Source organism: Lactuca saligna, chromosome 7 (assembly GCF_052625555.1).
Source record: "Lactuca saligna cultivar CGN05327 chromosome 7, ASM5262555v1, whole genome shotgun sequence".
Taxonomy (NCBI): Eukaryota; Viridiplantae; Streptophyta; class Magnoliopsida; order Asterales; family Asteraceae; genus Lactuca; species Lactuca saligna.
This window is the reverse complement of record NC_136423.1, coordinates 169,072,814-169,144,902: the sequence shown is the minus strand read 5'-3', so window position 1 is coordinate 169,144,902 and position 72,089 is coordinate 169,072,814. Positions and strand designations below refer to the sequence as shown.

General features: G+C 39.4%; 2 protein-coding genes and 1 non-coding gene across 3 annotated transcripts; 1 reads left to right on the top strand and 2 right to left on the bottom strand.

Moving 5' to 3' along the window:
* The first annotated feature begins 21,570 nt into the window (after positions 1-21,570).
* Positions 21,571-23,493, top strand: LOC145006297 (D-amino-acid transaminase, chloroplastic-like). Its single transcript, XM_078965390.1, has 5 exons — positions 21,571-21,869; positions 21,962-22,017; positions 22,224-22,399; positions 22,474-23,147; positions 23,276-23,493. The coding sequence occupies exons 1-5, from the start codon at positions 21,854-21,856 to the stop codon at positions 23,371-23,373; spliced, it is 1,020 nt and encodes a 339-aa protein (XP_078821516.1). The 5' UTR covers positions 21,571-21,853; the 3' UTR covers positions 23,374-23,493.
* Positions 23,494-30,558: 7,065 nt separating this feature from the next.
* On the bottom strand, positions 30,559-30,630 carry TRNAT-UGU (transfer RNA threonine (anticodon UGU)). The gene has a single exon. It is a non-coding gene; the product is annotated as a tRNA-Thr (tRNA).
* A 4,291-nt stretch (positions 30,631-34,921) lies between these two features.
* LOC145005917 (uncharacterized) lies at positions 34,922-37,208 on the bottom strand. Its single transcript, XM_078965026.1, has one exon. It carries the CDS (start codon positions 36,976-36,978, stop codon positions 35,137-35,139), a length of 1,842 nt encoding a protein of 613 aa, XP_078821152.1. The 5' UTR covers positions 36,979-37,208; the 3' UTR covers positions 34,922-35,136.
* Between the last annotated feature and the right edge of the window lie 34,881 nt (positions 37,209-72,089).

The window sequence follows — 72,089 nt, the reverse complement described above, 5'->3', positions numbered from 1 at the left end:
CGAGTCTCCCCTTTAAAACACCCCAAAATGCAATTTAACAATACTTGAGATTTCGGGCTGTTACAATTCTCCCCCACTAGAAACAGACTTCGCCCTCGAAGTCTCACTCTGAAAATAGTTCCGGATGTTGCTCCCGCATCTCACGTTCCGGCTCCCCAGTCACTTCCGATCTCTTCCGAGGTTGCCACTGAATCAATACCAGAGGTACCTCCTTGTTCCTCAGAACCTTAATCTTCCGATCCCTGATGGCCACTGGCCTCTCGGCGTAACACAGGCTCGCATTCACCTAATTGTTCTCTAGTGGAACCACTGCTGACTCATCTGCTATACACTTCTTCAATTGCGACACATAAAAAGTGTCATGGATCCATCTCAATTCCGTTGGCAGTTCCAAACGATAGGCCACCCGTCCTACCTTCGCACCTTCACGAAAAGGCCCAACATATCGGGGCCCCAACTTGCCCCTCTTCCTGAATCGAATCACCCCTTTCCAAGGAGAGACCGTCAGAAGTACGAAGTCGCCGACCTGAAACACATGCTTGCAATGGCGTCTGTCCTCATAACTTTCCTGACAACTCTAGACGATCATTAACCTCTGATTAACCTGCTGCATCTGCTCTGACGACTCAAGCACGATCTCTGCACTGTCCACCACTCCCTGTAACCGAGAATTACCCAAGATGCAACTCTGCTCTAAATCTCAACGATCACTCGACCCATAAGGATTAGGAAACCATGAATCACCGGATCCCCGATCCTAAGCCCACTTTATCCATTTCGGAACAACTGAGGGACCCATTCTCAATTCTCAGAGCAACTCTCCCGAGTTCTCCTCTTGCAATCGCATGCACATGCTGCACTAGCCCCAACATACCTTCTTCTTCCTTTATCTAGGGAAATCCTCTTGACGACCTTGCCACTACTCTATGTATCGCACATGCTCTGGATCTGCTCGCAAAGACTCTCGGGTCCATGCGTTACCTTTCCTCAGCAAATGAGGATCCGACACCACCTCCTATGCAACAGCTCAAAGGGCGGCATACTAATGCACTAATGATGGCTGTTGATATGGGACAACTCAACCAAGGATCAACACGTACCGCGGCTTCCTCCGAAATCTAATGCACATGCCCGAATCATGACTTTGAGCGTCTGGATCGTTTACTCTCTCTAAAGTGTCCTCAGATGTCATCATGGTAAGCTCATTTCCATATTCCTCTTCAAGACTGGGTACCAGATCAACTTTTGGCTCCACGTCTGAGCCCCCAACGGTCACCCATATCACGATCCAAATATCCCACTAACTTTCTCCCCGTGACCACTATCCCGACCCAGTGACACGTAAGTCACAAAATCCTCTTTTCCTCATGCGAGAAAATACAATCCAACCAAGGATCGTCTCAACTCTAATCTCTGGTTTCTGCTGCGCGTATTCCTTGCGTATCTCACCGCATCTCCCGACAGAGACGGAGACCCCCGTCTCGCCCCCGACCCAATATCCAGGCTCCAAGACTCAATACCAGGCTACTCAAACCCAAAACTCTTCCACGTCATACACTGCTCGAAAAACATTCTAACATCGAAATTCTCTTGTCATCTAGTGAGTACTGCGACCCGAATATCCACCCCAGACTCTGGAGACAACCAACATAACAACTGCCCATCTCTGCGAATATCCACTCTCTCAAATAATCTCCCTGAATACCCATACTCGAAGGCCTCCCACTAGATCCACAGATACTTGATATGCCACACGTCGATTCAATTCCGGATTCACGAGTAACTCCGAAATAGAGATATCATACCTGAATAGCCCAGAATACTGCCACAACCACTGATCTCCTGCCCCAAACATCACGTAGACACAATAATACATTTCCTCTGAACCCCATAATTAGATCTACCTTTCCCACCTTACAACTTCGGTGTATCTAATTTCTCGATTTGGGAAAACAAGAAAATGCTGACGCTACGAAATTTGCTGGTAATTCTCCGAAACCCTTCTTCCGATGCTCAAAATCCAAACAAGGATGCGCATACCGACCCAAACATTCTTTATCTACTTGTAACGACACTAGACACCTGCCATGGATACATTTGTTCTCCTCCTCGAGTACTTCCCACATTAACTCGCTCTGACCCTCTTCCTCAATCACCGACACCTCTGGTCTCATGATTTCTTATAGCATATCTCTATACTTCACTTATAACCACTCTTGGAAAATCCTTGCTTTCCTACATACTGCACCCGGTTCTCCCCCACTAGGGTTCGAACCATCACCAATTAGCACACACCCAACCCACAACTATTTTTCACCAGTGAAATCGCACCTGCTCCAGGAAAGTGCTACACAACGCTCGGTAATTCCCCCTTAAGGAAATCAATCAACCCTCTATACTCTGAACCTCTGATTAACTCTCCAAGAACTTCTCATCACAAACGCCTCTAATCGATCCAAATCCCATGCCACTCTAGCACTAAGCATCTAAACTATTCAATAACATCCCTGGCTCATATACTGCACCGCTAAATCGTCGTTCCTCTCACCTCGACTCATCAACCAATGTCCCAACACCGGAATTGTCCCAAGAACAAGGACCCACTCCCAACATAGACGAAAACTCTCTGCACTGCAAAGCTCGACTGAACTCCCCGTTGCTACCATAATAACACAACCTACTATTCCCAATTAGGTGTGGTGTGGTTCTCGACTACCTCAGTCCCCAACTGACTGTCTGCTCTCGATAAGTCACTGCCTCGTGGCACACCTGCTACCTGATACCCTGAGGGAAATCATTATCGATAACTACCTGCAGGATGTACTCCCAAATCCAAAACTGAAACATCAGACTCCTCGTGTCGTGCTCACGAACATAAATGGCACCACCCACCTAGAAGGTGACCTCTCCCCTATCGCCTGGTTGTTTGACTCAACCGAAATTTTCCTCTGACTTTAACTTCTTACCAAAATACTCTGATGGGCACTCGCCTTTCCCTTCGAGGAACGCCTCTCCATACTCAATCATGGTCTACAGGCCTAAAACCCATAGCGTCCGATCCCTACCTCATCGACCATGACCGGATAACAAGATAGTCACAAGCATCATCCGCTACGAACCATGCTACTCATCCCCTGACATCCCTTCTCAATCTACTCCGGTGTATGGTACCCGGACCATATCATCTATCCTTAATTTGTTCAGATGTATGGTACCCTGACCATAACATCACTCCGTACTCCGCTCCGATGTATGGTACTCGAACCACAGCATCTATCCTCAATCTGTTCCGATGTATGATACTCGAACCATAACATCTATCCTCGAGCTGTTCCGATGTATGGTACCCTGACCATAACATCACTCCGCACTCCGCTCCGATGTATGGTACTCGAACCACAGCATCTATCCTCAATCTGTTCCGATATATGGTACCCTGACCATAACATCACTCCGCACTCCGCTACGATGTATGGTACTCGAACCATAACATCACTCCTCATCCCGTCCCTTAGGACCTTCAGAATGCTCCCTGTATCAAGTATGGGTCCTCTGCTTTCAGTAGTACGGGCCCATACTACCTGCCACATCTACCCATACTTTCCACACGGACCATCCCAGAGTTCCTAAGTAGCTGATCGACCTGCTCTTTCACCCATCTCATCGTGCATGCTCGCTCCCCAGCGAAATCCTCTACTCTACCAGCGCACTCATCTGGCTAGGTTTACTCCCTAGCCCCTTCTGCCGTCCTCCCACTTCTTTGCTATCAGCTGCTGAAGAGCTCCTAATGATGCCAGCCTTCTACCTCCTGAATATCGTCATACTCACTTAGTAGCTCCCATCATCGAGAATTCCACAAAGCACAAAGCAAGCAGCATTCAAGCATCGAAGATTACATAGGACTCCCTATCTGTGATAGCTCCACCTTCTCGGCTCATCCTCGGAAGTACCACTGAACTCTGTAGCTCTACCCCTCGTGCGTCCTAACTGGATATTCTCGCTCATCACGTACACAAAAGCATAACGCACATATAACAACAAACCCTAGGCTAAGGCATCACAAATCAGGCCACTCTAGTCCTAAGATATGAAATACCTAGCCTGTCTCTAGCATGCAATAATATCTCATAAAGTGCATAATAGATATTTCATAACACAAAAGTAAGGGTATTTTGGGAAATCACCGTTTGGCTCTGGCTGATTGTACACACTGTTCTTTCTTGCTTTCTCTTTGAACTCTTATCCACTTTTAGAAAACTATTTATTTGAAAACTTTTTCTTATTTCCTCAGTTTGAGTCCAGATTTACCCGAAGGCGCATCCGAATCCCTCAAACCAAGGCTCTGATACCAATTTGTAACACCGTGATTTTCAAGGCAAAATTTTCATTTAATTAATCAAATTAATATTAAATCACTTGTTTAAAATCTCATACACATTTGAATTACAAAAACATAGTTCCATTTTCACTTAGTAGAAAACCAGGATCCTCCAGAATACAACTCTTTCTTTGGTGTGTACAATCGAGCCGGTGCCATCCCGCGTTACTGAAAGAACCTGAAACAACATAAATAAAACACTGTAAGCACGAAGCTTAGTGAGTTCCCCAATATACACCTTACGCACATACGCCTTTCCAGGCCCTGACCTTCCGGTCCACTGCACAATGCCTTCCGGCCCATGAGATAATCGCCTTCCGGCCCATAACGTGTTGCCTTCCGGCCTTAGTACATTGCCTTCCGGCCCAAAAACATATACGGCACATAACACATTTACTCTAACACATAAAGCACATATATCATATATCATACCTGACCTTTCTGTCACATAACACTTTGCCTTCCGGCCCATATAAACATGAATATCACGCGTAGCAACTAACTTTCCATTTAGAGCATATATACATAACACATAACATATTCGACCTTCCGGTCACACAATCAAACCCTTCCGGGTACAATATAGTGAGAAGACTCACCTCGTGGATGCTGGAAGTTAGCAACTCCTGAAATCACTTGCACCTGATCCGCCGAGCTACAAGCTCCCTATAACAATATATCTCTTATTAATACTTTTATCTTCCACGTTAACTGACCCTAAGAAATCACACACAGGTCAACTCTGGTCAACGGTCATCTCGACTGGACTCGGCGAGTGCCCTGGCGACTCGGCGAGTCTAGTCGTCCTCACAAATTCCTGGATGTTCCCTTTCTACTCGTCGAGTATCTCTCTTGACTCGACGAGTTCCTCGTGGAAGAATCGCGGGGCCACCCCGACTCCACTCGCTGAGTCTGAAGAACAACTCGGCGAGTCCCAGCTATTCTTCAAGCTACTCGCCGAGTCTGCTCATCCGACTCGGCGAGTCCATGCCATGCAGTCGATCAAACTGCTTCCTGAGATACGTATTTTTCCGAATACACAAACATGGGACCTTCTGGACCTCTAAGGGTCCTAATACAGGGTTATATTCGTTTGGGTAACAAGGTAATAATCCATCTACTCATCAAATGGGTTTCATAAACCCTAAATCCATATACACATCAATCACAGAAGAATGTAATCCGAGCTATTACCTGAATGATGTACCTTCTGTGTCCCCAAACTTCAGAACTCGAATCCCTTGCAGTTACTTTAGCCAAAACCCTTCTCCTCCTTGCACAACAATTCCTTCACGGTCACCAATGGCCTACAAGCTTGCTCTAGATGCCACAGCCGCTTAGGGTTCTTCTCAATCGACCAAAAGACGAGCAATGACGGCATAAGATCCCTTATATACGACCCAAAACTGAACGGCTAAGGTTTTCCGCTGAACAGCGTCGACTCGCCAAGTCCATATCTGGACTCGTCGAGTCCAGTCGCGAACCCGCGACCAAGTCTGCGACCCTACTCGGCGAGTCTGGCTCCAACTCGCTGAGTCTCCCGTTTAAAACACCCCAAAATGCAATTTAACAATACTTGAGATTGCGGGCTGTTACACCAAGATATCATCGATGAAAACTATCGAGTACCGATCCAACATCGGTCTGCACACACGGTTCATGAGATCCATGAATGCAGCAGGAGCATTGGTGAGCCCGAAAGGCATCACCACGAACTCATAGTGACCATAACACGTCTGAAAAGCAGTCTTATGCATATCCTCCTCTCTGACCCTCATCTGATGATATCCTAAATGCAAGTCAATCGTGGAGAACCAAGATGCTCCTTGTAGCTAGTCAAAGAGGTCATCAATCCTTGAGAGTGGGTAACGGTTCTTCACCATTACCTTACTCAGCTCCCGGTAATCTATACACATCCGGTGCGACCCGTCATTTTTCTTCACAAATAAAATGGGGCTCCCCAGGGTGAACTGCTTGGTCTAATGAATCCTTTTTCTAACAGCTCTTGTAGCTATATAGACAACTCTTGCATCTCAGGACAAGCCAATTGATACGGTGTCTTGGCTATCGAAGCCGCACCATGGACTAGGTCGATCCTGAACTCTACCTGCCTCTTCGGAGGTATCCCAGGAAACTCCTTGTGGAATACATCTGCGAACTCTCGCACTATTGGCACATCTCCCACCATCGCCTTTCCTGCCTCCCGGTATCCATGACATAGACGACATATCCTACGCAACCTTGCTGAAGGTAGAGCCTAGCTCTTGCTCCTAAACGTAAAGTTGACCCTCATTGTGGCCTCTCGCCCTGAACCACCAGTTCTACCCCACTTGGGGTCCTTATCTGCACCAACTGCTGTGTGCAGTCAATCACCACCCCATTAGGGCTTAGCCAATCCATACCAATAATAACCTTGTTCCCCCGCAAGGGTATGGGAACCAATTCTACCAGGTAATGCTCCTCGAACAACCCCAAAATACAATCTCTGTAGACCTTTGATGCTTGCACTGACCGGTCATCCACAATCTCGACCTCTAGAGGGCAATCCAACATGCCCGAGGACTCAAGAAACTTCTTGCTAAGCGCAAGAGAAACAAACGATCGGGTAGCACCGGAATCAAACAACACCTGAATTGGGATGCCGTTCACATGGAGCGATCCTAAACATATCATACATATATCATATCAAAATCACAGTGACATAAAATAAAAAAGCAAAGAGAAGAAATCATCCCCGTCACCACATCGGGTGCGGCGCGTGCCTCCTCGACTGTCAACTGAAACGCTCGGCTCCGCACCACTGGAGCCTCTAGCTTGACCTTTCGGCCATCCACAACCCACATTGTTGCTAGAGTCAGCACCACCACTGGCATTGTTGCTATCGTTGTGGACAATCTAGGACAGTTGGCTTTCTTATGGCCCCTCTGATTGCAGTGGAAGAAAATCAGGTCTGACGTCTGAACTGTGGGTCGGGGGCAGTACAATCCCTGCCAAAGTGACCCGTCTTGCCGCACTTGTAGCAACCCGATGATCCTGCCCTCCAAGCTCCCTCATGCGGCCTGCCATATTTCCTGCAGCGGCTCTGGCCTGGCTGGCCCTTCGACCTAACGTCGGATCCCTTGGGTTTCTTCCATGAAACCCCCGTAACATGCTCAATCTTTTCCTTCCTCTTCCTGAGTTGCTCCAAATCAATCTCCCTATCCTACGCCCTGGCAATCATGGACTCCAAGGTGGAGCAAGCCAAATAGCTGACATGCTCCCGGATATCAGCCCTCAACATATCATGGTAGTGGGTCTTCCGCATCTCCTCATCCCCCACATACTGAGGTACCAGCACGGCCCTCTCCCTAAACTTGGCGGTGATTTCCGCCACTGTCTCTGTCATTTGTCTCATATCCAGAAACTCCCTGGCCAGCTGCTGAAGCTCCACAGCTGGCGCGAACCAGCCCTGAATCTAGTCACAAAATCTGACCAAGTCATAGCCTCGATGGTCGGGGCTCCCAGCGAGTCACCAACTGATTCCCACCAATCTCTAGCTCTATCCATCAAACATCCCGCAACAAAGCAGATGTTCAACCCCTCCGGGCAGAAGCTCATCAACTGCACAGACTCAATGTTTGTGATCCATCTCCTAGCAGCAATGGGGTCCTTCACCCCGTGAAAGTCCGGTGCACACTCCCTCTGAATTCCTTAAAGGATAGTGTGCGGATACCCGACTGGCTGGACACCGAGTCCCTCCGGAATGCATGTGGGCAATCCTCCATCAACTCGATAATCCCCTCCTTGATCAACCCAAAGATGATATGGGTTAACTCAAGGATACATCTAGTGATCTCAGACGCGATGAACTCGCGTAAGCTGTCATCGACCTGCTCAAACCCTGCACCCGAGCCTGATCCTAACCTGATCCAAATCCTGAACCTCCTGCTCCATGTCGTGTGACCATCGTACTGAAAATAAAACATGTAAAGGTCAGGACCATACATACTTTCGAGAGATCTCACACATTCCCCAAGTTTCTTGGTTCCATCTTGGCCCTCCTTGACTCGAGTATGGATCCTCTGTTTTCGGTAGTACGGGCCCATACTACCTTCCACATCTATCCGTACTTTCCTCAGGGATTGCCTCAACTTTATCAAGTCCCTTAACCATTATCCCTTTCTACTGATCTCATCCTAGGCTTTCCTAGAGCATGCTCCGAAATACAGTCCGCTATCAGCTGCACTTGGGGTCCCTACCACCTTTCCCTAACTAGCTTGCAATTACTATTACATATTCACTTACTAGTTAGTTAAAGTTAGCCAGAACCCCTATAGCACAAAGCAATCAGCATTCGTGCATTGAGCAACCAAATCGAGCATAACCTAATCAGGCTATCTCACTGCTGACTAACAACTCTAACACACGGCACAAAGAGCTCCTATAGCAGGCATGCAAGGCATCCTTCCTAGATCCTTAGCCCTAATCTAGCATGCAGTTCTCATAATCATATCATATAACATAACAAGTATGGTATCTTGGGGAAAACTTACTTGAGCTCGGCCGGTCGCACACATCACACACCTCGTTCTTTCTCAGAACTCTTTAATTTAGATTTTAGAAAAACTATTTCCTTGTAAAATCTTTCAAGCCCTCGGTTTGAGTTCAAACACCCCCGAGGGTGTGTCCGAATCCCTCAAACCAAGGCTCCGATACCAACTTGTAACATCCCAAATTTCGAGGCAAAAAACTTTATTTTTAATTAAGAGATTCATAGCACAGTTTACCAAACATTGCCAATGTCATATCAATTTATAGAAAACCATAACAATGTGTTTGAAAACCATATCATCAAAAGTAATGAAAATAAAAAGTACAATCCCATGAAACTTCATGCGGAAACCATATGTGGGTGTGAGTGTGTGATGCACTGCTACACCGCCGACTCCTTGCCCTTGGACGAAGAGGTACCTCAAAACCAAAACTGAAAATGTAAGCACGAAGCTTAGTGAGTTCCCCCACTATACCACATACCATACAATCACATAGCACACATATTGTCGGGCAATTCTTAAGTGTCCGACCTACCCATGTCAAGCCATTTTGGGGTGCTGACTACCCGTGTCAAGCCATTCTGGGATGCTGCTTACCCATGTCAAGCCATTCTGGGGTGCCTGCCTACCCGCCGGTCTATCCCACCCGGTCTCGGGGACAATTTCACCCCCTAATATTATCACAAAATAACATATCATAACATGTTGTCAGACTTATCTGGGGTGTCTGACCTACCCTTCGGTCCTAACGACCGATCGGGGGACTATTCCCTCCTACTACCACTATCACATAGAACATGATATACTGGCACATAGAATACATCAAGTGATAGCAAACCAGACAATTATCACAAAGACAATCATCTCAACTGTATTCAACTACTAATGGGCTGGCCTTGGTGCCTTAGACCCACTTCTACTGGAAGGTAACTCACCTCGATGTCGTGTGGTGTCTGAACCGTCCTCAATGTGCAAATTGATTCTTCTCGACTCCTCAATCCCCACACGACAACCCTTCTAATTTATCAATCTGAATATGAAACCCTAACCAGGGTCAACTTAATTTAGTCCAAGTCAACATTGGTCAAAGTCAACATCTAGTTGACCTAACTGACCGAGTTGGTCTACCAATTCGTCGAGTCCATACTCCTCTAACCCAAACCAATCCCCGACTCTACTCATCGAGTCTAGCATGACTCGATGGGTTCTCCTTTAATTGTACCATCCGGACCATCTTCATCCGACTCGTCGAGTCCCACCTTGAACTCGTCGAGTTCATCTCCTTCATAAGAATGCGTCAAGTCTATGACTCGCAGAGTTGTATGAACAACACATCGAGTTCATCTTCAAAGATTGGGAGATTGCCTTGGACTTGCCGAGTTTGCTCGAACACTTGTCGAGTCCTATGATTCATAGGTCCCTTATGAGCCTAAACAACTGAGGGACCTTCCACACTATCATCTTGTCCATCAAAAGAAAGGATTTGGTGGTCATTACACCCCGACACGCCGAGTCCCAAGAACGACTCACCGAGTCCATCCTTGATCATTACTGTACAGTCAATTTAAATGGGTCTTAACACATCAAAACCATAGATCTGGCCTCCTAATGTCCATTTTACACATAATTGATGGGTTTTGTACATAAGAACATTCCTATGTGCGCATACAAATGCTAATGCTTGGATCTAGGTTTCTCTAATTAAACATGCATTGAATCCAAGACTCCTAATGGCTAATTAGGTATAAGAACAATACAAAATCAGAGTTAGAAGCATACCTTGAAACACTTGTTTGATCTTCTTGTTCTTGGAGCTTTAGAGTCACAATTGTCACTCCTCTAATAGCTTACAAACACCAACTAGCAAAGAGAATGATTTGAGAGAGAGAGGAGAGAGGAGAAAATCGGCCAGGGTATCCTTGCTGTAGAGGAGGTCCCGATTTCCTATCCCAAGGGGTCTATTTATACTTGTAAGGCTCCTAGGGTTTCACCCTTAAACCCTAATTGTAGGGGTGAGCATGTTGCGGTTCGGTGCGGTTTTTGGCCAAAACCGAACCGAAAACCGCAACTTCGGTTTTTTGAAATTTAGAAACCGTACCGTTCGGTTTTATGCGGTTCGGTTTTTGCGGTTTTCTCTTGTGGTTTTTTGCGGTTCGGTTTTTTGCGGTTTTTTGTTAGTTTTTTTTTTCGTTTTGCCTTTTTACTCAAACTAAAGTAACTCAGCGAGTTGCCTTGACTCAGACGAGGAGTGCTAATCATTAATTTGAGATAAACCGATACCACCGCCTCTTGGTTTGAAATCAAATTACATAACCACTCATCCAACATGTTTATAATGCTTCAATATAATACGAATTTAATATAATATTTGTTTCACAAGTACGTACGATAATATCAATTAATATATTCATAAAAATGATACTATATCACTAATACTCTTTATATTTGAATGTTTAAAAAAATGTCATAAACATTATTTGTTATTGTAAATACCACTGAATGTATGCTTAAAAATATACAATCATCCTCCGATAGATAAGATAGATATTTATGTTTATAGAAATTTTAATTGTCATAAGTTATTGTTTCTTACAAATATCAACACCATATATATATATATATATATATATATATATATATATATATATATATATATATATATATATATATATATATATATATATATATAAATATATATATATATATATATATATGCGGTGCGGTTTTTTGCGAGACTAGAAACCGCACCGCACCGAGTATTTTCGGTTTTTGCAAAACTAAAAACCGCACCATCGGTTTTCATTTCGGTTTCGGTTTTTCGGTTTCGGTTTATGCGGTTTTTTCGGTTTTTTTGGTTTGCGGTTCGGTTTTTGCTCACCCCTACCTAATTGGATAGCTTAGACTCTAAGCAATCCCAATCCTTTCCATAGATAAGCCATGGACGAATTTGAGGCTATCCCAAGCCCTAGAATTCGTCCAACCCATATCCTATAAGGATTTACAGCCCAAAGTGTAACTATCAAACAATTGACAGTTTATACCCTCTTATTTAATTAATCTCTTTAAGTCACCAAATTAATACTAATTAATCTATGACTTATATTAATCAAATAACAATATTATTATTCATTATATTATTCTCATAATATATTAATAATATCTATTCTCTCATAATAAATCATCCTACCAAGTTGCTATGTTGAAGGCAACCCAAAAGGACATGCACAATCGGGTCAAATACTTGCCTAATATAGTTGTAGCCTTAGACACTATTCCAACAGTCTCCCACTTGGATAAGTCTAGTAACTATATGCACAAGTATAATCTGATTTGCAATCGTAGCTCTCAAAGACGCTGTCAAACTCTGATCTAATCAATCTTGTCCTTTAGATAAGGGATCGTACAGTCCTCTGTTAGATATCATGCTGACAATTCAATGGAATGATTAGTCTAGCATTTGGTTTCTCGATCTACGATTTATTTGACATAGAACTTAATCGAACACATCAATTCAGTTCTGACCGGGCTCGACACATAAGTCAAATCAAATCATCGAGCGGTCGAGATATCACTTTTTCCTTCTTAGGATAAAAGTTACAGATAAACTTCGACTTATATGCATTTACTTATTCATTAATCAACTATACACAACAATGTGTTTTATAACATCGAGTTACCAATGCGCTTTCGCATTATCAATGTACAATCAATTATCAAATAACAAACCATATATCTAGGTTTTAAGACTATATGATATTATCGTCTTGTGATCACCCTTTTTATCACATTCCATAAGGTGATTCCAGCAAGCGCGGGTTTGTTCCATTGCTCAAAACTAGTTCATAAGCACTCATGAACGTTGCAGCAATCTTTTGCTATGTCTAAAACCATTTAGACGCTCTACACACCTATTCATGACAATCTTCATTCATATCTACTTCCGACATATGAACGATTGTGGACAATTTGAACAATTCGATTATTCTTAATAAACTCCATTATTCTGGAAGTCAAAACATGCAAAATGAAACAATAGTTAAACAATTAACATAAGACAGTAACATTACTTATAAATAAAACTCCTTTATTTAATCATCAAATGTTAATTACATTTATCTATTATATGTTTCTAATACTATCTAATCTATGCTAATATCATCCTTCAGCCCAATACTCCTAGCATGCTGCAAATGCTTAACCCTACTCATTCCCTTCGTAAGCGGATCTGCTGGGTTATCTTCTGATGATATCCTTTTCACTACGAGTTGTCCTTCTACACAATGTCTAATAAAGTGATATTTTCTGTCGATATGTCGTGATCTACCATGATCTCCTGGTTCCTTGGTCAAGGCAACCGCTGCTTCACTAACACAGAAAATCTCCATGGGCTCCTTTATGGCAGGTACAACTCCAAGATCACCAATGAAGTTCTTCAGCCATATTGCCTCCTTCGATGCTTCGCTCGCTGCAATGTACTCTGATTTGCACGTTGAATCAGATACGGTTTCATGCTTAGAACTTTTCCAAGTTATTGCTCCTCCATTCAGGATAAAGACCCAGCCCGACTGCGAATAGTCGTTGTCCCTGTCGGTCTGAAAACTAGCATCACTATACCCTCGCACCTTCAAGTCATCACTCCCTCCAAGGACTAAGAACCATTTCTTCGTCCTCTGAAGGTACTTAAGGATATTCTTCACCGCAATCCAATGTGCTCTGCCAGGGTTCCCTTGATATCTACTAACCATGCTCAAAGCAAAGGCTACATCAGGGTGAGTACAAGTCATAGCGTACATGATTGAGCCAACTACGGAAGCGTATAGAACTCGGCTCATTTCAGCTATCTCAGCTTCGGTACTCAGACTTTGAGTCTTACTCAACTTGGCATTACTTTGTATCGGTAATTCTCCCTTCTTTGAGTTTTCCATACTAAAACGTTTTAGTACCTTCTCTAAGTAAGTTTTCTGACTAAGTCCTATTAGTCTCTTACTTCTTTCTCTTACTATCCTTATTCCCAAAATATAGGAAGCCTCTCCGAGGTCCTTCATAGCGAAGCACTTCCCGAGCCAGGACTTAACCTCCTGCAGGGTCGGGACATCGTTTCTTATGAGTAATATGTCATAAACATATAGAACGAGGAAGCTTACTACACTCCTACTGGCTTTGACATATACACACGATTCATCTTCTCTTCGTACAAATCCAAACTCCTTGACTTTCTCATCGAAGCAAAGATTCTATCTGCGAGACGCTTGCTTTAGTCCATAAATGGACTTCTCAAGCTTACACACTCTATTAGGATGCTTCGGATCCACAAACCCCTCTGGCTGAGCCATGTAAACATCCTCAGCCAACTTCCCGTTAAGGAAAGCGGTCTTGACATCCATTTGCCAAATCTCATAATCATGAAATGTGGCAATAGCTAGCATTACTCTAATAGATTTTATCTTCGCAACTGGTGAGAAGGTCTCTTCATAGTCAACTCCGGGAGTTTGAGTAAAGCCCTTTGCAACCAATCGCGCTTTATATGTGTGTACCTTTCCATCCACGTCGGTCTTTTTCTTGAAGATCCATTTGCACCCAACAGTCTTACGTCTAGGCACATTATCAACCAAATTCCAAACTTGGTTATTATACATGGATTGGATCTCGCTATCCATTGCCTCTTTCCACTTTGCAGACTCCGGGCCTGCCATGGCTTCCTTATAGCTATTAGGTTCATCAAGGTTTATTAGTGTACTATCACTAACATACGTGTCCCTTTCGGTAGTAATATGAAAACCATACAACTGAGGTTGAACTCTAACTCTTTCGGAACGTCTAAGAGGTAATGATACGTCAATTGGTTCAATCGGAGTTTCCTCCTCGGGTTGAGCGCCAGCGGTAGAGGTTCCTTCATCTATCGACTCTTGAATCTCTTCAAGATCGATTTGCCTCCCACTGTCTCCTTGGCTTATGAGTTCTCGCTCTCGGAAAACTCCTCTCCTCGCAACAAAGACAACATTGTCCTTCGGTCTATAGAAGAGATATCCAAAGGATTTCTGCGGGTAGCCGATGAAAATACATTGCTCACTACAAGGTTCGAGCTTGTCGTGAGTATCTCGTCTTACGAAAGCCTCGCAACCCCAAACCTTGATATGTGCTAACGAAGGAGCTTTCCCTGTCCACATCTCGTGAGGTGTTTTGGCAACCTTCTTAGTAAGGACTCGGTTAAGGATATGGGCGGCAGTCTCTAAGGCATACCCCCAAAAGGAGATAGATAGCGAAGCACGACTCATCATAGAGAGAACCATGTCCAACAAGGTTCGATTACGCCTTTCTGCCACACCATTCAATTGTGGTGTCCTAGGTGGCGTCAATTGTGAAACTATTCCACACTTCTTGAGATAATCGTGGAATTCAAGACTTAGGTACTCTCCTCCTCGATCGGATCGAAGCATCTTGATCTTCCTGCCCAATTGATTCTCCACTTCATTTTTGAACTCTTTGAACTTTTCAAAATTTTCTAACTTTTGCTTGATTAAGTAGATATACCCATATCTACTATAGTCATCGGTAGAAGTCACGTAGAAGCGGTTTCCATCCTTCGTGGTAGATCTAAACGGTCCACACACATCGGTATGTATGAGGTCCAATAGACCCTCACCCCTTTCGCACATAACAACGAAGGGTGACTTAGTCATCTTTCCAAGTAAACAAGACTCGCATGTGTCATCTTCTCTAAGGTCAAATGACTCCAACACTCCATCCTTTTCGAGTTGGGCTATGCGTTTCTTGTTGACGTGTCCAAGACGATAATGCCATAAGGATGCCTTATCCATACTATTGGAAGAATCCATGAATAAAAAATCATTTCCTAAGTTATCAACAATCATAACAGTTTCATAAATTCCATTACATGGTATAGCTTCAAAGTAAAAGAAACCATTCAAATAAGCTAAAATAGAACCATTCTCATTATTAAAAGAAAATCTAAAACCTTGTCTAAACAAACCATGAAATGAAATGATGTTTCTAGCCATTTCTGGCGAATAGCAACAATTGTTCAGATATAAAGATAAACCATTCCTAAGCACTAAAGAATAGACTCCAATCTTGGTCACAGGCGACGATCTTCTGTTCCCCATTAATAGATTTATTCTTCCATGCTCCACGTCTCTACTTCTTCTTAGTCCCTGCACATTAGAACAAATGTGGTAACCACAACCGATATCAAGAACCCAAGAAGTATCATGAGATGAATCGTTAGATTTAATTGTGTATATACCTGCGAAAGATGGCTTGATCTTTCCTTCCTTGATGGCTTGCAGGTACTCCGGGCAGCTTCTCTTCCAATGTCCTATCTTGTGGCAGTGGTGGCACTCTGCCTCCTTCGGGTTAGGGCATGGCTTAGCGGGATCAACATTGGTCCCACTATAAGAGGCACCATCTCGGGCTTTCACCTTGCGATAGTTCTTTGAGAAGCCTTCCTCTTATTCCCCTTTCCTTGTCCAATTGCCAAGACAGGAGCGGCGGGCGGATTGGGAGTTGGTGCAACAAACTTCTCCTTGAAGTTGCTCTCAGCGACCCTGAAGAGATCTTGGAGTTTGATTAGGGTGACCTCTTCTTTGTTCATGTGATAGGTCATCCTAAATTGATTGTAGCTTGGAGGCAAAGAGTGAAGCACCATGTCGATCGTCAAGTCTTCCCCAAAGTCATCGTTTAACATGCGAAGGCGGTCGACATACCTTTGCATCTTTTGCAGGTGCACGGTAAGAGACTCTCCATGACCCATCTTAGCGGAAATCATGTTAGTGAAAATCTCATAACGCTCTTGTCTCGCATTTTGATTGTATCTCTCTAATAAGTCTTGGTGCATTTCGTACGGATACATGTCCTCGTAGGACTTTTGGAATTCGGGGTTCATAGTTGCGATCATGATGCAATGTACTTTCGTTGCATCACGCTCGTGAGTTTCGAAAGCGGTCATTTCGGCAGGAGTAGCGATTTCGGGGTTGATTTTCTCGAGCTTCTCATCGAGGACATACTCCTTATCCTCATAGCGAGCAATCGTGCGAATGTATTTTATCCATTCGCTAAAGTTCGTTCCATCAAAGGTGACCTTTTGATAAAGGCTCATCAAAGTGAATGAACTAGCAGCAGCGTTGTTAGCGTTCGACATCTACAATAGAATGGACAAAGATTGATTAGAATGTGAATCCATAATTATCACCCAATAAGAAAAATTAGGGCTAGGATCCAACAACAATATTTACACATTAGAAAAGGGATGTCGTAATCTAACATGCAAACAATTTGAAGGTAAGTGAATGAGGATTCACTAATTCTCCACCAAAACATAACTTTAAGTCCTAAATGTATTGAGAATTCCTAGGTTCGGATGAGATTCATTGAAACTTTTCAATGGCATGTTTAAATCTCGATATGCCCCTCTTGTTTGTGACTGGGATACCGAGGATCACAAAGCGGGTGTGAATTACCATGCAAATTCACATGGTGCCTTCATTGTAACGATCACCTATTCGATGTGCCGGTAAACCACACACGCTCCATCGAACTATGATAAACAATGAATCACCCTTTGCCACCTTCACTTAGAACCAATTAGTGTGCTGGTAAACCACACATGCTCCACTAACTTCTTGGCAAGGTGCAAAGTGTAATTTCATGGGATTGCATCAATTCACTTTTCCTAAAGTAACTAAGATTGGGAAATTTTTAAGAAAACATGTAGTTACTTTGTATTTCTTATTATACTTTTAATGAGAGGATGAGGTTGCCCTATCCTACCCGTTCGGCTAACGACCCTCCACCGATCAAGCAAGCGGTGGGTGTGAGTGTACACCTATTAAGCGTCATTTTATAGGCCGCAACCTTATACCCACCTTATAGACCAGCTTCGTGAATGACGCCTACTAACGGTAAGACTAGCATTTAAGTTATACATATATAGATATTAATCTTGTAATATTATATTAGTATAGGGTTGTATTTTAAACTTGTAAAATTATAGGGTTTGAAATTTAAATTGTCTAAATTAAACTTTTAATCACAAAACATAAATTTCAAAACTTGAGGGCAAGTTTTAAACATTTAAAACATAAAGGATCAAATAACAAATAATTCAAATTAACAATTAATCACACAATTATCCATATTTGATTTATTTTATCTTTCTTGAAAAACAATTTACCAATTTAATCAAAATAATTAATAATTATCCTATACGGAAATTAAATATTTTATTAATTGATAAATATATTCAATTAGATAAAAAATATAGTCATATATATCATAAAATCGGATTTGGGTTAATCTAATATGATTAAGGCAAGTTTCCATAAGATAAATATGAAAAAATCCCGTTTTTGGCTCTTCCTAACGCTCGGACTCGTTGAGTACCCAAACTGGACTCGCCGAGTCAGGCCAACTCGCCAAGTCCACGACTCAGAAACACAAAATTCGAATTTTGTAGTTAGCATTCAAACAATTAAGCATCAATTTAATAGAAACCAATCTAGGCTCTGATACCACTGATGGGTTTTGTACATAAGAACATTCCTATGTGCGCATACAAACCCTAATGCTTGGATCTAGGTTTCTCTAATTAAACATGCATTGAATCCAAGACTCCTAATGGCTAATTAGGTATAAGAACAATACAAAATTAGAGTTAAAATCATACCTAGAAACACTTGTTTGATCTTCTTGTTCTTGGAGCTTTAGAGTCACAATTGTCACTCATCTAATGGCTTACAAACACCAACTAGCAAAGAGAATGATTTGAGAGAGAGGAGAGAGGAGAAAATCGGCCAGGGTATCCTTGCTGTAGAGGAGGTCCCGATTTCCTATCCCAAGGGGTCTATTTATACTTGTAAGGCTCCTAGGGTTTCACCCTTAAACCCTAATTGGATAACTTAGACTCTAAGCAATCCCAATCCTTTCCATAGATAATCCATGGACGAATTTGAGGCTATCCCAAGCCCTAGAATTCGTCCAACCCATATCCTATAAGGATTTACAGCCCAAAGTGTAACTATCAAACAATTGACAGTTTATACCCTCTTATTTAATTAATCTCTTTAAGTCACCAAATTAATACTAATTAATCTATGACTTATATTAATCAAATAACCATATTATTATTCATTATATTATTCTCATAATATATTAATAATATCTATTCTCTCATAATAAATCATCCTACCAAGTTTCTATGGTGAAGGCAACCCAAAAGGACCATGCACAATCGGGTCAAATATTTGCCTAATATAGTTGCAGCCTTAGACACTATTCCAATAATAATGTTCCAAGCTTGGTGCACATGAAAAGGGTCTTTGGCTCAAAAATCCATAAAAGATGTTCTACAAAGACCATGGGGCTCTCATGGCCATAGAGTTGGCACCTTTATGCCATGAGACCCCTCCAATAACCCATATTTGAAGTCAAAACCCCATATCAACCTTCATAAATTCGAAAATGGCTTAGAAAGCCCTAAAGATACTCAAAATCCAATCCCTAAGGATAAATGAACACATGGAAGACCAAGACAGGTGCATTTTACCTTGAATGAGCTAGAAATGGAACGAAATCTTTGGATCTCCAAGCCCCAATTCGAACTCTCAAACTTCCTTCCTCTTTTTAAGCTTCACAATCCACCAAAATGCACCAAAATAGCCTTAGGACACTCACACAAGGCTAGGGTTTCGAGATAATACTTTTTGGGAGTAATAGGGAATGTGGAGACTGAGATAAGTTGTTTAAATAGGGCACAAACCCTCAAAATTAGGGTTTCACCCAAACAACACCTACTCGCCGAGTCAGTCTCCAAACTCGTCGAGTAGGTCATTTAAACTCCCCGCGGATCACGACTCCACTGGACGAGTTGGCCCACCAACTCGTCGAGTCCCAGAGAAAAACATAGGAAATACTTAAAATGAATCATACTAGAAATCGGGTGTTACACATTGGACATGCATGTCTGAAAAGCATCGACTTTTAAGGTGTGTTTGGAGTTAGAGACTCTCTTTTAGCTTTTGGTCAAGTAAGCCCATGGATTGGACGAGTATTGCTAAAGCCATGAAGTGTTTTGGATCTTAGAAGTCGAGATCTGTACATTTTGGAGGGTTCTATTGGTTAAAGTTGGGAACTTTATCCATTTAGACTCTATTTTGGACCAGATCTGAGTTGGAGACCTTTTGGAATCGAATTAAGTGGCTAAATGCATTAAGCTGCTGAAAACCATGTAACCACGATGTAGCAAGGCCACCACGACGTGGTAGCGAGTTGTTCGCGACTGGTTTGTCGTATCTGGCACCACGACGTGGTGGCCAGGCTAAGTTGACTTTCTTGACCTTTTGACTGTTTAACCAAGTTTGACTTATAAGAGGTTTTGGGGCATTTTGAGTTGTACTTAAGGAATCGTTTATGTTTAGGGGTTGAGTAGAGATGATATTGGGGCCGAGATCTAGTCAGTTATCGTTCAGTATTCGAGGTGAGTCTTCTCACCACATTCATGGGTCGAAGGCACCAAGGTCGGCCCATTAATTGTTATGAAATGTTTAGTCATGGAATATGTAATGGTTGCTAATGATTTATATGTGATGTATGTAAAGACCATGGGAGGAGCCCATGATACTTGGCAAGACCATGGGATGAGCCTGTGGCTCGGGGATATAAGATCATGGGGGTAGCCCATGACATTCCAAATGAAAATCATGGAGGGAGTCCATGGCGAACTTGTATGTATGTATGTGTGGCATTATGTGATTATATGTTTTGTGTGTTTGAGGAAACTCACTAAGCGTGTGCTTATAGTTTTTTTTTTTTTTTTTTTTTTGATGATTCAGGTACTTCTAGCTCTAAGGGCAAGGGCTCGGTTTGATGACGCAGCGTGCACTCTCCAACATTTTTCTCCACTAGTAACATGTTGATGTATTGGATCTTTGGAAACATTGTATGATGGGAATTTCTAATCATTAAATATGGATTGTTAGTATATAGATGAGAATTTTTACTTGGTATTTTGGACTATTACATCAACTATCTAAAGTTGTTTCGACTTTCAAGAGGAGATTGTAGTCAAATGTGACTATTAAATAAATCTAGGGTTATACATAAATAAGTTTACTGTTAAAAGTGATATGTATATTGTAGTATAAGGACAATGTGACATTAAAATAAATCTAGGGTTATACATAAATAAGTTTAGTGTTAAAAGTGGCATGTATATTGTAGTATAAGGACCTAAATATAGGTAAAATGAGTTTTGCCCGTTTAAATACGTACAGTAAAGTTTTGTTTTTGCTTTAATTTTTTTTTTTCTTTGGCTCTCCTCTGTAAATCGCATAAACGCTTACACAGATCAATAGATAGATTAATCTTTATTTGGATTCACATATACAAGAGGAAATCACATTAGTAAAATTCGGGTTAACATATACCAAAATACACTATATTTATATTATAGATTCTCAAATATGTTTTTTGTAACAGGATTTCTAAAAGAAATACCGACGAAAACTTTATCCTTTTGTGCACATAAACTATATTATTTTTCGAATGATAAAAATATATTAACAAAAATGACAAAATTTAAAATATTATCCATAAAAATATATTTCGTGTTAAATTTGTTTTTGTAAACCAAAAAGTGGATGACTCGAAACACCATGAGAGATGAGAGAATCAAACAGAGGGTAGGCCAGTGCCACCCGCTTTCGTCTTTACCTTTAAACCCTTCTTCCCCAAATCCACAACCACCATTTCCATGTAAGACAACCATGGATTCCTCTTCTTTACATCTGCGAGAGTACCCTTTTCGCCCCTCTCTTCTCTCATGGTGAACAACCCACCTTCTCTATAAATACCCTCATCTCCCACTCACTCACTCACTCACTCACTCGATCGCCCCTGTTAAACCCTTCCTCCTTTCACCTTTCTTCAAATGGCTACCAATTCAGGTAAGTTTCATCAGTTAGGGTCATGGTTTTTTATGATTGTATAGTAATTCATGATCGGTTGTTTGATATGCTTGCTGATTGATAAATCGCAGTTGAGATCGAGAGTGCTGAAGATTCTAAAATTCATGTTTTCTCATCATCGACAGAGGTATATTCCGTAAAACCCAACCCCACCTCTCTGTTTTTGGATCCCGAATTCCCGATCATCTCAAAATTTCACAAAAAGTTGATCAATAACACTAGAAAACAGTCAAACACACGTTTCTTATGCCAATTCTGCATCTAGAAAAGCACCATCGGTGAAGTTAAATTTTGTTTCGAAACGATATCTCACATTAATCTTTTGATGATCAGCTGCTTGAAAAGTTGCATCAGAAATGGAATTCAGTCGAGAAGCCACCATATCCTGCAATGTATTCAAGTGTTTATGGCGGGATTATTCTCGATCCAGCGATGATGGTCATCCCAATTGACGATCATATGGTACATCGAGGACATGGTGTTTTTGACACTGCCATTATTCTCGATGGGTAAGTCCTTGATTTCATCAAAATCTTACACAATTCTGATCGATTCTAAAGTTGAATTCCAATCCATTTCACAGATACCTCTACGAACTGGATGCTCATATAGATCGAATCCTTGTATCAGCATCAAGAGCCAAGATTTCATCACCATTCCCAAAATCAACCCTTCGCACCATTCTCATCCAACTAACATCAGCATCAAACTGCAAGAAAGGAACTTTACGATACTGGTTAAGTGCAGGTCCAGGCGATTTCCTACTTTCTCCTTCAGGTTGCCCAACATCTGCATTCTATGCAGTTGTAATAGACGAAGAGTTTTCTCAATGTAAACAAGGCGTTAAAGTCATCACTTCCACAATCCCGATGAAAGTACCCTTATTTGCCACAAGCAAAAACGTGAATTACCTCCCGAATGTTCTCTCGAAACTTGAAGCAGAAGAGAAAGGGGCATTTGCGTCAATTTGGGTAGATGATGAAGGGTATGTTGCAGAGGGACCTAATGTGAATGTGGCTTTTGTAACACATGATAATGAGCTTATTTTGCCTTTCTTTGAGAAGATTTTAAGTGGGTGTACTGCTAAAAGGCTTCTTGAATTGGCTCCTAAGTTGGTTGAAAATGGGAGATTGAAGAGTGTGAAAACAGGGAATATAACTGTTGAAGAAGCTAAAGGAGCTGCTGAGATGATGTATGTTGGAAGTACATTGCCTGTGTTGCCGATTATTGAGTGGGATGAAACTCCTATTGGAAATGGTAACTTTTTAACTATTTTAAATAATAAAAAACTCTTCTTTTTTTTTTTTTTTTTTGAATCTCCGATTTTGAAAAAGAATTGTTTAATGATGTTGGTTTTTACTTTTTACTTTTTATGGTGTTTATAGGGAAGGTTGGGGAATTGACAATGGCTTTATCGGATTTGGTTTGGGAGGATATGGTGGCGGGTCCTGAGACACATAGGTTAAAAGTTCCTTATGTGTAAAAAAAAGTGTCAAAGAATTGGATGTTGTATCCTTTGTTTTCTAGAGTGTGGAATGGAAATCACGAATTGAATAAAAGTTTGGGTTTGTGAACACTAATTCAACAAACCGAAAACCTCAAATTATCTTAACTATATTAAAGTTTTGTCATGAACCATACCGATAGTGTTGTAAACGAACTAAAAAAACACATATAATGTAAGGTCTTAAACTGGTAATACATTGATGCTCAAGACCAAACAAATGATTTTATTGCTATAAATATCTATCAAAATTAACGAATACATGTCTTTATTTATACTAAATAAAGGGTTAACCAAACCAAGACGTAATACCTGTTAAGCAAGTTGACAACTTCTTAATTTAAATCAAATACTTAAAATAAAAAGGTTTTTCCCAAAATATTTATGCACTCATAAATCCGATTAACATAACAATCACCCCTTAACGAGATTGGTCATACCTCACGTTCACAACAATATGGAATCATTGTCTTCCCGAACCATCCTGATTTTTCCCGGACATCAGATCTCCACCTCGGTCACGTCTAAAGTCATCCATACCCTTTTGATTGTTTACAACACACGTAACATGTAGCATGACATCCCGTTGGATACATGTATTACCATCTAGACTTTTCTAGGATTCAAAACCTCTCCCCGTCCAGATCAAAAGCTATCCGATTTGAACTTCCACTCCCATAATGTCCACACCGTGTTGTTTCTCCAATCTCTTCCTTTGTTTCGATTACCGTTCTTTGAAGAGGCATCTCCACCGACTAAGAAAACAAAGCCGCCCACTCCACCGTTTTCTTTCAATTTACCAAACGAACCGAATCCAAAGCTACCTGCTTTGACGAATCCTTCGCATCCGCTTTTCACGCACCTACGTCGGTATCCCCTTATTACGAACAAATTGATCAAGAACTATGCAATCCCTTTGATTTTTTTGCCTTCTGATTTCAACCGATCAACATCCTATTATCTCTTTTCATCACTCCGGCCTCTTTAATTAAGCTTGTTCTAAGAGTACTTTTCCACCGAACAATAAGACAAGGTCACGACCACATTTACCGTTTTCCATCACCCACAAAACGAACATAATCAAAGTCACTCACTTTGATGTCTTCCCATCTGTTTATTCCGCGCCTCCGATTATTCTCTTTCTACCTTAGAACAAACCCGATCAAGAGAAATCGAGGCTGCTGTTGAGATGCTTAAACTCGCGCTAAAAAACAATTCACACCCCCTTAAACCGAACTTGGTTCTTGCTGTGTCTACCCCACGGCAAAATGCTACAGTTTTCTTGAAGTCGGCTTTCAAACCGGCCGCCCTACGCCTTTACGAGCCCTAGGCTTTGATACCAAGTGTAAGGTATTAAACTGATTTAGATTAAGAAGTTGTCAACTTGCTTAACAAATATTACGTATTGGTTTAGTGGATGCTTTCATTAGTATGAATAAGGATATGTATTTGTTAGTTTAGACAGAGATTTTTTAGCAATAAAATCATCTGTTTGGTCTTGGGCATTAATGTATTACCGTAATATATTAATACCCAAGAGTCCAAGACCAAACAGATGATTTTATTGCTAAAAAATCTCTATCTAAACTAACAAATACATATCCTTATTCATACTAATGAAAGCATTCACTAAACCAATACGTAATATTTGTTAAGCAAGTTGACAACTTCTTAATCTAAATCAAATACTTAAAATAAAAAGGTATGAATCCCGTTAACCCTACATATAAAAGTTTGTTTATGCCTTTTAAGATAGTGAACGGACGCAAACGATTTGCTGATTTGCTGAATGTTTAGTTGGTTTACAAACTTACCTACCAAAGTGAAAAAAGGTATCTAAATAAATAAAATATTACTATAATTTGAAATGACTCGATGTATAGAGCTTTTACAAGCAAGTTGAAAAAACCTACAGGAAAATTACATAAAACTCATTAATTTTAAGCTATTTTTTTGTGGTTAAACCATTGGTTTCGGATTTCATTAATGGAAGTCATCCAAATTTTACGATTTTTTCTACATCGAGTACATTAACCTTCTATAACATGCTAAATTGGTCATGATATGAGATTTTGCCAGAGTTTAGTAGTTTTAGTAAAAAAAAAAAAAATTACTAACGTCGTTAAACTTTGATAAAAAAAATTCTATTGTTACCATTTAACTTGCTAGGGCCAAAGGTGACGATGGGTATCATGTTTGACATTTTTTTGTTAAATGGGTTAAACTCAATTGAGCATGTTTAAGAAAAATGTTTGAAAATGCTAAACCCAACCCAACATTTTAATAATTAGGTTGGCCCGTATATTCCCCCAACCCAGCCAGTTTAATAAACAGTTCATACATTAAAAATTCTATAAATAAATAATAAAGTTTTACACCAAATTAAATATGTTACATAGTCTATTCATTATTCAAATAAAATTAGAAAAAATTATGAACTTCAATAATTGTTGAAGTTTAATAAAAAAATCCAACCCCAAACACAAATTAAGTGTTCAAATAACATTAGAATTATATTAGATATATTGACATAACATAATTTTTAAACAAAGTTGAGTATTAGACTGTATATATATATATGTTATTTATTGTTGTATATCCTTTACTATTTATAATTTATGTATTCGATTATTCAAAGGTAATGAAGACGGATTGCATTTTGCAAACTATTATAGTATCAGAGCCCCGATTTCTTGGGTTCGTTCTCTCTCTCTCTCTCTCTCTCTCTCTCTCTCTCTCTCTCTCTCTCTCTCTCTCTCAACCACGGTTGATTCTTCTTCTTCTCCTCCTTCCGATCAAAATTCCAGCGAACCTTCTTCCTCCATCTCGATGACAAAGGAAGATCAAGCTACACAGAAGAATACCCCCCTTCATCCGGCTTACACAGTTACCAACATTCAGAACAAAGTCAGAATTTTGGATGGTGTTAAAGTCACGTATTCCTCCTGGGTAAAGCTATTCTGGATTCATGCTCGTGTATATAAAGTTTTGAACCATATTGATGGTACAAAGCCCCCAGCAGCCACCGATGAAGCCTATGACCGATAAGGTTGAAATAGACTCCATTGTCTCACAATGGATTTATGGATCGATGTTTGATGATCTCTTGATCCGAGTTCTTGAACCGAACTCAACCGCATGTGAAGCCTGGGAGAAGATCAAAAACATATTTCTTTGCAATAAGGGATCTCGAGCCGCTGCCCTTGAACATGAATTTACTAACCTCACTCTTTAATCCTCGGCTTCCCTCGATGACTATTGCCAGAAGCTTAAAGATTTAGCTGACCAACTGAATGATGTTGACAACCCTGTTAACGAACAACGCTTGGTTCTATAGCTGGTTCGTGGTCTTCCAACGGAGTATGACACTGCTGCTGCCTACATCAATCAAACTCTACCTGATTGGGATACCGCTAGAAGCATACTATAGTTAGAACACAATCGCCAACTTGCTCGTGAGAAAGTCAATACCGATTCCTCTACCGGAGAAGCCAATGTTGCTGCAGATAATCGTCAACAACCTCAAACCATTCGTGGTCCGCCACCCTCTCGACAGAATCATAGCCGCTCAAACCCTCGGGGTGCCACCCGACCAAACCAAAATGGACAGCCCTCACAGCGTAGTCCATCCAATCGATCCTTTGAACCAACTCACCGAACCACTGATTTCCCTCAAGCTCATGTTCTTGGGTCGTTTAATGCACTCGAACCTACTGATATTGGCACAACTTTTCAAACTTTGACATTGAACCCACCGGATGACTCTCAATGGTACATGGACACGGGTGCATCATCTCACCTTACAGGTGACTCAGGTATTCTAAATCAATTCTCTACTCATAGTCATATTAAATCTATATTTGTTGGGAATGGCAATAGTATTCCAGTTATGGGCTCAGGTAAACATACCATGATTACTACACCAGCAGCCCTTAACCTTGATAATATTTTATACACACCCGACATTATCAATAACCTTGTCTTAGTTCGACAATTTACCATTGATAATAATGTTTCTCTTGAGTTTGATCCTCATGGTTTTTCTATGAAGGACCTTCGGGGTGGGAAGATTCTTACCAGACACAATATTACCAGAGCACTCTACCCGTTTACTACTCCAGCATCCTTGCATCCGAATTTTCTTACAGTATCTTCTTCATATTTATGGCATTTTCGTTTCGGTCACCCAGCCGGAAATATCATTGATTATTTACACTCTAAGTCTGTTATTTCATGTAATAAGAGTCTTAGTAGTACTCATTCTCTTTGTCATTCATGTTAATTATCTAAACACAAGCGTTTGCCATTTTATGAATCTACATCTTTTACTTTATTGCGCTTTGATATTATACATTGTGACTTGTGGACATCTCCGATTCCTAGCAAAAGTGGATATAAATATTACATGGTATTAATTGACAATTTCACACATTATGTATGGGTATATCCATTAAAACTCAAATCGAAAACCTTCTCTCGTTTCACTCAATTCCACTCTTTCGTCCAAACACAATTTCATACAAAAAATTAAAAGTTTCCAATGTGACATGGGTGGCGAATTCGACAATAATAACTTCAAATATTTTTCTTCCACACATGGCCTCCTTTTTCGTTTTTCATGCCCACAAACCTCACCACAAAATGGAAAAGCCGAACGCATGATTCGTCGGTTAAATGAAATTATTCTTGTTCTTCTTGCTCATGCCTCCTTACCACCCGACTTTTGGGTTGATGCCCTTCACTCTACAACTTATCTTCACAACATCACCCCAACCAAAATTCTACACTACCACACCCCCACCTCGATCCTTTTTCACCGTAACCCATCCTATGACCATCTTCGGGTGTTTGGATGTGCTTGCCATCCCAACCTATCTGCCAGCCACGATCACAAACTTAGCCCCCGTTCCATTCGGTGTGTCTTCCTCGGATACCCGACCAACTATCGTGGCTATCGGTGTCTAGACCCCACCTCTGGTAAAATCCATCTCTCTCGCCATGTCACGTTTGATGAAAATGTGTTTCCCTTTGCCACTCCTAGTTCTCCTACCTCTCATGACTACCGCTTCCTCTCCACCGACACTAACCTTCCTTCCATCATTCACCACTTTACACCACCAACTCCCTCCCCGTCGCCCCCACCATCTTCGACCCACCCCTCTCCCTCACACAGCTCCTCCCCCCACCCCACCAATCTGCCCACTACCACCACACCCACACCCCCATCATTGTTCCTCCTACCCGTACATCTCTTCCTGTTCCCTCTCACCCGATGACCACTCGGTCTCAACTTGGCATTCTCAAGCCAACTCAGCGTCTCAACTTACACACCACCAATCTTTCTCCCATTCCTAAAAACCCTCACCTAGCCCTGCTCGATCATAACTGGAAAAATGCTATGAACGATGAATATAAAGCATTATGTGACAATGACACATGGGAATTGGTCTCGAGACTGCTTGATGCCCATATCATTCGATGCTTGTGGCTCTACCGCCACAAATTTCACTCCGATGGCACTTTAGCCCGCTACAAAGCCCGACTAGTAGTACATGGAAAGTCTCAGCAGTTTGGTGTTGATTGTGATGAAACATTCAATCCGGTCGTCAAGACTACTACTATACGGACGGTCCTCACACATGCAGTTTCCCGTTCATGGTCGATTCATCAACTAGATGTTAAAAATACTTTCTTACACGGGGACTTGGCTGAAACTGTCTATGCATCAACCCCCCATTTTTATTGATCGTACTCACCCTGATTTTGTGTGCAGATTAAGAAAATCATTGTATGGCCTTAAACAGACCCCTCGTGCTTGGTACCATCGCTTTGCAAAGTTCATTTCCTCTAAAGGTTTCCAAAGTGCAGCTTTAGATCAATCTTTAGTTGTGTACCGTAGCGGCAACAACATCGCTTACGTGCTACTCTACGTTGATGACATCATTCTCACAGCTTCTAATGATACATTCTTAAAGTCCGTCATCCAAACTTTGTCAGCAGAATTCGCCATGACCGACTTGGGTCGCCTACATCATTTTCTGGGTATACTCGCAGATCAACCTCGGGATATTGTGTATTTTTAGGAGACAATTTGGTCTCCTGGTCGTCCAAGAGACAACCTACAGTCTCTAGATCAAGCGCGGAGGCGGAATACAAAGGTGTGGCTAATGCTACTGCTGAAACTAGCTGGCTTCGAAATTTACTTCTTGAGCTTCATGTACCAGTTACTAAAGCAATGCTCGTTTATTGTGATAATATATCCGTTGTATACCTCTCTGGTAATCCAGTACAACATCAGCAAACCAAACATGTTGAGATTGATGTTCATTTTGTTTGTGATCTTGTCAAGATAGGACGTATTCATGTTATTCATCTGCCGACTGATCACCAATATGCCGACATCTTCACTAAAGGTCTCCCACGCCAGCTGTTTCAATGTTTTTCGGTCCAATTTATGCATTCGTTCCCATCCCACTGCAACTGTCGGGGAGTATTAGACCGTATATATATATATATATATATATATATATATATATATATATATATATATATATATTATTTATTGTTGTATATTTTTTCCTATTTATCTTCTTGTAATTGTAATTTAGCCATTTAGGTCGTTTGTTGAGATTATTGTGTATATATTCGATTATTCAAAGGGAATGAAGACGGATTGCATTTTGCAAACTATTATTGAGTAGATTGAAATTAGGTTGGAAATTTCAACCCTAACCCAACATTTTAATGAAATGAGTTGATCAACTTTCTTAAGTATCTTGAAAACCTCAAACCCGCCCGTTAATTATTGGGCTGTACGAAACTGAAATACATTATTTAGACCACAAAAATTGCTAAAATATACTTGCTAAACAACAAAAATGGCCAAAATATACTGTATTTTTTAAGCTCTTCTGAATTATGATTAAATGCTTTTGTGATTGTGGTTGATTTATTATTCTTTGGAGTTTGGTGTGCACCTTATGTTCTACAATAGTCCATGAATTTGTTCAGATTCTGATCTTGTTAAGATTAATGAAGTTTTAACGCTCTTTTGCATTTGAAATGCAATTGATATGATATTATAGGTATATTTTGTTTTTCGTGTTAAAAAGTAAATAGTAAAGCAATGAATGGGAAAAAAAAAATAACAACGACTGAGTTAATTGCCCCCATGCAGGATCGAACTACAGACCTCCAGTTTACAAGACTGGCGCTCTACCACTGAGCTATAGGGGCGATTTTGTTCAATTTCTCATATTTAAAGCTATATCGAGAGCTTAATAAAATTACATTATTATACCGGTCTAATATACTTATCAAAGAATTTTGTGCCGATTAAAATAATTTTATGTAGCTATGTGATTCTTAGGCAATAATTTAAGTTTAATAACTTCAACCTTTTAAAATTAATTATGTTTAATTTCTAAACACTGAATTTTAGTCACATTATGATACATTCACAATTCACCTAATGATAACTATGGACATTTTTAACCCAATGGCAATGGCTGCTTTAGGAAATATAATTTCTATCTAGTCTTCATTCACAGCCTCAAAATTTGACAATCTAGGATAGTCAAGTCATAATTATTTTGGTTGCTTGTTTGGTGTTCTATGTTATAATTTCATTGCCAAATCCTTTTTATACATACATTACACTTAGGAACATTATTCATCTTAAAAGATACAGAAATATTTATCAACCAAATCAACTAACAAATAAGATAGGACCCAAGTGAAACTCATCTTCCTTGAGACTCTAGCGGGATTGTTTCTTCTCTCTTTGACCTTCCACCATAGTCAAAAGCTACCGATATTATTATTCCTCAAAAAGTTGCCACCATTATGGTTCGATTGATACCGAATCATTTCATCTTTATTAGTATCCAAAAAATGCCAAAGTACAACTAAAACTACCGATGAAACAAGCATTGGAATTGGACCAAAGATCCATAAAACCAAAGTCCCTGAAATATAGAGCACACGCAATCCAACAAGCCAAAAGATACTTCCTCGTATCAATGCCTTTTGGATATATTTCATAGGAACATCACCTTTAGGCATGCTAATGAGGAAACTAGCATGCACAAAATGTCGTGTGGTTTGTACAAAACATGCAAATGCTAACAAGAAGAAAGTTATTATGGAGATGTACTTTATTGACCTAGTGGTGTGACTTTTATCCCCATAGATAAAATGGCTTGTGAAGAAGTTTGTGGAAGAACCTCCAAGTAGAGCTCCGATAAGAGAACATAAAACTAAAGAAATTGAAGCCAAAGAGATTGCTCCATTTAAGTTACTACTAAGGACCGATACAGCAAACCCTCTATCTCTAGTTTCAATCTGCATGCATCAAGATATATAATTAATTAACCATGGTTAGGTTAGATGTAGCTTAGGAAAAGAAAGATTATGGGTTCCTAATTATCAAGTATGTACCTGAAGCATTTTCTCAACCCATGCACTTTTATTATGGTTTTCAAACCCGATTGTTGTGGTTTCGGGAATGATATGGTATCTGTAGAGAAGGATTAGATGATAGATACACATGATTAGTAACCCTAATGGCACCAAAAATAAGTCTAAGTGTGATTCCTTCCATGTCCACCCCATATTCTTTTTTCTTGCTTTTCTCTTGTTCTTTGTGTTTCTTTGAAAGTATGCAAGGGGTGAAACTGTGAAAGAGACGAATTTAACGTAGAATTTGGTAAATGAAAGGTGGGTCTTTTGACATTTTCAATGAAATTTCGTGGGAAAGTGCTTTTTCTTTGTGCAAAATGTTTCCACTTTGAATTTTTTGACAACTTGCATATGTTTATTCTAAAGATCTATTAGAAAATTATACCTCTCACCTAATTATGCTGGAAAACAATATAAAGATGACATATAAATTTTACTTCTAAATTTAATAGACAATTCCATGATGGAAGCAGTAACCAATAATTTATTGTATATATGATATTATCTATAATTTATTGTATATATGATATTATCTATCCCACGTTATATTCCAGTCTTTGGTCTTTGTTTCTCCCTATCTCCAGGAGATCGATGTATTATTGCTACTTTAGGTTAGGTGGGGTTTTCTAAAATAGCCACCTCAATAACAGTTGATCTTTTTAATTTGGTGTAGAATTGATTGATGAAACGTATGCAAATTTTATTTTAATTATGGTAAGTAACAGTCATGATGTATGGCCTTAATTTCATAGTCTAGAAAATGTGAAGTGGTTTTGTTATCTATTTGTCGTATAGTTAGAGTGGTTAAATATTTTCATATCCTAGTTATTCACTTTTCCTTTTCCATGTAAATTTATTGAAACATGACACGGATACCTCAAGCAGTTTATAATTTTCTTGGACCAGTAAAATAGGTAAGCCTGATTAAGCCCTATATGTAGAAGTTGAAGTATTCAGTCCCTAAGAACATGGTATAAGTACAAACTCGTACTCCATGATTAATGGCTTGTAATGTAACCAATGTGTCAAGGATTCAAGTTTGGCTATTTTCAATGAGAGGATGAGAAAAATATTTACATTTTTTTGCATAGATGTGAGATGGATAATAAGTTATTGTCCCACTTTTTTGGTTGTGGCAAAAAAAATTTGCAATCTCTACTATATTAACATCAGTTTGGTGCTAGTATAATACATGTCAAACTTGATATAAGGTTCTCCTTTCTTAGGGGTGTGAAAAAAAAAACCAAAATCGAATAACCAACCCTAACCGAATGATGTCTTAATTATTTGGTTTTCATGTGATTTGCTATGTTTAATCGAATAACGATGACATTAAATCTTTTATATTTTGGTTAAACCGAAAAAGCAACTAAATATATGTTTTTTTTATAAGTTAACATTTTTTTTCATAGATTAGTGTTCTGTTTGGCGCGCCACAGCTAGCTGATAAGCTAACTTATTTTTCGAACTTTTTATGTTGTCGTATTTGATAACCCAAAAAGTAGCTTATAAGCTAGTTTTTTTGAAAAAAATACTTAGACTAGCTTTTTAGGAGTTTTTTTTTTTTTTTTTAATTTCCAAATACACCCCTTAATTAATTATAAAAACACATACTCTCACATGTCCTTTTATGTAATTTTATATATGTCAGCTAATTTTACCAAACATCATTTTTTATCAGCTAGTTTTTCAGCTATTAGCTAGCTTTTTATTTAACAGCTAGCTTTTCAGCTATCAATCAGCTTTTCGGCTAACAGCTAGCTTTTCAGCTAGTACGTCAAACATAGCCTAATTAGCAAGTTTTTTTTATTTAACTTGTTACTTGGTAATTTATAATTAAAAGTAATTCATATTTGTGTTGTATTTATTATTAAATATTACACAAACTTAAACAAATAATACAAAATTTAATATTATCCAAATGAAATCTTATTCAGTTTAATCATTAAATCGATCTAAATAAACCAAAACCAAATAGACCAACACCGATTTAACCAGACTTTATTTGGTTTGGTTACCTTTAATTTTGAGATGTAAAAAAACCATTTACACCGAAAACAGATTTAACTACGAGTAACACCCTAGCACTTTTGTCATGTTGTCCGTAACAAAATGGGCATATTTCATGCATCTAATGCAAAGGATGGTTCTCCTCATTGATAAGAGTATCTTAGTTCCATTAGAGAATTCAGGTAAACATTTGCCAACCAATGATTCTTTTGTATGATTTCACATTTGCTATTAGTTTGTGGTGATGGGGTTAGGTGTTCCTTTTGAGTAATCCTTTGCTTGTCTATCTTGAACATGACCTCATAGAAAAGAAAGATTAAAGATCATTTCTGTTAGAACCAATCTACCACCAAAATCTTACTTTAATTCCACAACCAATTCAACCCTTTTTGCTTTTACTATGTGTGTGCGTGTGTGGTGGGGTTGGGTTGGGCTGGGCTACTTTTTATGTATTTCATGCTCCTTTTCACTTTTGCTACGTGGGATATATAAATCTATGATGCCTTTGTTCAAACTTTAGACACTTTTAAAAGCATTTTCACTCCATGCCAAGCTATACTTGTTTTATAAAAAAAATATTATAGACCTTGAAGCATTTACATTAATTTAATGGTTATTGTGTATCTTCCCTTTGATTGCATTCTTCATTCTTGTTCATCTCTAACCATGAGACTCCCCTTGTGCATGTTCATTTTACCACTAGAATGCATCACATAGTCATACACACACAAAGCACAAGATAAAGCAAGTTTGAGCCTTTTGTGTTGGTTGTTTCAAAGATTTATGGAACCTAACAAAATACACCATGCCAAGCAATTCTTTAATCCTTAAAAAGTATTTGTGCTTAGTGGTCCACAACATGATTAGAAAAAGACAATTTGACTAGAAATAAGCATCAAGACCGAATCTTTGCCAACAAAATTAGCCTAATCAATAAGTTTAAACTCACATCATCCCAATTTGGTATAGTGATCATCACATGATGCAAGATTGAAACAAAAACTATCTTCCATATTTTATCAACTTTGTAGTTCATATATCCGACCACTCTTTAAAATACAACAAGAAACTTAAAACATGTTTATATATATTCAACACTAGAAACAATATTACATGCAGCATAAACCGCTTGTAAACATGCATCGAGTGATTGTACAATGAAAAACACAAAATCAAGTATGTCCAAGAATCTATCTCAATGACAGTAATACGAATCTAATTATCTAAACAACACTCCATCAAACTCTTTTTTTTATATATATATTTTTAAGCTCAAAATCCAAAACCAGCCACGTCAATGCCAAATGAAGCTCGGCGTGGTGGCTCGAGCTTGTTTTTCCAGAAACAAGATTCTGGTGCTAGCTTCATTGGCTCGGACTTGCATCTTGTAAGAATCAATGGCTCGAACCCATTTGTGTTGACTAACTTCTGGTCAAACTTTGTCGCCATTGATGAGCATGAAGATCGAGCTGGTTGCTGTAAAACTGGCTGACATTTTGATTCATCTTCACCGGCGATTGGTTTGATTGGCGGCGGCACTGGCGGCGGTTTTCTACCGGAGTGTCGCCGGATGAAGTCTGTACTGCAGACCCATGTTTCCTTTGATACCTCCATTGATAGCTTCGGCTCATACATCATTAGCAACAAACATTCAGGCAAATTTTTGCTTTTGTTGTTTATCTCTTCGTTTTCTTCTTCTTTAAATTCTGAATTTGACTCACATGCTTCGGTTTCTTCAATATCTTCATCTTCGGATAATTGTTCTTGAGCATCCTCCATTTCTTCTTCTTCTTCTTCTTCCTCTTCTGTTTCTTCAGGTTCTTGATTTTGATCTGTATTTTCTTCAAATAAAGACCAAAGATACATACTTTCTTCTTCTTCTTCTTCTTCTTCTTCGTTAGTTTCTATGCTCTGTTCTTGATTATCTTCTTCTTCTTCTTCAATACTCTGTTTTGTTTCCATTTCTGGATTTGTTTCCATTTCTGGATTTGTTTCCACTTCTTCTTCTTGAACTTTCTTTTCCATCTCCAGTTCCAAATTCTTTTCCATTTTTTCTTGATCGATTGCTTTCGCTTGTAAATCATCATGTTCTTGATTACTAACTTCAATCAAAACCATGAGTGTTTCTTCTTCCTCCTGCTGAAGATTTTCAGGAATTACGCTCTCTTCAATTTTCTCTTCATTCTTAAAAGATTCTTCATCTTCATCTTCTTCTTCCTCTTCGTTTTTCTCCATATTTGGTTCCCAGAATCGATTCGTGAGAGCTTCCATCTTCATAGGATCAGATCTACACCTCATCAATAACAAAGCATTTTTAGGTGGTACACATGTGCTCACCCTAGCTTCATCGATTGTTCCCAAGACGCTGTCGTTTACAATCTCCAAGTCCTGGAACACATGTCTTCTTGAATTCTTAATACCAATCTCATCAATTTCCTCATTCTCGTCATCATCGTCTCCGGCGACTAACTCAACCTCTCTCTCGCCACCACCACCACCACCGGTATCTCTTCCACTTCCATCTCCTTCCTGCAATGCCACCAACCACCGTGCAAACCCCGCACCACAAGACCCCTGTCTGTTTTCCCCAACCATCTTTTCCTCTTTCTCCATCGCCGTCGTTGAAGAACACGAAGACCGGCAAGGAAACAAACAGCTTACCTCAGACCCAAAAGCTCTTAAACCTTCACAAATCGTCAATGGTAAATGAACCCATCTCTGATTATTCCTCTGCAATGGTAAACATTCTTGATTAGAACCAAGATTTTGACTTTGACCACCAAACCCATTACCGGAATGCTCCAATCTCCTGAAACTAACTTCACCGGCGCTCCGTCGTCTCGATAAACTCCTCAAATTTTTTGCGTGCTTTTTCTTGCTCTTCACCCTAACCTGACCAATGCAGGTAACTTTAGGTGAAGACGGTTCTGGGTTTTCGAAACCGCTTCCTCTTTTTTTACCGGTGGCTGGGAACATTGCGGGAGACGCGCCGCCTTTGATGCTACGACTGTTTCTGAGCCTACGGCTGTGCGAGTTTGAGAGGGAAAGCGGCGGTGGGTCACGAGCAGCCCCAGCCCTGGCTGGACTGAGGATTGATCTGGATGAGATCTTCATAGAGGATGAAGATGTGTGAAGTAGACGAAGTGTTGGATAGATTTAACAACGATGGTGGTGGTGGTCTACCGGAGTTGATTGACTGTCATTGTGATAGATAGGTGTTGCGGCTTTCTTTAGGTGGGTTGCAGAGCAGAGAGAAGAGAACGATGAATAAATGTAGACACGAGACGTAGTTGGTTTCCGTGGGCCTATATCATCTGTGGGTGTGATGCGGTACCACACTAGCACTCTATTTGCTTCCTATTATCCAAAAATTACGTATTACTATATAATGGAAATGAAATAGTAAGGATACGAGGCATCTAAGAGCCCGAGAATTAGAAATGTTTGGTATCGAAGTTTTTCTTGCTAATTTTTTTGTTAGAAAACTCTATAAATTAAGTTTAACATAGGTCTTGTTTGATTTATATCTAATTAGGTCTCATTTGTCTAACCCAATCTGATCCAACCCGTTTGATTTGCACATTTAGAAGTCTGACCGGGTATTTGTCCATCTGATCAAATCCTTAAAAAAAGTTGATGACCGAGAAACTTCCCAAGCTTACCCCTCGTCCATCTCCTCCGATCTTGAGCCAAATAACTTCCGTCTTTTATCGTTGTTAGCGCCACGACAATCCCCCATCATTGTCGTTGTCATTGCTTCCTTCTTCAATCAACGTCCTCAAAATCGTTGGTAATCAAATCGATTTCTCCAAATATTTGTGGGATTTGACTTTACTTTCTCCGACTTCTATGGGTGCGTGGGATTTCAGTCACTAATTGCGAAGTTCAAATGAGAGGTTAAACTTCAGGACATAAATTTTTTAAATCAAATGGTACACTGATTACAATTCGAATCAACCCTAAATTGTTGTTATTTTCATCATGATTTTCCTTTCAATTCGCAGTTTTCATCATGATCAGATCAAGATTCATAAGAGTTGCAATTGTTCTGTGATTTTTTTTTACATAATTTTGTTTATTCAGTACGTTGAATTTGGGTTGTTTGATTATCTTGTGTTCTTGTTTAAACTGTTCTATTGTCTTTGTTTTCCATTATGAGCAAGGTAAAATAGTCATTTTTTATCAGTCAACACATTCAGTGTAACGACACAATTTTCAAGGCTAAAAATTTCATTTTTGAAATTAACGCATTTAACAAACATTTTACCAAAACATTGTCAATAAAACAACCATTACAAAATCATAATGTTGTATTTCGAACCATAACATCATAAGTATTGAAAATCATAGTACAGTCCCAAAAACTTCTTGCAGAAACATGTGTGTGTGTGTGTGATGCGCTGCTACGCCGCCGACTCTTTCCCCTTCGATGAACAGGTCCCTAAAACCAAAACCAAAACTGTAAGCACAAAGCTTAGTGAGTTCCCCTATCATACCACATACAATATCGTTGGTATCTTTCAACTGGTAACCTTCATCGATATCTTTCAACCGGTAGCCTTCGTCGGTATCTTTTAACCGGTAACCATCACCGGTAATCAACATCGGTATCTTTCAACCAGTATCCGTCATCAGTATTTTTCAACCGGTAACTGGGAACTATTGCACCCCCTACCACTAGCATACAATCAACAAATATAAACATACATTCCGGTATATCCGGGTACTGACCTACCCTTGGGTCCTAAGGACTACTTTAGGGAAATTGATCCCTACTATACACATAACATATAATCCAGATAAATCACATAACCAGCCCAAGATAATTATCACAAAGACCATTATCTTCTAAATACCCCTTTTTGGTGGGCCGGCATTGTGGCCTTAGACCCACCCCTACTGGAAGGTAACTCACCTCAATGTCGTGTAGTATCTGAACTATCCTCGGCGCACAAGTCGACTCCCTACGACTCCTTGATCCCTACATGACAACCTTCAAGTCAACACATATCACATACAACCCTAAACAGGGTCAGTCCAAGTTCAGTCAAAGTCAACATTGGTCAAAGTCAACATTCAGTTGACCTGACTCGCCGAGTTGGCCTACCAACTCGTCGAGTCCATGCTTCACTAATCTCACACAAAACCCCGGCTCCACTCTTCGAGTCTAGCAAAACTCGACGGGTTCTCCTTCAATCATAACATCGGGACCATCTTCATCCGACTCGCCGAGTTCCTTCTTGAACTCGTCGAGTTCATCTTCAACTTAAGAACTTGTCCAGTCTATGACTTGCCGAGTTGTATGAACAACTCATCGAGTCCATCTTCAAAGATTGGGAGATTGCTATGGACTCGCCGAGTCTGCTCAAACCACTCACCGAATCCCATGGCTTCCAGGTCCCTCTTCGCATTTAAACCCACAAGGGACTTCCTTCCTAACACTTACCCATTCAGAGAAAGGGTTTGGTGCACAATGTTCACCGACTTGTCGAGTGCTAAGAACAACTCGCCGAGTCCAACCTTGACTAATTCCATACAGTCGATTTAAATGAGGTCTAACACACCAAAACCATAGATTTGGCCTCCTAATGTCCAATTTATATGTAAAGTTCCAAACTTGATGCACATGCATGGGGTTTTTAGCTCAAAAATCCATATAAAGTGTCCTATAATGTGCATGGGGATCTCATGGCCCTAAAGTTGGCACCTTTATGCCGCGAGACCCCTCTTAAGGCCCAGATCTGAAGGCTAGAGTCCACATAACACTCCTTAAATCCGAAAATGGATTGAAAGGCCCTAAATGCACCCAATATCTACAATCTAAAGATGAACAACCAAATGGAAGACCAAAGCAGGAGAATTTTACCTTGATAAGCTGAAGATGGAATGAGATTTCTGGATCCACAAGCCCCAAGTCGAATACTCAAGCTCCTCTTCTTCCTTCCAAGCTTCACTAGTCAACAAAAGCACCAAAATGGCCTTAACACACACACACAAATGGCTAGGGTTTCGATATGCAGCTCTAGGAGAGTGTTAGGGACAAGGGAGGCAGAGTTAAGGTGTTTATATAGGGTGCAAATCCTCATATTAGGGTTTTTGTCCAGACAGCACGGACTCGTCGAGTGCGGTCTCTAACTCGCCGAGTCAGCCATTTAACTCCCATGTCCAATCCGCTTCTACTCGACGAGTTGTGCCACCAACTCGCCGAGTACCAGGCCAAACTGCAAAATACTTAATTTAAAAATACGTACCAGGAACCAGGTGTTACAAATCTCCCCCACTTATTTTAGACTTCGTCCTCGAAGTCTGCTGCTCGATCTAGAAACAGCTCGGGGTAATGCTCCATCATCTCGTCCACCGACTCCCACATCCACTCCGAGCCCTTTCGGTGTTGCCACTACACCTTTACCAGCTCCACTCTCTTGTTCCTTAGATCCTTTGAATTCCTGTCAATGATCGCCACTGGCCACTCGATGTAGTTTAGGTTGTCATCAACCTGAATGTCCTCTAAAGGCACTATTGCCGAATTATCCACCAAACATTTCTGCAACCGGGAAACGTGAAAGGTGCTATGAATCTGACTTAGTTTGGCTGGAAGATCCATCCTATATGCCACCTTTCCCACCCGGGCTACCACCCTGAAAGGTCCAATATACCTAGGGCCCAACTTTCCCCGCTTCCTAAATCGAATGACACCCTTCCAAGGTGACACCTTCAGGAGGACCATATCCTCGACCTAGAATTCCAAGTCGGATTGGCTCTTGTCGGCATAACTTTTATGCCGACTCTGAGCAGTCTGAAGCCTGCTCCGGACTTGCTGGATCCTCTCCGTAGTCTTGAGTACCACTTCGGTACTCCCCATAACCCTCTGACCAACCTCACCCCAACATATCGGGTCCTGCACTTTCTCCCGTACAATATCTCGAAGGGAGGACGGTTAATACTCGCGTGATAGTTGTTGTTGTATGAGAACTCAGCCAAAGGAAGGTAAGTATCCCAACTACCTCCAAAGTCTAAGACACACGCCCGCAAAATATCCTCCAAGGTTCGGATGGTCCACTCACTCTGTCCATCTGTTTGCGGGTGAAAAGCGGTGCTAAAATGCAGTCGCGTTCCCAGCTCGTCTTGGAACTTCTTCCAGAACCTGGAAGTAAACCGAACGTCTCTTTCTGAAATCACCGATACTGGCACCCCGTGCCGTGCCACCACATCCCTGATATAAATGCCGACCAACTTTTAGGCCGAAATACTCTCCTGAATCGGGATAAAATGGGCACTCTTGATCAATCGATCGATGATGACCCAGATCGAATCCGCTCCCCGCGCAGTCTTGGGAAGCTTTGTGATAAAAATCCATCGTGATGTCTTCCCATTTCCACAGCGGAATATCTAATGGCTGCATCTTTTCGTGGGGTCTCTGATGCTCGGCCTTGACCTTCCTGCATGTCAAGCACCGCTCTACGTAACATGCCACATCCCACTTCATGCAGGGCCACCAATAGTCCAGATGGAGATCCCTATACATCATTGTCGCCCCGGGGTGAATGGAGAATCGAGATTTGTACGCCTCCTCCATCAATACCTGGTGCACACCCCCATGATACGGGACCCACACCCTATGGTGAAGAATCAACAAACCCTGGTTGTCATAGTCAAAGGAGGAAACCTGACCCACAATCCGTTCGCTTTTCCGATGTTCCTCCTTCATGGCCTCCTGCTGGGCCTACCGAATCCACTCCAACAGCGGAGTCACCACTGTCATCCTCATACAGATATCCCTGATCGGCGCTACCTTGTGGCTAAGTGCGTCGGCCACCACGTTGGCCTTCCCCGGGTGGTAAAGGATCTCGCAATCGTAATCCTTTACCACATCAAGCCACCGACGCTGCCTCATATTCAGATTTGGTTGGTCCATGAGATACCTTAGGCTCTTGTGGTCCGTGTAAATCGTACAACGAACCCCATAGAGGTAATGATGCCAAATCTTGAGGGCGAACACAACAGCCCCCAGCTCCAAATCATGCATCGGGTAATTCGCCTCGTGAGGCTTCAGCTACCTCGATGCGTAGGCGATGACGTGCCCTCTCTGTATCAGAACTGCGCCCAAACCTGAGATGGGCGCATCACAGTATACAACAAAATCCACGATGCCCTCTGGCAGGGCTAAGATTGGTGCCTCGCACAATCTCAGTCTCAGAGTCTCGAATGTGGCCTGCTGCTGAGGCCCCCAATGAAAGACCACGACTTTCCTCGTTAGCCTGGTCAGAGGTACGACTATCTTGGAGAAATCCTGGACGAATCTCCAATAGTAGCCGGCTAATCCTAGGAAACTCCGAATCTTAGATGGAGACTTTGGAACTTCCCATCTCATCACGGCCTCTCCTTTGGCCGGGTCCACTGAAATCCCGTCCTGGTTGATGAGGTGCCCAAGGAACTGCACCTCGTGCAACCAGAACTCACACTTGGAGAACGTAGCATACAAGTTCTCCCTCCTCAAAGTCTCCAGAACCTCCCGCAGATGCTCCTCGTGCTCCTCCTGCGTCTTGGAGTAAACCAAGATGTCATCAATAAACACTATCACAAACTGGTCTAACATCGGTCTACACACGCGGTTCATAAGGTCCATGAATGCGACAGGAGCATTGGTGAGTCCGAAAGGCATCACCACGAACTCATAGTGGCCATAGCGTGTCCGAGACGCCGTCTTCTGTATATCCTCCTCTCTGACCCTCATCTGATAATATCCTGAGCGCAGATCAATCTTGGAGAACCAAGATGCTCCCTGTAACTGTTCAAAGATGTCATCAATCCTCAGGAGTGGGTAACTGTTCAAAAGATCGGGTGGCACCCGAATCAAACAACACATGAACTGGGATTCCATTCACATGGAACAATCCTAGACAAGGCACATGATATATCAAAATCACAGCGACATAATATAAAAGCATAAGGATAAGAAATCATACCCGTCACCACATCGGGTGCAGCGCGTGCCTCCTCGGCTGTCAGCTGAAATGCTCGACTCCAAACCACTAGAGCCTCCAACTTGGCCTTTCGGCCATCCACAACCCATGTTATCGCTGGAGTCAGCGCCAAAGTCGGCGCCGCTGTTGCTACTGCTGTCAATCTAGGGTAATTGGACTTTTTATGGCCCTTTTGATTGCAATGAAAGCAAATCAGGTCAGATATCTTAATTGCAGGAGTAGGGGCGGTATAATCCCTGCCAAAATGCCTAACCTTGTCGCACTTATAGCAGCCTGAACCCGGCCCAGTGCGACAAGCTCCCTCGTGTGACCGACTGCATTATCCACAACGGTCCCGCCCTGACTGGCCTTTCGGCCTACCATCGGATCCCTTGGGCTTCTTCCCCAAAGCCCCTGCCGCCTGCCCCTCCTCTGCCTTCCTCTTCCAGATGTGCTCCATATCAATCTCCCTCTCCCTAGCCCTGGAAATCATGGAATCCAGGGTAGGGCAAGCTAAAAACTGACATACTCCCGGATGTCAGCTCGTAGCATGTCATGGTAGCGGGTCCTCTTCATGTCCTCATCACCCGTATATTGGGGCACCAACAAAGCTCTCTCCTGGAACTTGGCGGTGATCTCCACCATAATCTCCGTAGTCTGCCTCATATCCTAGAATTCCCTGGCCAGCTGCTGAAGCTCTACAGCTAGCGCAAACTCTGCTCTGAACCAGGTCACAAAATCTGACCATGTCATAGCCTCAACAGCCAAGGCTCCCAGAGAGTCACCAACCGACTCCCACCAGTCCCTAGCCTCGTCCCTCAAACACCCTGCTGCAAATCGTAGCTTCGACCCTTCGGGGCAGAAGCTGGTCAGTTGTGCAGACTCAATGTACGCAATCCATCGTCTGGCAGCAATGGGTCCTTCTCCCCATGGAAATCTGGCTCACCACTCCCTCTGAAGTCCTTAAAGGATAGTGTGCGTGGTCCTGACTGGCTAGTCGCCATGTCACTCCAGAACGCCCTTAGGCGATCCTCCATCAGCTCAATGATCCCCTCCTTGACCGACCCGAAGATAACCGACGTCGCATCAAGGATATCCCTCGTGATCTCAGACGCAATGAACTCGCGTAACCCATTATCCACATGCTTGGATCTTGCCACTGAGCCCGATCCTGACCCGGATCCTGAACCTCCTGCTCCATGTCGCGTGACCACCATCCTGAACAATAAACATATGAATATCAGGGTCACATATACTTTCCAAGTTTCCCGGTTCCATCTAGGTCCTCCTTGGTTCGAGTACGGATCCTCTGCTTTCAGTAGTACGGGCCCATACTACCTTCCACATCTATCCGTACTTTCCTCAAGAATTGCTTCGACTTCACCAAGTCCCTTTTACCGATACCCTTTCCACTGATCTCATCCTAAGCTTCCCTAAGGCACTCTCCGACCTACTCTCCGCCATCAGCTGCACTAGGAGTCCCCACCACCTCTCCCTAACTAGCTTGCGGATATTGTTACATATCCGCTCCTTAGTTAGTTGAAGCTAGTCAGAACCCTCATAGCACAAAGCAAGCAACATTCATGCATTGAGTAATTAAACCAGGCATAACCTACACAGGCCATCCTACTGCTGACTAAACAGTCCTAGCATACAGCTCATACAATAGGCACATAAGGCATCCTTCCTAGATCCTTAGCTCTAACTAGCATGCAATTTTCAGAATCATATATCAGGCACACAAGACATCCTCCTAGATCCTTAGTCCTATTCTAGCATGCAGTTCTCTGAATCAAAACCATATAACATAACATAACAAGTATGGGTATCTTGGGGAAAACTTTATTGAGCCCGGCCGGTCGCACACATCACACACTTCGTCTTTCTTAAAATTTCCCAATTCAGACATTAGAAAACCATTTTTCCTTGAAATATCTTTTAGTCCCTCAGTTTAAGTCCAGACACCCCCGAGGGTGTGTCCGAATCCCTCAAACCAAGTCTCTGACACCAACTTGTAACGACCCAATTTTCAAGGCCAAAAATTTAATTTTTGAATTAACGCATTTAACAAACATTTTACCAAAATATTGTCAATAAAACATACATTACAAAATCATAATGTTGTATTTCGAACCATAACATCATAAGTATTGAAAATCAGAGTACAGTCCCAAAAACTTCATGCGGAAACATGTGTGTGTATGTGATGCATTACTACGCCGCCGACTCTTTCTCCTTCGACGAAGAAGTACCTGAAACCAAAACCAAAACAGTAAGCACAAAGCTTAGTGAGTTCCCCCATTATATCACATACCATATCATCGGTATCTTTCAACCGGTAACCTTCATCGGTATATTTCAACTGGTAGCCTTCATTGGTATCTTTCAACTAGTAACCATCATCGGTATCTTTCAACCGATAATCAACATCGGTATCTTTCAACCGATATCCGTCATCAGTATTTTTCAACCGGTAACTGGGAACTATCGCACCCTTACCACTAGCATACAATCAAAAAATATAAACATACAGTCAGGCATATCCGGGTACTGACCTACCCTTGGGTCCTAAGGACCACTGTTAGGGAAATTGATCCCTACTATACACATAACATATAATCCAGATAAATCACATAACCAGACCAAGATAATTATCACAAAGACCATTAACTTCTAAATACCCCTTTTTGGTGGGCCAACATTGTGGCCTTAGACCCACCCTTACTGGAAGGTAACTCACCTCAATGTCGTGCAGTGTCTGATCTATCCTCGGCGCACAAGTCGACTCCCTACGACTCCTCAATCCCTACACGACAACCTTCACGTCAACACATATCACATACAACCCTAAACAGGGTCAGCCCAAGTTCAATCAAAGTCAACATTGGTCAAAGTCAACATTCAGTTGACCTGACTCGTCGAGTTGGCTTACCAACTTGTCGATTCCATGCTTCACTTATCCCACACAAAACCCCGGCTCCACTTGTCGAGTCTAGAAAAACTCGACGGGTTCTCCTTTAATCATAACATCGGGACCATGTTCATCTGACTCGCCGAGTTCCTTCTTGAACTCGTCGAGTTCATCTTCAACTTAAGAACTTGTCCAGTCTATGACTTGCCGAGTTGTATGAACAACTCATCGAGTCCATCTTCAAAGATTGGGAGATTGCTATGGACTCGCCGAGTCTGCTCAAACCACTCACCGAATCCCATGGCTTCCAGGTCCCTCTTCGCATCTAAACCCACAAGGGACTTCCTTCCTAACACTTACCCATTCATAGAAAGGGTTTGTTGCACAATGGTCACCGACTCGTCGAGTGCTAAGAACAACTCATCGAGTCCAACCTTGACTAATTCAATACATTCGATTTAAATGAGGTCTAACACACCAAAACCATAGATTTGGCCTCCTAATGTACAATTTATACGCTAAGTTCCAAACTTGATGCACATGCATGGGGTTTTTAGCTCAAAAATCCATATAAAGTGTCCTACAATGTGCATAGGGCTCTCATGGCCCTAAAGTTGGCACCTTTATGCCATGAGACCCTTCTTAAGGCCCAAATATGAAGGCTAGAGTCCACGTAGCACTCCTTAAATCCGAAAATGGCTTGAAAATCCCTAAATGCACCCAAGATCTACAATCTAAAGATGAACAACCAAATGGAAGACCAAAGCTGGAGCCTTTTTCCTTGATTAAGCTGAAGATGGAATGAGATTTCTGGATCCACAAGCCCCAAGTCGAATACTCAAGATCCTCTTCTTCCTTCCAAGCTTCACAAGTCAACAAAAGCACCTAAATGGCCTTAACACACACACACACACACACAAACAGCTAGGGTTTCGATATGCAGCTCTAGGAGCGTGTTAGGGACAATGGAGGCAGAGTTAAGGTGTTTACATAGGGTGCAAATCCTCTTATTAGAGTTTTTGTCCAGACAGCACGGACTCGTCGAGTCCGGTCTCTAACTTGCCGAGTCAGCCACTTAACTCCTATGTCCAATCCGCTTGTACTCGACGAGTTGGGCCACCAACTCACTGAGTCCCAGGCCAAAATTCAAAATACTTAATTTAAAAATACGTACCAGGAACCAGGTGTTACATTCAACTAGATGTACAATCAAATAACATGGGTTCTTACTCAGTCATGATTTCTTACTCATACGGACATTTCCTAACCAGCTCTGTCAGCAACTATCAAACAGGACCTTATTATGCTTTCAGTGTAACGTAAATTTACATTCATATTGTTATTATGAACCTATAAATAAGATTGATTAATGATTTTGTATCATAATACTGATTTAATCTACTTACAAGAGTGATGTCAATGCTAGATTTAGTGATGTGTTTAAAGTGGATTCTTTAAACAGTATACCATGTATACCAAACTGATCCTACCTCTGATATGATCTTACCTGGTTATTCCTTATCAACTCGATATTGATATATTCATTTTGTTAAGGAATCTAAACTATTGTTATTATTTTTCGAAAATTATGAAACAAAGATTAAGATTGAGTAATTTTCATATCTAGGTCTTTTGAAAGGAAAAGCTAAAGTGTTAGGTGAATGGCTAATCACAAGCCATCCACTTTTAACATGTTGGTGCATATTTGCTTTCATATTATACATCAGTGGTCTAAAAGGCGTGCCATGGCGTGAGGCATGCATTCGCCATTACAAAAAGCCTCATAACGTTGTTGTTAGGCGTGATACGTGGCAAGGCGTGATATATGGTGTGTGTTTTTTTGTTTGAGACACATTTTTTCACTCTTTTTATGCCTTTTATAATCGAAAATACATGTATTGTGTTTTTTTGTTATTAGCTTTTGATATAACACTTCTAAAAACTAGTTATATTTGATATAGATCTATATTTATGTTGTAATATAATTATAAATTAATACAAAATTGTCTCCTTACATCACGCCTTGAAAAATGTCATGGCTCGCCATGGCTCGTTAAGCTTGAGGCTTGGCCTTGCTGCCATGAGACGCCTCACGCTTTTTAGAACCTTGTTATATACATATATACAAGTATTTAATTGTTTAAGTGTCATATGTGCTCATTATTTGTGTTAGATATAGCAATAGAATATTTTTTTACATGATTGAATTGTAGATTCATTTTATCGTATTTAAATCATATAGAGTAGTGAAGGGTTGTGGAGAATAAAAGAATGATGAGGGGTCATGACCAACATGGTACTGTTATACTTATAGGGTTTAGTCGTCTAGTAGAGTATAGATGATGACCATGGATTATTCTAGTATGTCCACTGGAACACTGGTAAGCTCGCCACTTGTAGGTATTAATGATCATGCTTTTCATGGAAAATGAAAGAATGTTTGTTTGGGTACTCTATCCATCCATGGTTTCCTTATGATGAGTTTTGATACAAAATATAAGTTAGTTTTTCATAAAAACCAAGCAATGGAAGCTTTAAAAATAATAAGTTTATTTTCGAGTGTAGAACAAAACCAAACCATCTAGGATCCATTGGTAGAGGTTAGAATGATATTAAAAACAATCATAAAGTGTTTTAGAATGACAACCTTTGGAGCCTTTGGACCTAATTGGTTTTGGGGTGTTGATGAAGATAGAAAGATCAAAGAAGATGATCTTCTCTACAAGTATCCACCATCAAGGTCAAGGTACTTAGAATGTTAGTTCCTTCCTGTAATACTTTGTTCTTTAATCCTTTAAGTGCTTATCAAAATAAGCGAAGGAAGATAAAAAAAGGAAATCTCTAATTCTTCACACTTTACTTCAAAAGATAAGAGGAAGTAGGAAGCCAAAAGCTCTGGCTTTTTATGAGGATAGTAAGGACCAAAAGCTAACTCACTTTCATGAAAAGTGTCTCTCTTATATATCTCATACAAGGTAAGGGCTTTACATTCAAATACTCTAAAATATTTTCCTAGAAAACAAGCATGGGAGACGAAGCATGGAGCTTGATAAGCAACCTCCTCTCCCTTGAAAACTTACAACCATGATGAACAAAAGCAAGAAGAAAGACATAAAATAAAGCCTTATGCATTCTTTAATACTTATACATCATCAAAGAACAATACCTTGTTGTTTAATATAAAGTGTTGGCCTTGTAAGAGCATGGTGTGTAAGAAACAAAAGTAACAATCAACATCTCTGCCCATGCCCCCATCATTTTCGGCCAAAGCTGTAATACCCTGATTTTTTAAATATTAAATTTTTTACCCATGGAATGAGTTTTGTTTGCCAAAAGGGCCCATAGTGGCATTTTGGTAATTTCAGGAATTTAGAGTACGTTGAGCGTACATGTGTATGCTAAGCGTACTAAGGCACGCCTTAGTAAGTTGGGCGTACGTGAAGATCATGCAAATCTTAATTTTTAAGGTTTTTGGCCATATATATACATCATTATAACCTCATGTCCTTTTCCTTCTTTAGCCACCCTCTATGAGAATGACCCCCAAGCTAACCTTAAGTGAAAGACTGCCTTTTGGATCCCATGAGAGTGTTTAGAGGACTTCTTGAAGGTGAAGAGTGAAGTATGAAGAACTTCTCCTACCAGTTCTTTTGGACTTCTTATCGTGGATAAGAGTAGGGACTCCCCACCGGTGAGAAAGGTTTCGAGTCCCCAACTGAGTAGAGGCATTGAAGAAGTTCTTGAAAGTCGGAACAGTCGGCAAGTGGCCTAGGGCACAACAGAGGAGTTCAAAACTCACTATCTTGTTTATAGCGATAGGGGTCAACTCTCTCACCAAAAACCCATATTCCCGGATGATCGGGTTGAAGAAATCAGTGTTGGGAAAGCGAGGACCTGCCTCGAACAAGGCGAGTGGGATGTCAACTTTGCCCTCAGGAAGACCGTAAAGTGATGCACCGGGTAAGTGGATTTTCACTCTGTGTTCGGAAACAAACCCGAATCAGAACTCAAAAGATTCTCATTCTTCGGTGGTCAGATCTTTCCCCGAGCGCTAGTGGTAGCCATGAAAAATATGAATAAAAGGTTGAAATGGTTTTTTCTCAAGAACAAGAAGTTAAAGAAAGACAAGTAGAAGGTAAGGAGGAAACTCTAGGAAGAACGGAGCCTTAAATACCACAAAAGGGGTAGCGAACCGTTTTCATGATGAAACCGCCAAACAACAGTGATTTCTCCCTACCAACTGCATAAGTTGTCAATAGCAGCCCGCCACGTGCCTGTGAGTAGACCAAAACAACTCTGCTATGTCACTAACGCAGAAGCCTACTGGTCTATGGGACTTGTTAACGTTACCATGAACAATTACATTAAATGTAATGAAAATCATAAACGATACGTTATCTCATCAGGACTTTGGTCAAGGCCCGGTCTTAGCCAAGGCATTTTAGCACTTGGGTGGCAGTTTGTTTCCCTCCACAAGGGACGAATATCCCACGGGATCTTCTCATTCACTCACGACCAATCAGGACGTGACAGAAAGCTTAGGTGACGCCCAGAACTGACGTCCCCAGGCAATTAGTTAACATGGGGATGATCCTCCCCGTCATAGGAGGCCATGTCTCACGTACATCGGACAAAGTCCCCGTGATTAGTTAAAAGCAGGTATAAAAGGATCTATTCTCCCTCAAGGAAGGGATCCATCTTCTCTCTCACGAATATTATCCTAAAATTACGTTTCTCAGAAAACTAACTTGATCGTCGGAGCGACGTCCCGAGAGAACTCCCGGACATCATTTAACGATTCTCCTATGTGTTGTGTTCTCATGAAAACTCCCAAGACAGATCCATCATCCGACATCTAAAACCCTATTGAACATGTCACAACAGTAGCGCCAGGAATAGATTCTGTACTTATGGCCAGCACGACCCCTAGTGATAAACCATACTTTTGGTGTGTACTTGGTATGAAAAACTGGACGTTACAAGTGATGGGTTTTAGCCATAAGATCTTTCCTATGTGTGCATGCAAAACCCTAATGCTTGGATCTAGGCTTTCTAATTAAACATGCTTTGAATCCAAGACTTCTAATGGCTAATTAGGTTAAATAACAACATTGAAACAGATCTAGAATCATACCTTTGAGTTCCTTGTTGATCTTGTTGTCTTGGAGCTTCTAGAGTCACAAATGTCACTCCTCTAATGGCTTACAAACACCAATAGCAAGCAAGATGATTTAGGAGAGAGGAGAGGGGAGGAATTCAGCCAGAGTATCTCCACTTTTAGATTGTATGTTCAATTCCCTCACCCCTAGGGTCTATTTATACTTGTAGACTCCTTAAGGGTTACAACCTAAACCCTAATTGGATAACTTAGACTTTAAGTTGATCCATATCCTTTCCTTGATAACCCTATGGACGATTTTGGCTTATCCAAGCCCTAGAAATCGTCCATCCTATCTAGGATAAGGATTTATAGTCTAAAGTGTAACTATCAAACAATTGACAGTTTATACCCTCTTATTTAATTAATCTCTTTAAGCCACCAAATTAATACCAATTAATTCATGACTTATATTAATCAAATAACCATATCTTATTCCTTATAATATTTACTCTCTCTTAACAAATCATCCATCAAGTTGCTATGGTGAAGGCAACCCGAAAGGACCATGCACAACCGGATATAGTTATAGCCTTAGACACTATTCCAACAGTCTCCCACTTGGATAAGTCTAGTAACTATACAAGTACAATTCGGTTTGCAATCGTAGCTCTCAAAGACGCTGTCAACTCTGATCTAATCAATCTTGTCCTTTAGATAAGGGATCTTACAGTCCTCTGTTAGATATCATGCTGACAATCCTATGGAATGGTTAGTCAAACATTTAAATTTCTCGATCTCCGATTTATTTGACATAGAACTTAATCAAACACATCAATTCAGTTCTGACCGGGCCCGGCACATAAGTCAAATCAAATCATCGAGTGGCCAAGATATATCTTCTACCCTCTTAGGATAAAATTTACAGATAAACTTCGACTTATATGCATTTACTTATTCATTAACCAACTATACACAACAATGCGTTTTATAACATCAAGTTACTGATGCGTTTTCGCATTATCAATGCACAATCAACTAACAAATAATAAACCATATATCTAGGTTTTAAGACTATATGATATTATCATCTTGCGATCACTTTTTATATCGTATTCCATAAAGTGATTCCAGCAAGCGCGGGTTTATTCCAATGCTCAAAACCAGTTCATAAGCACTCATGAACGTTGCATCAACCCTTGCTATGTCTAACACCATTTAGACATTCTACACACCAATTCATGACAATCTTCATTCATATCTACTCCCAACATATGAACGATTGTGGACCATTTGAATAATTCGATTATTCCTAATAAACTCAATTATTCTGGAAGTCAAAACATGCAAAGTGAAACAATAGTTAAACAATTAACATGTGACAGTAACTTTACTCATAAATAAAACTCCTTTATTTAATCATCAAATGTTAATTACATTTATCTATTATACGTTTTTAATACTATCTAATCTATACTAATATCATCCTTCAGCCCAATACTCCTAGCATGCTGCAAGTGCTTAACCTTACTCAGTCCCTTCGTAAGCGGATCTGCTGGGTTATCTTCTGATGATATCCTCTTCACTACGAGTTGTCCTTTTTCTACACGATGTCTAATGAAGTGATATTTTCTATCGATATGTCGAGATCTACCATGATCCCTCGGTTCCTTGGTCAAGGCAACCGCACCTTCGTTATCACAGAAAATCTCCATGGGCACCTTTATGGCTGGCACAACTCCAAGATCACCGATGAAGTTCTTTAGCCATATTGCCTCCTTCGACGCTTCGCTCGCTGCGATGTACTCTGATTCGCACGTTGAATCAGCTACGGTTTCCTGCTTGGAACTTTTCCATGTCACTGCTCCTCCATTTAGGGTAAAGACCCAGCCCGACTGCAAACGATAGTTGTCCCTGTCGGTCTGAAAGTTGGCGTCACTATACCCTCGCACCTTCAAGTCATCACTCCCTCCAAGGACTAAGAACCATTCTTTCGTCCTCCGAAGGTACTTAAGGATGTTCTTCACCGCAATCCAATGTGCTTTGCCAGGGTTCCCTTGATATCTGCTAACCATGCTCAAAGCGAAGGCTACATCAGGGCGAGTACAAGTCATAGCGTACATGATTGAGCCAACTGCGGAAGCATATGGTACTTGGCTCATTTCTGCTATCTCAGCTTCGGTACTCGGAGTTTGAGTCTTACTCAACTTGGCATTTCCTTGTATCGGTAGTTCTCCCTTCTTTGAGTTTTCCATACTAAAACGTTTTAGTACCTTCTCTAAGTAAGTATTCTGACTAAGTCCAATTAGTTTCTTACTTCTTTCTCTTACTATCCTTATTCCCAAAATGTAAGAAGCCTTTCCGAGGTCCTTCATAGCGAAGCACTTCCCGAGCCAGGACTTAACCTCCTGCAGAGTCGGGATGTCGTTCCTTATGAGTAATATGTCATCGACATATAGAACGAGAAAGCTTACTATACTCCCACTGGCTTTGACATATACACAAGATTCGTCTTCGCTTCGTACAAATCCAAACTCTTTGACTTTCTCATCGAAGCAAATATTCCATCTGCGAGACGCTTGCTTAAGTCCATAAATGGACTTCTCAAGCTTACACACTCTATTCGGATGCTTCGGATCTACAAACCCCTCTGGCTGAGCCATGTAAACATCCTCAGCCAACTTTCCGTTAAGGAAAGCGGTCATGACATCTATTTGCCAAATCTCATAATCATGAAATGCGGCAATTGCTAGCATCACTCTAATAGATTTAATCTTCGCAACTGGTGAGAAGGTCTCATCATAGTCAACTCCGGGAGTTTGAGTAAAGCCCTTCGCGACCAATCGCGCTTTATATGTGTGTACGTTCCCATCCACGTCGGTCTTCTTTTTGAAGATCCATTTGCACCCAACGGTCTTACGTTCGGGCACATAATCAACCAAATTCCAGACTTGGTTATCGTACATGGATTGGATCTCGCTATCCATTGCCTCTTTCCATTTCGCAGACTCCGGGCCTGCCATGGCTTCCTTATAGCTATTAGGTTCATCAAGATTTACTAGTGTACCATCACTAATATACGTGTCCCCTTCGGTAGTAATATGAAAACCATAAAACTGGGGTTGAACTCTAAATCTATCGGAACATCTGAGAGGTAAGCATTTGTCAATCGGTTCAACCGGAGTTTCCTCCTTGGGTTGAACGCCAGCGGTAGAGGTTCCTTCATCTATCGACTCTTGAATTTCTTCAAGTTCGATTTGCCTCCCACTGTCTCCTTGGCTTATGAGTTCTCGCTCTCGGAAAACTCCTCTCCTCGCAACAAAGACAACATTGTCTTTCGGTCTATAGAAGAGATATCCAAAGGATGTTTGCCGGTAGCCGATGAAAATACATCGCTCACTTCGAGGTTCAAGCTTGTCGTGAGTATCTCGTCTTACGAAAGCCTCGCAACCCCAAACCTTGATATGTGTCAACGAGGGAGCTTTCCCCGTCCACATCTCGTGAGGTGTTTTGGCAACCTTCTTAGTAGGGACTCGGTTAAGGATATGGGCGGCAGTCTCTAAGGCATACCCCCAAAAGAAGATAGGTAGTGAAGCACGACTCATCATAGAGCGAACCATATCCAATAAGGTCCGATTACGCCTTTCTGCCACACCATTCAACTGCGGTGTCCTAGGAGGCGTCAATTGCGAAACTATTCCACACTCCTTGAGATAATCGTGGAATTCAAGACTTAGGTACTCTCCTCCTCGATCGGATCGAAGCATCTTGATTTTCCTGCCCAATTGATTCTCCACTTCATTCTTGAACTCTTTGAACTTTTCAAAGGTGTCTGACTTTTGCTTGATTAAGTAGATATACCCATATCTACTATAGTCATCGGTAAAAGTCACATAGAAGCGGTTCCCATCCTTCGTGGTTGATCTAAAGGGTCCACATACATCGGTATGTATTAGGTCCAATAGCCCCTCACCCCTTTCACAAGTACTCATGAAGGGTGACTTAGTCATCTTTCCAAGTATACAAGACTCGCATGTGTCATCTTCCCTAAGGTCGAATGACTCCAACACTCCATCCTTTTGGAGTTGGGCTATGCATTTCTTATTTACATGTCCAAGACGGCAATGCCACAAGGATGATTTATCCATACTAGTGGAAGAATCAATATTCAAAACATCATTTCCTAAGTTATCAACAATCATAACAGTTTCATATATTCCATTACATGGTATAGCTTCAAAGTAAAAGACACCATTTAGATAAACCAAAATAGAACCATTCTCATTATTAAAAGAAAATCTAAATCCTTGTCTATATAAACCATGAAATGAAATGATGTTTCTAGCCATTTCTGGCGAATAGCAACAATTGTTCAAATCTAAAACTAAACTATTCCTAAGCACTAAAGAATACACTCCAATCTTGGTCACAGGCGACGATCTTCTGTTCCCCATGATTAGATTGATCCTTCCTTGCTCTACATCCCTACTTCTTCTTAGTCCCTGCACATTAGAACAAATGTGAGAACCACAACCGGTATCAAGAACCCAAGAAATAGCATGATTAGAATCGTTAGATTTGATTGTGTATATACCTGCGAAAGATGGCTTGATCTTTCCTTCTTTGATCGCTTGCAGGTAATCCGGGCAGCTTCTTTTCCAATGTCCTATCTTGTGGCAGTGGTGGCACTCTGCCTCCTTCGGGTTAGAGCAGGGCTTAGCGGGATCAACTTTGGTCCCACTAGAAGAGGCACCATCTCGGGCTTTCACCTTGTGATAGTTATTCAATGAGGCTTTCCTCTTCTTTCCCTTCCCTTGACCAATAGCCAAGACAGGAGCAGCGGACGGATTGGGAGTTGGTGCAACAGACTTGTCCTTGAAGTTGCTCTCAGCGACCCTCAAGAGACCTTGGAGTTTGCTTAGGGTGACCTCTTTTTTGTTCATGTGGTAGGTCATCCTAAATTGGTTGTACATCGGAGGCAAAGAGTGAAGCACCATGTCGATCGCCAAGTCTTCACCAAAGTCAACATTCAACTTGCGAAGCCGGTCGACATACCTTTGCATCTTTTGCAGGTGCACGGTAAGAGATTCTCCATGACCCATCTTAGCGGAGATCATGTTAGTGAAAATCTCGTAACGCTCTTGTCTCGCGTTTTGGTGGTATCTCTCCAACAAGTCTTGATGCATCTCGTATGGATACATGTCCTCGTAGGACTTTTGGAATTCGGAGTTCATGGTGGCGATCATGATGCAATGTACCTTCGTTGCATCTCGCTCATGAGTTTCAAAGGTGTGAATTTCTTCGGAAGTAGCAACTTCGGGGTTGATTTTCTCGAGCTTTTCATCGAGGACATACTCTTTATCCTCATAGCGAGCAATGGTGCGAATGTATCTTATCCATTCGCTAAAGTTCGTTCCGTCGAAGGTAACCTTTTGGCAAAGGCTCATCAACGTGAAAGAACTAGCAGCAGCGTTGTTTGCGTTCGACATCTTTGATTAGAAAAGGACAAAGATAGATTAGAATAAGAATCCCTAATTATCACCCAATAAGAAAAATTAGGGCTAGGATCCAACAATAACATTTACATACTAGAAAAGGGATGCCGTAATCTAACATGCAAATAAATTGAAGGTAAGTGAATGACGATTCACTAATTCTCCATTACAAAACTTAAACTATTAGTCCTAAGTGTTTTTGAGAATTCCTAGGTTCAGATGAGATTCATTGAACTATTCAATGGCATGTTTAAATCTCGATATACCCCTCTCGTTTGTGACTGGGATGCCGAGGATCACAAAGCGGGTGTGAATTACCATGCAAATTTACATGGTGCCTTCATTGTAACGATCACCTATTCGATGTGCCAGTAAACCACACACGCTCCATCGAACTATGATAAACAATGAATCACCCTTTGCCACCTTCGCTTAGAACCAATTAGTGTGCCGGTAAACCACACACGCTCCACTAACTTCTTAGCAAGGTGCAAAGTGTAATTTCATGGGATTGCATCAATTCACTTTTCCTAAAGTAACTAAGATTGGCAAATTTTTAAAACGTGTAGTTACTTTGTATTTCTTATTATACTTTTAATGAGAAGATGAGGTTGCCCTATCCTACCCGTTCGGCTAACGACCCTCCACCAATCAAGCAAGCGGTGGGTGTGAGTGTACACCCATTAAGCGCCATTTTATAGGCCGCAACCTTATACCCACCTTATAGATCGGCTTCGTGAATGAGGCCTACTAACGGTAAGACTAGCATTTAGTTATACATACATATATATATATATATATATATATATATATATATATATATATATTATACTACTAATATCATATTAGTATAGGGGTGTATTTTAAACCTTTTAAAATCTAGGGTTTGAAATTTAAGTTGTCTAAATTAAAACTTTTAATCACAAATATAAATTTCAAAACTTTAGGGTAGGTTTTAAACATTTAAAACATGAAGGATCAAATAACAAATAATTCCAATTAACAACTAATATCCTAATTATCTTTATTTGATTTATCCAAGATTTCTTTTAAGATAATTATCAAAATAATTAATCATTTATCACATAAGGAAATTAAATATTTTATTAGATGATAAATATCTTTAATTAGATCAAGATTATAGTCATATATATCAAAAAATCGAATTAGGGTTGATCTAATATGATTAAGGTAAGTTTCCATAAGATAAACATGAAAAAATCCCGGTTTTGCCTAATCCAGACGCTCGGACTCGCCGAGTACAGGCCTACTCGCCGAGTCCACTTTGGAACTCGCCGAGTACATGACTCATAAACCCAAAATCGAATTTTGCAGGTTTGTTTTAGTTAATCAAGCAACAATTTAAAGAAAACCAAGCTAGGCTCTGATACCACTGATGGGTTTTAGCCATAAGATCTTTCCTATGTGCGCATGCAAAACCCTAATGCTTGGATCTAGGCTTTCTAATTAAACATGCTTTGAATCCAAGACTTCTAATGGCTAATTAGGTTAAATAACAACATTGAAACAGATCTAGAATCATACCTTTGAGTTCCTTGTTGATCTTGTTGTCTTGGAGCTTCTAGAGTCACAAATGTCACTCCTCTAATGGCTTACAAACACCAATAGCAAGCAAGATGATTTAGGAGAGAGGAGAGGGGAGGAATTCGGCCAGAGTATCTCTACTTTTAGATTGTATGTTCAATTCCCTCACCCCTAGGGTCTATTTATACTTGTAGACTCCTTAAGGGTTACAACCTAAACCCTAATTGGATAACTTAGACTTTAAGTTGATCCATATCCTTTCCTTGATAACCCTATGGACGATTTTGGCTTATCCAAGCCCTAGAAATCGTCCATCCTATCTAGGATAAGGATTTATAGTCTAAAGTGTAACTATCAAACAATTGATAGTTTATACCCTCTTATTTAATTAATCTCTTTAAGCCACCAAATTAATACCAATTAATTCATGACTTATATTAATCAAATAACCATATATTATTCCTTATAATATTTACTCTCTCTTAACAAATCATCCATCAAGTTGCTATGGTGAAGGCAACCCAAAAAGACCATGCACAACCGGATATAGTTATAGCCTTAGACACTATTCCAACAACAAGTTGGTATTATAATTGTGGTTTAAGTGAATTAGGTTCTTGTAGTGAATCCCTAAACTTAAACAATAAAATGGAAAATGTTATTTGATTATGCTTGGTACATATAAGTTAGTCAGCTGTTGACAATTAGGGATCTGTGATATATATAGAATTCCCTACAAATAATGTCGTGACATACATTTTAGAGAAAGTTGAGGTTCATGTTGTGGTGTCTATTGCAGTTCATGTGGTGATAAATATTGTGATAAGTGGTGCAATGTAACTTATGATGTACGATATAGTGTGTATGTGTGTGTGCATATATATATATATATATATATATATATATATATATACATATATATAAATTTCTACAAACGACATAGTCATGAACGTTACGTTACACTTGGTGGTGAGCATTATGTGATATAATGGTGTTATGGTTCATGTTGCGGAAACCATGTAGTGTAGATAAATTTAAAATTTATTACAAAATACACGATACGGGTAGTTAGAGATACACGATGTAGTTGGATAAATAAAATAGCGATGTACTTGCTAACCACGACGCAAATTATTGGGGTATGAAGTCTTGTCCAACATTTGGTGCACTTGGAACTCAATGGAGCATTCGGATTTCAATTTAACATGTGACAAAGTAATGAATCATCTAAGAATGGAAATGTTCATATGACAAAAGAATGAATCATCTTAAAGAGGGTATGGAGCACATGGGAAAGGAATGAAGCATCTTATAACGTTAGATGTGTCATTTAAGAAGATGGTGTGCCACTTTGGAATCAAGATGTTCCATCTTGATGAAGGTGTGCCATCTTGAAGGAGGATACACCAACATAGAGGAACATGCACCACTCTAGTGTTCCATGATGTACTATGGAGTATTGATGTTCTACTGATGTGTTGTTGAAGTATGGATGTGCCATTAATGATCATGATGTGCTACTTGAGCATCATGATGTCCCATTAGGTGGCTTAATACGCCAGACATGTTCCTAGTGTGCCAAAAGTGTTCCATATGTGCCATGATATCTCTTGATGTACCACATATGTTCCCGATGTTCCATGTCATCCCTTGATGTGCCATCATGACACCTCGACGAAGTATCATGCACAGGAGATGCCACCAATTGACAATATGTGCCACCAAGTGATAAGATATACTCATATACCACTAAGTGACAAGGGGTGCCACTCAATGACACATGATGTACCAATGGTGTATTGATCGTGCCAATACAATGTCTCTGAAGGATGATGGTTCTATAAGCGTCTGTAGGGAAATCCATGACGTGTTGGAAATTAGGGCATCCTTTTGATGAGATAACTATGGATAGGAATGGCCCATCAGAATTAAGATTTCCTATGCTTTCCTATAAATAGGCTCATATCACATTTATTATTCCTTGCGAGTGTGTGTACACAATAATTTCAAGAGAGCAATCATTTGTGAGGTTAAGTGCACATCATTTGGAGTAGTTAGTAAGCAAGATTGTTTATTTTATTTTGAGAGCTCAAGCGAGGTGTATCATTCGTATGTGATTGTAATTTTTCTTGAAAGTTTAATAAAATCTTATCTCTCGTTCGCCCGTGGATGTAGGTCACCCTGAGTGAGCCACATTAAATATCGTGTTAAGGTTTTTAGAAGTTTTATTTCACAAGTTTCACTATGTGTGGCTCCCCCAATATTAGTAATATATGTGTGTATATATTAAAGTATGCATTCTCGATGTATTGGTTATGAGCTACAAATGAAAGGGTATATGATTAATAAAGGCTAATGAGATAAACCCTCATATTCTCAAATAGAGAATGTATCGAAAGATAGTGAATTAGAATTCATTTGAACTTGTGAATTCATTACAACTTAATAGAAATAATTAATTAGTAAAGAAAGAAAAACTATTTGATATTAAAATATAATTAAACAAGTGAAAAATCAAATAAAGATGGGTTAAATATAACAAATATTTGATATTAAAATATAATTAAACAAGTCAAATAAAATACTATTAAATAATGAAGGTTAAATATATATAAAAAAACATATAAATATATTAACAATTAAATATATATTAAGAGATGAATAAAAAATAATAAAAAAATATTATGCATTAACATTGACTAATGATAACCAGTCGAATAAATAAGAATTAATTATAAAAAAAACTATGCTTTATGAGTGTTAAAAACCCTATAGTACCCATTTACATACAAGAGTATTTTTAGAATGTTTTTAGGTTTAAAATAGGAGTGGGGATGAGTTTTAACCTAGTTTAGTTTGGGGAGGTGTTGGTGAGAGTAGTAACAAGAATCAAGCTAAGTTTGTATATTATTCATAAAATCGGATTACCATAGAAAGTATTGAGTGTCCTATCTAGTTCGTATATAGCTCCTTATTCCATGGGATTTCTGTTGTACTAGTACTCTATATGTATCTCATTGTAATTGTGAAGAAACAATATAAAAACCATTCAGTTGAATTCTATGTTTTACATGGTATCAGGGCATACCAACTGAAACCCTTGAAATCCTGAATTGAAAAGGAAAAACCCCTCAAAGACCATGTCAGACAAAGAAGCAACACCCCTCCTCAAGAAACTGGATATGTGGTTCAGGATGCCCCGTTCACAACAGGGGTCATCCGGGATGATACGAATTATCATTTGTGGTCACAACTGATGGAGATGTGAATTGGAGCCCAAAACAACCTAGGATTTCTCACCGGATCCACCACGAAGCCTGAATTTGGAGAAAAGCAAATTAAAATTTGGTTAAATGAAAACAACCGCGTTAAGAGCTGGCTTATAGACTCCTTGAGCCCGACTTTGATTCCAAGATTCATCAGTTTGAAAAAAGCACAAGAAATATGGGATTCAGTAGATAAGACGTTCTATGACGAAACGGATGAAACACAATTATTCGAATTTAACAGGAGGTCGTTTAGTACCCAGCAAAACGGAAGAACCCTCACATCGTACTACAACGAGTTGATAGGTATTTTTCAGCAGATCGACACGCGGTTGATGGTTGACGAAGATAAAATGGAGCATGTTGTGTCATTTAACAAAATTCTTGGCTAGCTCCGTGTGCACATCTTCCTGTCCTTTTGCCAATAGGGCTTGAGTGACCTTGAACTTTTCAAGTCTTCGAACATGTGGGTCAAGGAGAATTATTGGAGTGAAGACTGATTTCCATTTCCACAATCCAATCGTGGAATATCATCTTCACATGGAAAACTTTTTCCAACAGATTCAGGAAGACCATAGTTGTTAGACTTTGACATCTACAAAACGGGAGAAATTCAAGTTAGTTGATTGGAATCCTTGATATAACACCCAAATGAAATATCAAGGCTAGGATCCAACAAAATATCCTAAAATATGGAAAAGGGATGTCGTAATCCAAATTGCAGAACATTTGAAGATAGGTAAATGACGATTAACCAATTCCCACCATGAAAAACGAAAATGAAAATTAAGTTTTAAATGAATTGAAACTCCTAGATCTTTTGAGATTCATTGAATTTTTCAATGGCATGTTTAAATCTCGAGTGTGCCCTTTGTTTGTCTCTGGGGTGCCGAGGATCACAAACAAGTTGTGGATAACCATGCAAATATACATGGTGCCCCCAATGTTACAGTCACCTAATCGACATGCCGGTTAACCACACACGCTCTATCGATATATGAAAAACATGAAGTCACCTTTTTCCATCTTTGCTTAGAGCCCAATTAGTGTGTCGATTAACCACACACGCTCCACTAACGTCTTAACAAGGGTACAAATTTCATGGAATAACACCAACTCCACGTTTTTCCTAAAGTAACTAAGATTTTGGGAATTTATAAAACATTTAGTTACTTCGTATTTCATTATACTTATAATGGAAGGTTGTGCCATATCCTACCCGTTCAGCCAACGACCTTCCACTAGTCATGAGTGCAGTAGGTAAGACTGGATACCCAATGGAGGTCATTTTACAAGTCGCTTCCTTAAACACTCCTTATAGATCAGCTTCGTGAATGAGGCCTACTAACGGTAAGACTAATATTTACTCATACATAATATATATATATATATATATATATATATATATATATTAAACTTTTAGTATAAGGGTGTATTTTATATTTTTAAAATACTAGGTGGTTTAATTTAATAAATTAAATTTTTTTAATTTGATTAACCTTAAACCATATAATAATGGATTTATTAATTATCCCCTTTAATTAAACTCTCAATTAAATCAATAAAACCATACGGGTGTAATTTGAACTTTTCAAAATACTACGGTTCTAGAATTTAATATTTCAAAATTAATATCTTTTAATTAAATTTTAAATTCCAAAATTTGAGGATAAATTTTGAAACTTTTCAAAATATTAGGGTTTAACAATTTAAATTTCAAAAACTAAAACTTTTAAGTTCAAATTTAAACTATAAAACCTAAAGGGTGTAAATTGAAACTTTTCAATCCTATAGGTCAAATATTTGAGTAATAATAATCCTATATTATCTATATTTAACCAAATCCATTAATTTGGTTAAGGATAATCATTCAAAACATAGAAAATCGATTTTAAGCAATAAAACGAGTTTTTAGTAATTATCCTTAACAAAATCTGCTCAAAAAATCGAAAATCCTGTCAACAACACCCTGTACTCGCCGAGTTCAGCCTACTCGTCGAGTCCACTAATGGACTTGCCGAGACGAGGCTACTCGCTGAGTCCACTGATGGACTCTCCAATTCGGCAGCGCATACAACAAAAAATTCCATCTTTTTGATCTTTTGGCAGTTCACTTTTGCATCTATCCAACTAGAAAAATGACCTAGGCTCTGATACCACTGATGGGTTATGAGTATAACATCATTCCTATGGTGTTCATGCAACTCTAATTGCTTTGATCTAGGTTTTCCTATTAAACATACATCGTTGAATACCAAAGCAATAAACCCTAGATCTAGCATGTGTTAATCGATATTAACATAAGAATATGATTTAGATCTTAACTTGATTTTTGTGTAGCAATAAAAAATCTCAATTCCTCTTGATCTTGACTTCTGAAAGCTTAGTGCCTCAAATGTTACACCTCTAATGGAGTCACAAACACCATGAGCAACAAGATGAACAAGGAGAGAGAGAGAGAGAGAGAGAGAGAGAGAGAGAGAGATGAGGAGGAAGAGGAGGCACCAAAACGTCCAGGAAACTCCAATGAATGGTTAGCCACGTTTTGGGTGCCCTAGGGGTCCATTTATACTTGTGTGGGCTGCTAGGGTTTTCAAGGAAAACCCTAATTCCCTGCTTAGGCCTTAAGCAACTCATGGAGTCCCTTTAGAAAGCCCTTGGATGATTTCAATAGGAATCCATAGCCCACAATGCAATTATCTTATAATTACAATATTAGCCCCCAAGTTTAATTAATCTCTTTTAGTCACAAAATTAATTCTTAATTAATTCTTGACTAATATTAATTAAACTATATGATTTCTCTTTTAATTTATTATTCACATAATATATTAATAAATCATAATTAAACCTCTTTATCCTTAGTTCATCCTATCAATTGCTATGGTGAAGGCAACCCAAAAGGATCATACTCACAATCGGGTCAGGTACTTACCAAAATAGTTATGGGTTTAGACACCTAATCCAACAGTCTTCCACTTGGATAAGTCTAATAACTATTTTGCATATGACTACAGAACCTGATCTGCAATCGTAGCTTTCAAAAACCGCTGTCGAACTCTGATCATATCAGAAACGTGTCCTTTAGATAAGGGATCATATATTCGTCCATTCTAGATATCTTAAGAACTGAGACATGGATTTTAATCATACTCTCTGTTCATGTGTTGTGTACCGATTTCCGATTTATGACGACTGAAAACATACTACAATTGAACACATCAACTTAGTCCCGGCTTGGCGAAATGCTTAGGGTGTCATCACTAAATCATTGAGGGGCCCACATATATCGATTTTATCCCACTTTAGGTAAAAGGAACGGATAAAATTTGACTCAATGCTCGCTTGTACCCACTCATCAAATCACAGACAACAATATGATTTATAACACCAAGTTACTGGTGCGTTTACATATTATCAATGTGAAACCAACTTGCAGAATACAACTCGCACATCTCAGTTTCAAGAATATAAGATATTATCGTATCACTAATCACCCATGATAAAATCCATGAAGTGATTCAAGTGAGCTTGGGTTTAATACAATGCTCAAATCATATTCATAAGCACTCATGAACGTTGCAGCAAACCTTTGCTATGTCTAATACACTTTAGACAATCTACAAACCAATTCTTGACAATCTTCTTTCATACCTACTCCCAAAGTATGAGCGATTGTGGAACGTTTGAATAATCTTATTATTCGGGAAGTCAAAACATGCAAATTGAAACACAAGAATAATACTAATACTATATGACCTCAGCCATTTGAGTATAAATAAAACACTTTTATTTAATCACCATATTGATTACTCATTTTTTGTTGTTTCGGGTAATCAACTTTTTACTTGAATTATAACAACAGTTGTCTCATGCACCAAGCATGCACACTATGTTTACCTATGGTTCTTGCTTTGTGAAATAGATTAATTGAACACATTTCCAATGATGCTTATTTCACAATTCCTAATCATTAGTGTAAGAATACAAAATTCTTGTCAATACTAGAATATGTTAGATTCTAACATTTTATGCAACGGTCCTTTCGTAATGTCACAACACAAAAGTCACCAAGACTCAGCCAATGAAATTACAAAATGCTTTATTGGAGATTGTTACAAGACAATTCCATAGATGTGAAGTCTCACATTCAAAGTACATTCCTTTGAACATCCTTCTTGCATAAAAGTTTCTAATATAGACATAATTTTTTTTAACGTCCAACTCTCAATATGGAAACATTTCCATATGACAAATCGTTGTAAATAGAGTCTTATCTATTCATAATAAAGTCAATATGGTTCATCCATTAGTATACTTCCAACTGTCCACAAGCGACCAATCTTTAGCAAACCTTAGATTGTCCTTGACAGTTGTTTAATTATTTTAGTCAAATCCGGTTCTATTCCCTTTCCTTCTTAATTACCTAGGCATTTGGAAAATTTTAGAACGATCAAATATTACAGCATATGCAATCGATCATATACTAGAAGCATATGGGACACGATTCATAATGTCTTACATAAAAAGCATGATCCTTTATCAGCCATTTGCCATAATATTTCTATTTTCCACATTCTCAAAATTCAAACTATGAAGAGGAATGTCATAATCATAATCGAAATTTGAGGATGCAATTAATATATCCTTGACTAAATTTGATTAAATTTTCTCGATCTAAGCTTTTAGACTTTGAAACAAAGTATAACATTCTTTCCCTTGATTATAGACAAACAACTTTTCAGCCCCTGCAACTTTGCAAAGTGAAACTTTTTGTTTTCTATAATTAGTATTGCTAACTTGCAACACTTAAAATAATAATAATGCTCCCACTAAGATGATGATTATATCCATTCCATCAAAACATTTATGCTCCCACTAGCTTTGACATGTATTAAAAAATCAGCTAAACTTCTTAGAAACAATACTTATTGACTTCCAAAGTTCATTTTCCTAATACGATATGCTTTGATAAGCCTTTATCTGATCATCTCAAACTCATACACCTTTCTTTAGATAACTCACATATGTATCTAAACTAATTCAGAACTTATATTACTGAATCCCAAAATGTTCAGACTAATTGCCAAATCTCATAATTCTAACTATGAAGAGGGATGTCGTAATCATAATCGAATTTGAGAATGTAATCTACATAATTGCTATCTTCTTAAAATCTCTCTTAGTGAAAGCGTTTCCACACAATCATTTTCATGAAGGAGAGAAACCTTATGACACTTAGATTTTATAGTGTATGTGTTCTTATCCATGTGAATTTGCCATAACCATAATCGTAAGATAATGTTTGTGATAAATCCAAACTCCTATGGACAAAACTTGTTCATTCTTGATTTCTTTCCTTCAAGGGTCCCACCATTTCTTCCAAGTTATTTAGTAGCTCACCTATACCGGTCAATGTACTTTCATTGAACAAGGTTCTTGCCTTATGCAGTCTATTGAGAACTCATAGAACTCATATGCATAATCAACTTAACTGGATTGGTACAGAAACAAGAATACGTCAACACGATAGGTTACAAACCTCAAGTCGTGTGCTAGTGTTTAATAATAGGTTTACTCTTGATTAGTTCTTGAAACTTTTCAAGATCATTTAGACTCCTACTGTCCTCTTGACATATAAGATTCTATTGTCAAGAAAACATTTCTTGACAAACAAATATTCAAGAGTTAGTGCGGATTCTTATCAAGACAAACACTACACATAATTGGTATTATTTGGTCTTTGTCTTATCTAAGACATCACAATTTACCAATTTCAAACGTGCAAGAGTAAGAAAAAAACAATTTTCTACTTCACATTTGATGAATGTGTTAGAACTTCTTAAGATGTGTCACTCAATTCACAATCTTGGAGTACAACTCTAAGACTTGATTTTGGAACAAAGTATGACTCATCCTTTTGATTTAACCATTTCAACAATTTATGATTCCTCTTCTTAGCCATACTAGTGCACTAAGATGTCCATAGAGGATTAATTGTGATATGGTTTCATAATCAACAAGATGATCATAAAACACGATACAAAAGTACTCTCCCTTCTTCTTAAATTGGAGAAACTTCTATCTTTCTGCTTAATTGATTCTTCTTATTCCTTCTGCCATTCATTGAAACTTTTCAATGATTCAAAATTATACTTAATCTTGTAAGCATAACCACAATTACTAGACTTTTAGTAAATTATGACAAATAGTCTTATTGTTATTTGTGGTGGACTTGACTAGTACACGACATTGTGTTCTAGTCCTATAGTCCTTCACTTGACTCACATACTTGTGTGATCAAGGAATTAGTCTTAATTTCCTAAGTACCAAGATTTCCATACATCATATGATTCAAATCATACGATTCTAAGCTTCTGTACAATTGAAACTTGGTCGATGGGAATCTTTCCTTATTAGGAAAAATTATGACACTACCATAAATAACATAACTAAGAATCACATCCACTTAATATTTCTTTCAATAGAAACACTCAAGCATCAATTTTCATAAATAACATTGTAAGGAGATATAAATAAGACAAAACTCAAATTTATTTTATGTATAAAATGGTGCGGAAAACTTGTCCTTACAATGCAAATTCAAATGAAAACTATGCTATTTTCATATTCCTAAACAATTTATCATAACTCTAAAAGTAGCAGCTTAAAATCCAATCATCGAATCATGCGATCGAAATCCATTTCTTCACGATCATAATTAGCTCACTTCTTCCTTTAAGCTTCCTCTCTTTTCTTCGATCCTACAACAAAATGCAATCATATCATATCATGTATTTAGAATCTCCAAATAGGAACTTAATGGAGTTATATAGTGGATTTTACCTGAAGTAAAGTCACACATCTTGACTCTCCCATCTCTTAGATCTCTCAGATAGTCTGGGCAGCTTCGTAACCAAAGCCCCTTCTTTTTGCAGTAGAAACATAAGGATTCTTCTGGAGTGGTACACGTGACTATCTCAGACTCAACCTTTCTCTTGTGTGGAGAAAACTTTTTGTTGGGTTTTGGTCATAAGACATCCTATGTGCTCATACAAACCCTAATGCTTGGATCTAGGTTTCTCTATTGTACATGCTTTGAATCCAAGACTATAAACCCTAATTCTAGCATACAAGTAATCATATTAATATGTAATTAGGTTTAAGATCATACCTTGATTGTTATGTAGCAATAACAATCCCAATTCCTCCTTGTATTGACTTTGGAAGGCTTAGAGTCACAAGTGTCACTCCTCTAATGGCTCACAAACACCATAAGCAAGTGGAGAAGGTATAAGGAGAGAAGTGAGAGGTTAGAATTCGTATCTAGGACCTCTTGGGAAGGGATACACGAATTCATGGCCCTAGGGGTGTTTATATAGGTGTAGAGATAGGGTTTCAGTCATTATCCTTATCTAGTTGATTATCCATTAAGCAACCAATAAGATAATCCTTGAATCCTTATCATACTTGAATTCTAAGGGATTTACACCTCAAATTCGTTCACCATATATATAAGATAATCCTTACCTTATTTTGTAACTATCACATAATTACAATTCAGCCCCTCTAGTTTAATTAATTACATTTGATCACAAAACTAATTCTTAATTAATTATTGACCAATATTAATTAAACAAATATAATTTCTCCTTTAATATATTATTCTTATAACATATTAATAAATCATATTATCCTTTCTCTCTTTATTCATTTCTCTAATCAAGTTGCTTTGGTGAAGGCAACCCAAAAGGACCATGCACCATCGGGTCAAGTACATACCAAAATAGTTATGGACTTAGACACTAATCCAACAGTCTCCCACTTGGATAAGTCTAACAACTATTCTGCGTATGACTTCAGATCCTGATCTGCAATCGTAGATTTCCAAAGCCGCTGTCAACTCTGATCATATCAGATACGCGTGTCCTTAGATAAGGGATCATATATTCCTCCATTCTAGATATCATATGAGATATGATTTCTAATCATTCTCTTTGTACTACATCTCGATTTTCGATTTATGACAACAGACTAATTGAACAAATCAAATTAGCCCTAGCCCGGCCGAGCATTTACGTATGTCATCACTAAACCATCGAGGGGCCCAAAGATATCGCTTTTATCCTACTTTGGATAAAAGGAACGGATAAACTTTGATACAATGCTCGCTTGCACTCACTAACCAAATCACACACAACAATATGTTTTATAACACCAAGTTACTGGTGCGTTTACACATTATCAATGTGCAACCGATTCGCAAGATACAACTCACACATCTCGGTTTCAAGAATATAAGATGTTATCGTCTCACCAATCACTCGTAATACAATTCATGGAGTGATCCAAGTGAGCGTGGGTTTAATCCAATGCTCAAATCATATTCGTAAGCACTCATGAACGTTGCAGCAAACATTTGCTTATGTCTAATACTCTTCTAGACAATCCACACACAAATTCACGACAGTCTTCATTCATATTTACTTCCAACATATGAACGACTGTGGCCCGTTTGAATAATTCGATTATTCTTAATAAACTCAATTATTCTGGAAGTCAAAACATGCAAAGTGAAACACAAGAATAATACTAATCACATATGGCCTCAAACCTTTGAGTATAAACAAAACACGTTTTATTTATCACCATATCGATTACTCATTATTTGTCGTTTCGGGTAATCAACTTCGCATTTGAATTCCAACACTTGTCCCATGCTCCTAGCATGCACACAATGTTTACCTATGGTTCTTACTTTTGTGAAATAGACAAATTGAACACATTTCCAATCATTCTCATTTTACAATTCCAAATCCATTTTCTTAAGTGTAAGAATATCAAATTCTTGTTACTTATAGAATATATTAGATTCTAACACTTTATGCAACGATCCTTTCGTAATGTCACTGCACCAAAGTCACAAAGACTATTGCCAATGATATTACAAAGTCCTCTATCGGAGATTGTTACAAGACAATTCCTTAGATATGATGTCTCTCTCTCAAAGTACATTCCTTTGAACATCCTTTCGCATAAAATTTCTAATCTAGACATAGATTTTACTTCCCAACATGGACACACTTCCATATATTCTATATGACAACTCATTCTTAATAGAATCTCATCTATTCGTAATGATGTCGATATCGTCCATCCAATATGGAAACACTTCCATAATTTCCAATACTATACTTCCAACTACTCGCAAGCGACCAATCCTCGTCGAACTTTGGATTGTCCTTTGATAGTTGTTTAATTATTTTAGTCAAAACCAATTCTAGTCCCTTTTCCCTCTAAATGCACTATACATTTGGAAAATTTTAGAATGGTCAAACATTAAAGCATTCGCAATCGATCCTATACCCGAAGCGTATGGGACATGATGCACAATGTTTTATTTGCTATGTTCTCAAAATTCGAATTGCGAAGAGGAATGCCGTAATCACAATCGAAATTTTAAGAACACACTATGTACCTTTGACTAAATTTATCAACATTTCGCAACCTAATCCTTTAGATTTTAAATGAAGTATAATATTCTCTCCCTTAATTATAGCAAAACAACCTTTCAACTCTTACAACTTTGCAAAGTATGACTCTTGTTTTCTATAATTAATATTGCCAACTATGCAATACGTGCCTTAATAATCATACAATCATAACATTTATGCTCCCACTATCATGATGATTATTATAAAACATAACACTTATGCTCCCACTAGCTTCGACATGTATTCATAAACATCTTAACTTTCAGAAAAACAATGCTTATTGAATTTCTTAAGTTCATGTTTCTAATACTTAGTGCTTTGGTAATCTTTTATCAAGGCTTCTTGAACTTATACACTTTTGCCTTAGATAGTTCATATGTGTGTCTTAACAATTAAGACTAATTGCCAAACCTCACAATTCAAATTATGGAAAGGGATGCCGTAACCATGATCGAATTTGAGAATGCAATTTTACAATCACTATCTTTTAAATTCTTTCTTAGTGAAAGCGTTTTCTCACAATCATTTTCATGAAGGAGGAAATCTTATGACACTTAGATTTAAACGGTGTATGTGTTCCTATCCATGCGAATTTGTTAAAACCAAAGTTTACGACAAATTCAAACTCATATGGATCGAACTTTCTTAATCTTGATTTCTTGCCTTATGGTAGCACAGCTGCCCACCACGTCTTCCAAGTAGTTAAGCATCTTACCTTTTTCCTATCAATGTACCTTTCATTGATCAAGGTCCTTGCGTTTTACGCATTCAAATGAGAACTCATAGGACTCACATGCATAATTAACTCGATTGGATTGGCACAGAAACAAAATAATGTCTTCACGATAGGTTGTAAACCTCAACTCGTGTGCTAGTGATGATCGATAAGGTTTATTTGATTTGTTCTTGAAACTTTTCGAGACCATTAAGACTCCCACTGACTCCTTGACATATAAGATTCTTTTGTCAATAAACATTTCTTGACAACCAAATATTCAAGAGTTAGTGTAGCTTTTATCAAAACACTTCATAAATTGGTACTAGTTGGCCTTTGTCTTATTCAAGACATCACAACTTCCCACATTTGATGAATGTTATAAACCTTTAATACTTTTCACTCATTGTTACAATCTTAACTTTAAGACTTGTTATGGAAACGAAGTACGATTGACTTCTTGATTTGACCATTTCATCAATCTTTGATTCCTCTTCTTGGACATACAATTGTACCAAGACTCATTAGAGGATCAATTGAGATATGGTTCTTAATCATTAAGACCTATCATAAAGCATAAAAGCCACTCTCCCTTCTTCTTAGAATGGAGAAACTCTTATCTTTCTGCCTATTTGATTCTTCTTATTCTTTTTGCTATTGATCTAAACCCTTTAATCAATTCAAAATTACACTTAATCTTGTAAGTATAATCATATTTACTAAACCTTTAGTAAATGA

Excerpts from the sequence above, each read along its gene's own strand:
- LOC145006297 (XM_078965390.1), top strand. Across the intron at positions 22,018-22,223 it reads TTTTCTCATCATCGACAGAG|CTGCTTGAAAAGTTGCATCA; the intron begins GTATATTCCGTA and ends TTTGATGATCAG. Across the intron at positions 22,400-22,473 it reads ACTGCCATTATTCTCGATGG|ATACCTCTACGAACTGGATG; the intron begins GTAAGTCCTTGA and ends TCCATTTCACAG.
- LOC145005917 (XM_078965026.1), bottom strand. The coding sequence starts at position 36,978 with ATGAAGATCTCATCCAGATCAATCCTCAGTCCAGCCAGGGCTGGGGCT.